Source organism: Mchenga conophoros, linkage group LG16, assembly GCF_057382185.1.
Source record: "Mchenga conophoros isolate Kocher_MC1m ecotype Shallow Benthic linkage group LG16, M_conophoros_male_GT1.1, whole genome shotgun sequence".
NCBI classification, from domain to species: Eukaryota; Metazoa; Chordata; class Actinopteri; order Cichliformes; family Cichlidae; genus Mchenga; species Mchenga conophoros.
Genome location: NC_140541.1, coordinates 7,181,890 through 7,247,449, shown reverse-complemented (window position 1 = coordinate 7,247,449; position 65,560 = coordinate 7,181,890). Strand labels below are relative to the sequence as shown.

General features: G+C 42.1%; 3 protein-coding genes across 4 annotated transcripts; 2 read left to right on the top strand and 1 right to left on the bottom strand.

The window, feature by feature from the left end:
- The first annotated feature begins 11,717 nt into the window (after nucleotides 1-11,717).
- On the top strand, nucleotides 11,718-35,699 carry arhgef49 (Rho guanine nucleotide exchange factor 49). Its single transcript, XM_085249338.1, has 7 exons — nucleotides 11,718-11,852; nucleotides 15,946-17,588; nucleotides 25,159-25,354; nucleotides 26,722-26,932; nucleotides 28,899-29,488; nucleotides 32,197-32,342; nucleotides 32,666-35,699. The coding sequence occupies exons 2-7, from the start codon at nucleotides 16,006-16,008 to the stop codon at nucleotides 33,492-33,494; spliced, it is 3,555 nt and encodes a 1,184-aa protein (XP_085105464.1). The 5' UTR covers nucleotides 11,718-11,852; nucleotides 15,946-16,005; the 3' UTR covers nucleotides 33,495-35,699.
- A 106-nt stretch (nucleotides 35,700-35,805) lies between these two features.
- tsn (translin) lies at nucleotides 35,806-39,474 on the bottom strand. The gene is made up of 6 exons (XM_085250245.1): nucleotides 39,010-39,474; nucleotides 38,153-38,246; nucleotides 37,971-38,067; nucleotides 37,586-37,701; nucleotides 37,420-37,499; nucleotides 35,806-37,113 (listed from the first exon to the last, which is right to left on the bottom strand). Exons 1-6 carry the CDS (start codon nucleotides 39,196-39,198, stop codon nucleotides 36,883-36,885), a joined length of 807 nt encoding a protein of 268 aa, XP_085106371.1. The 5' UTR covers nucleotides 39,199-39,474; the 3' UTR covers nucleotides 35,806-36,882.
- Nucleotides 39,475-41,049: 1,575 nt separating this feature from the next.
- fam124a (family with sequence similarity 124 member A) lies at nucleotides 41,050-65,167 on the top strand. Of its 2 annotated transcripts, XM_085249087.1 has the most exons (5): nucleotides 41,050-41,328; nucleotides 41,710-41,744; nucleotides 45,839-45,870; nucleotides 57,287-58,053; nucleotides 64,061-65,167. In XM_085249087.1, the coding sequence occupies exons 4-5, from the start codon at nucleotides 57,298-57,300 to the stop codon at nucleotides 64,865-64,867; spliced, it is 1,563 nt and encodes a 520-aa protein (XP_085105213.1). In that variant the 5' UTR covers nucleotides 41,050-41,328; nucleotides 41,710-41,744; nucleotides 45,839-45,870; nucleotides 57,287-57,297; the 3' UTR covers nucleotides 64,868-65,167. The 2 variants fall into 2 exon arrangements, with proteins under 2 accessions (XP_085105213.1, XP_085105212.1); XM_085249086.1 differs by lacking the exon at nucleotides 41,710-41,744.
- Nucleotides 65,168-65,560: the final 393 nt, after the last annotated feature.

Below are 65,560 nucleotides of genomic sequence, written 5' to 3'. Positions count from 1 at the left end.
TCTGAGAGTACTGTGTACTCCTCACAGAAACAAAGAACGCAAAGTTGTTTTGTTCTTTTGATTCCAAATGGTGCATCAGAGTTGCAGCCTTGGGCAAGCTGTCTCATGCGCAAACACTAACTCATTAATTCTCTGCATCACTTAAATGTCAGCATTTCCTCCCTGCTTTACACAAAGCTTACTTATGACATCATGTTCTGTCTCTGTTTCTTGGCTCTCATTTGTTCATTCATCATGTAACACAGATCAGCAGTGATGATGGGCGCGCTTCATTTCTCCTCCTCAGAGGGAAAGATCTCATGTTCATCCAAAATCCTCTTTGTAGATCAGAACTTTAAATTGCCACACGGGTTCATAATCACCGTAGTGCAGCTTCCCAGTTAAAAGGGATGTACTGGAGTTTGATCTCGTATCTGTAGGGTGTGTGTGTTTGTGTGTGTATGCTGAGCCTTCACATACCTGTGGCTCTAAAGGTTAGCTTTGTATACCCGTGGTTATGGATACCATCAATTTGAGAGATCTGTGACGCTCCGTGAGTCAATGGGAGAGGCTGGCTGTGGCATGATAGAAAGCCACTCTGCTGATTGGCTAACACACACAAACATATATATATGAAAATAGATCTTACCTTCTTTAAGCTTCACTCTTGAGTCTGCCTATTTTTTATCACAGCTTATTTTCCTCTGCAATCACCAGGTAATTACATGGCTTGTTGCTTCATCAATTAAACATGCGCGTCTGACACGCAGACTTACAGTGTAGCACAATATTGATCACACCCTTTTTTGATATGACAACACGAGTAAAGTGCTGACTATTTTCTAATTGAGATTGTTATTTTAGCTGTTAGTTATTGTCTTTTTATTGCGCCTTGATTCTCAGAGGCAGCAGGCTCTCTAGAAAAGAACACTGTTTAAATGAATAGTGTATAAAATGTAATTAATCAGCCCTTCGATTTGATTTAACGCAGAGCCCTGGATATAACACAGAAACACACATATGCAGCAGATGAAACTACAAGGTAAAGACCAATCAACAGGCAAAAAAATCCAATAAAATAACACAGTAAAGCTGAACAGCGCCCCTTTAAAGATAACAGCCAGTGCTTTTTTCTCAGTGGAAACCCGTCTCGTATCACTTCAAAGCGCCAGTCTTTCCAGATCATTTTATCTTTATTACAAGCCCTCATATCACACGATAGCTGCGGTCATCATTTGCATTATTGCTCCTTTGAACTGTCTCTCTTCAGCGGAAAAGACTTCCTCTTTTGTCCTCTTTGAATACGTGCACATCTGCTGTGCGGCTCATGGAAAACCTCATGCAAAAGAAGCAAAGTGTTTGCTCTCAGGTCATCTGCCGCCTGTATTATTCATCTGCAACATTTCCACCTCCCAACACATGAAATATGAATGAGACCGAGATGACCTGGAACCACTGAAGACGCAGTGCCCAGCAGGGCAGTTTGACTTGGAGGGGCGCTTTAATGCCACTCTGCAACTTATATTTGATGTTTAGTAATGTTCTAAACTCATTCAAATGGATAAAGATTTTTTTTGGACAAAACCGCCAAGCCAGTCAATTTGGTGGTCAAACAGTGTGTCTGCAACAAACAGGGTGATAGGAGATATGTGCTATGTAAGAAGAAGCTTAATGGAGAATTTCGCCAACTAAAACTAACTAGTAAAAAACTGGGGGATAATCTCTTTGCAACAGTCCTATCAATTATAACAAGACATGCAAATCGAGGCTCAAATTGCATCTACACCCTGCACATAGTTGGAGAGGAGCAGGAAGATACGAGTATCTGTGCTCAAGGACTTATTTTTTGCAATATTTTCACTCTAGCATTTTTATCACACGTTCAACTTTGACAGCCAGCATCCTTCCTGTGCCCATTGTGCTGCCATCATAATCAAATGCATTTTTTTTCACTTGCTGTTAAAACGTTTTAAAACCATTTCCCGCTGATGCTCGGCGCCCAGCCGGCCTGCTATAAAAACAAAGTGCACTTCTTATTTTTACATATGTAGCCCAAAATAACCGTTTTCAGATTCCTGCGGAGACGAGCACTCAGCAGCTGTAGTAAAACTTCTCTACTGTACAGCTCTTCATATCTCCACAGAGACCTGTAGTCCACACACATACCACAGTCATTCTGCCTAATTAGGGGTACTCTTCCACACTTCCACCTTTTGATGTTGCCTGTGCTCGGAGCCTCGCGGGCTCCCCCGCCCACTCCCTGGCCTCCCCTCCCTCTGATGAGACTAGTAGTATAGGTGTTGCTGACAGTGCCCCCGGGTGGTGCCTCATTAACCCACATTTCAGTGGCTGATGGTAAACAGAGAGCCGGGGGGGGGGGGGTTTAGTCTGTTTGTGGGAATGCGTCTGAGATGTAAAATGGAAATGCTGAACGATGCTTTTGAAGATACTCTTCAGCTTGTGCATACCAGGATGTTTTTTTTTTCTTTGAAAAACCATTTATATTTATTTTACATCACCCAGTTGCCCATGTTATTGTCAAACTAGTCTATTGTAATGATGTATTCATTTACGGCTGGAAGCTGGAGCTTAAAGATTGGAAAGGCATGATTTCTGCTTATTCATTCTAAATCCCTAAGTGGAAAAAGCCCACAGGATGCTGCTTGGCTACTATTAAGCCCCAAAACATTTAGTTAAATAAACAAATCCACCGTTTGAAAGTCTTTGAAGAGGTTAAATGTTGTATCGTGTTGCAATCTGTATCTGCAAGCCTACAGGTGCCATTTTCCCATTCGTCACAGGTCATCATTTCTCTTTGCTGATGAGATGGAAGCAAACGTAGAGTCTTTTTGCAGCTTAACTACCAACAGTGTAGTCTGAGGTGTGGGTGGGTCATGCTAGTATCAGCTGGCACAGCTTTAAGCTTCTAGCTTCAAGCAGGGTAAGGATCAGTTTACAGAAGCTTGGCTACCTCCTCCTCACATTTCTAGATGCTTTTTTCCTCTTAATCATGTAGTTGTCACCCCCAGTGGGAGCTGACTCAATTGCACATCTTACCTGGAGCCTCAAAAGAGATATTTTATTTTCAAAGAATTATGACACATCCAGTCGTATTTGATGTGGAAAACTGGTTGAGATTCCCTTGAAAGAATACGTTGAAGCTGGAAGAAGAAACTGGAAAACACTCCACTGAAAACCTCTGTGGATTAGAGCTGATGTTTTTCTTGTTGTGTGTTGTGAGTGAAACGATTTGAAAGGACCGAGGTGATGAAGCTGATTCCCCAGGACATCACTGCTGAAAAGCAGACTCCTTTTCTAAGTAGTGTTTGTTTACTGTTGTTTTACCTCAAACCTCATGATATAGCGCAAGAAAATTTTAAGTAATGATATTTCTGATAATACAGAAAAAAGTCAACATTTTCTTGCTGCAGCATTTAAAAGTAAGTGAAGGTTATTTAATTATAACACGGCAATAAATCTTGGGGCAGAGACAGCACAGTAGGTAGAGCACTCACCCCATGATTGGAAGCTCAGGGGTTCAAATCCACCAAACAGCTACCCTGAGGTACCCCTGAGCAAGATACCGTCTCTACGCACTGCTCCCCGGGCGCTGTATTGGTGGCTCCCCACTGCTTCACAGGGTGAATGGGTTAAATGCATCCATCCATCCATTTGCTTCCACTTATCCTTTTCAGGGTCGCGGGGGGCGCTGGAGCCTGTCATAGGGCAAGAGGCGGGGTACACCCTGGTCACCAGTCTGTCGCAGGGCCAACACACAGGGACAGACAACCATTCGCACTCACATTCACACCTAGTGGCAATTTGGATTATCCAATTAACCTATCCCCACAAGCTGCATGTCTTTGGACGGTGGGAGGAATCCGGAGTACCCGGAGGGAACCCACGCAAACACGGGGAGAACATGCAAACATGTGCGGCAACAGTGCTAACCACCGTGCTGCGTTGGGTTAAATGCAGAGGACAAATTCCCTGGGGGATTAATGAAGTGTACAAAAAAGCCACTTTTTACTACAAGCCTCATCCAAGCACTTTTGTCGCTTTGTGTAACATTAACACACACTTACACTCAGATTCATGCATCAAGGGCCATTTGGGATTCAGTATTTTGCTCTAAGAATACTTTAACCTCCTAGGTTGTGGACATCACATTTTGGGTTATTTAGGGCCTGATATCCACTTACGAGGACATTATACTGCTACTATTCTAGAAACATTTTAAACGACTATCGTCATATGTGGCTCTCATTTTTCTTAGAAGCAAAAATTTGGTAAAAAATAAAAATCTGGTAATTCTTTGTTTTTACATTCATCGGGTCCCAATCAGCCCAAATATCAAAGAGAAAATCAAAATGCATGCCATGGAAGAGTTCGGGTCTTAGGAGGTTAATATGCAAACAGGAGTAGTTTGGGAATCAGACTGCAGATCTTCCAATTTTTAGGTGACCCGCTCTACCGCCTGACTCACAGCCGCACCAGTGATACAGCACAAGCTAAGTATAAGCACACAAGTAGCCTGGGTAGTGTTTTATCTTGAAATTTAAAGTAAAAGTACAAAGTTTACATTTTTTACACTTTAATTTAACAACAACTAAAGTTACTTAACCTTAAGCCTGCATTATAATGCAGCTAGCCAGAGCAGCTAGCCAGAGCAGCTAGCAATGCTTGTCGTTTGTTTACTTTTGGGTTGTACATCATCAGCTGCTAGCATCTCCTCCTTTGTAGCCTGGTTGTACATATGTTTCTGCATCAAGTGGTGAAACAGGTTTGTTGTTTCCACCTTCAGCAGCTTTTCAACCATTTTCTTGCCTATTTTTTAAAGCACTGTGCTTTGTTGAAGGTTGTAGAGGCTCCCTTTATAGGTATTGAATCCTCACCTGAGGCTCTTGCTTTCAGACATGATATGACATTATGACACTTTGTGATTACATGAAAATTTATACTATTATTATTGCGATTGCTATGATATGGCACAGCAGTATCAAACATATTAGCAACATACTTATTGTGCTGTTTCTTTACAATTTCAAATTTTTCCCCTAAAATGGGATTAAGAGGTATAGTTTCTTGAGAGGATTTCAAGTCAACAAATTACATTAAAATGTGCTTGATTAATATTTTGTCCTTAAAAAGTTGATCCAAATTTTCTGTAACGGTTCAAAGTCCACTGCACATGTTCTCAGACAGGAAAAGACTACGTTTTCCACGAGGCTGCTCACACTCAGTTCCATCCAGACCCTTATCTTCTTTCTGTGATTAGAATTTCTTCAGCCTCCCTCTTCATTGCTTTAATTTGCATCTAAAACCATTTAGTAAACTAATCCTTCTAATAGAAGTAAATGTATAGACTCTGATCCCTCAGTGCTCTTCCCTCTTCTCTGTGCATCCTCCCCCTGACAGGAGAATGAGAGGCACTTCACTTCATTAGGTTACTAGTTTCTTATTACCTGCTGAGCCCCGCGCAGCCCTCGTCTTGCAATGTGTGTGTGTGCCCTGTCTGTCTGTCAAAGCAATGAACTCTAATAGTCTCAAATGTAAGGTGACTCATCTGGAATGAGCCATTGTTCTTGATTACAAATAAGACTGGGACCTCCATTATTTATTTCTACTGTTTTTATATATGAGAAACACAGTATATTTGATTTTCCATCATATCAGATGAAAAAAGTTTTAATTGATTCATTTTATATTCATTTTACCACACAGATTGCACTGAAACTCCTTTGTGTTCATGCCTCGAAATGCTTGCCTGCAAGTCAGAGTCTAAAATGAAACATTTCGATCATGTTGTTAGAATTGAGTTCTTTTTCCCAGATGAATTTCCTCTCTGGCTCAATCTTGCTTGTGTGCATTAATCTAAAATTGAAATGGCGGTCAGATGTTTCTTACGTAAGACACTGCAGATAAGCATCTCGATCAATGGACTTTAACGCAGAGGCCAGATTGCTCTGGAGGATTGAAGCTTGCTGTGAATCGACAGTTACAGGGATAGAGACGTAAACTGGTGGATCAGTGCATGGCTTACAAAGACAGAGGGCAGGCGAGCAGGAAAAGCATCACATCCAGGTCGCTTATGCAAAACTAGAGGCACATATGATGAATATTTCAAAAAGCAATGAGGTGTGTTTTGTTTTAACTCAGGCTGATTCATCACTGCCTCACAGTTGAGCTGCAGTTTGTTTAAAACGATTGCTGATTTGCCTAAATGTGTAAGGAAACTGTTATCGTGCCATAGCTTTCTTTATTTAGACAGACAACTTTTACCCAACCACCTCACCCACTTAAAAGAGGACAGAGGCAGTGATATTGTACACTTAGCATTTGGTGGTGATTTATTACTTATGAGCTTTCTCAGACTGCCTCACATTTACAAAGTCTGCTCCCTTGGTCACCGTGGAAGTCATTGTTGTTGCAGGCAGCTGTTATTGCGGCTTCAGAGGTCTCTAAAACGGAAACCAGTCGGTCGTATTTCAGTGCCGCTTGTGAGTGCTGCCTTTGGGCTCGTGTAAAGTGAAATATCACAGCAGCCGCCTGTGTTGGAGCTGTATTGGAGTCTAGGCTGCGTGCTGGCACACAGTGTGTGGACAGCAGTCTGCCATTTTCTGCCACACGCTGAGTTGCAAGCGCAGTGTGTCTGTACATTCAAGTGCATGTGCACTCCCACGCATTTGAAGTACTCTAAGGCGCTGCGCTGGCTTGGCTTAGAAGACATGAAGATATATTTGAATCTGGCTTTGTCTGTTTTTTTTTTAATCGTTTTGTGCACGACGTTTTTTTTACTTTGTCAAAACAATCTTCGTGCAGTGTCTTGACTCAGCGCCACAGCTGATGTGAAGCGCAGCGTAAAGGACAACAAACACAAACAGATCTAATTGACTGTGAAAGTTGTCTTCAGAAGTTTACTGCCACAGCGCATCCAGCAATGACTGAGCTGATTTAAGTCGCTGTTTTTCAAAAGCATCTTCCAGATTTTCACATTCTGCTCCTTAGGTGACTGTCAAAAAGCCTAATTTTGAAGTTTTGAAACCAGTTTGGCCAGTGCGCACAGAGGTAATCGGAAAAAGTTGAATTTATCAGTCTCCATTTGTCTCACCGTGTGCCCTTGCTTGGCCTCGCTGTGCGCTCTGGCAAGTCTGTCACTCTCCTGCGGTGCCTTCCTGCAGCGCTTTCCAGCTGTGCTAACGCTGGCTTGCCTTCATTTCACACAGCACAGACCTTCTGATTCAGACACCTGCTGAGACGCAGCACACTTTGGCAGCAGGTAAACCTTTTCATGCCGTGTCAGGTTTAAGGGTGTTTAAATATTGTTTTCCCAGTCAGCCCGACCACCTCACAGAACGCTTGAGGGAATCTTTTCATAGTTTTTTTAGACACCATCAGGACGTGAGGACCTTGATGTAACTTCCGTTTCTGAATGACAAATTTACGTAAATTTTCTTAATGCCTTAAGTTTCAAAGTTAGGTAATTAAATCCACGACAGCAGCAGCACCATTACCCTAAATGATTTTAGCATGCTTGGAATGTGTAGATTTTGTTGATATCATTAGAAACTCCTGATTTCTAAAGGCTGGGCATTGGTATTATATTGGACTACAATATATATTATAGCTTTTATGACGCTTTTCTGACCCACTACTTTGCTTATAAACCTAGAATAACAGTATATATTAATTCTACACCAAGTCAGCCACAATATTAAAACCACTGACATGTAAAACTCTGATCATCTCGTTACAACACAATATTGTTTTAGGAAACCTTAACTGCTGGCATTCATGTGGAAGCTACTTTGAAAATCTAAGCACAATCTGCCTAAAGACTGTTGGAGATGAAGCATTTGCCCTTATTTGATGAGGCTCTCCCCAACGTCAGTGGACCTCCTCAGCCCAGCAGGACAGTGCACTGGACATTTCCCAGGAACAGCTCGACAAAAGATCTAACGCACTGACCTGGCTTCCAGACTTCCCCAATTACAATCCAATCGAGCATTTGTAGGATCTACTGGAAAAAGCACAATCTAAGGAAGGCTCCATCCGGCAAACCACGGGACCCAAAGGATCTGGTGCCAACGTCCCGGTGCCAGATACAGACCGCGCCCTAGTGAATGCCCCGATGGGTCAGTGCTGTTTTAGTGGCACATGAGGGACCTACAGTGCTCTAGTGTTTTTGCCTATTGGTGTGGAACATAGCAAAGGCACAAAGAGTAAAAAAGGGAGCTGCCAGACTCCCCAAAATGTCAAATCTGTAGCTGCCTGATTTTTGATGGCAGAATTTCTTGCATCTTGTGGATAAGGTTTGCAAGAATGAAAAGCTAATTATGCTGGAGTCTGAGCTATCGCCCTACTAGCAGTACAGGTCTGTAAGCAAAGAGTTTTTAGGACGCCTGCTGCAGTGTATTATATTTAAACCCTGAAAAATCTAGTCACAGATTCAGTGCTAACTGCTTATTATTCTAATTCAGTCAAAATGAGGCCTTAATTACTGACAGGAAGTGTTTTGTTGTGTTATGATGCATTAGAGGCACATGTGACAAAATCATTGTAGATTTTAAACCAGTTTTGTTAGCTACATTTAGCTACATCTTTAATGTTTTTTAAAAACCATTGGCAAATTACTGGAATACACCGGGCAGGGTTGTGTTTAGTTCGGGCTTCAATGTGGTCACTGGAGACCAATCACATCTGCTTAGGACAATGCTTGGAATCCCACCAAATGTGGCACCCTGCTCTGGGTGGTATAAATTATATGACTAACAATGTAACTCAAATTTTTGGCAGAAGTTGCATTAGATTGTACAGAGCAGATGAGGAGGGCACGGAATAAGATAAGAAACTGCACAGTGAATACAGCCAGTTTTCAAAATAAAAGACTCAGGTGCAGACTGTGTGCTTTGCCTCTGCAATGCTCCTGTGGTGCTTTAAGCTAATATTTGTGTTGTCTTGTGCTGGATAAACTTTTATTGTTGTGTTTTTTAAAATAGATCACTCTTGTCAGCAGCAGGGATCCTGTTTTCCCTTTTTTTGAATCAAGATGGTTCTGATTCCTGAAAACATGACAGCAACCAGAATATGTTTACATCCTTTAATGTATCTGTTTTGTGATGAACTCATGGCATTTTCAGGAAATGTGAGCACTGAGGTGTGTGAATTAGTGTCAAGCTGAGAGGTTGCCAGACAGGCACACACATATATAAATAAACACACAAAGATGGACACACACACATAAATACACACCTGCACACAGATCTGGATGAGATAGACAGGCACAGTCTGCATGTTTGTAGGGAACACTAGGAGGTGTCAAAAACCACGAGCACATTATTATCACCTCTTCTACTACCGCACAGGATCTGAAAGACATCCAGCCTTCATCATTCAGACACATACGCACACACACACAAAGAAAGAGAGATGAGTAATAAGACAGCCTACTCTGTCTGCTCAGAAACACTTCTGCATAGTTTAGGAGGTTCAGAAGCACCCATGAGGAGAGGATGAATGAAACGGGCTGGAACAGCAGGGAATTGGCTCAGTGATTTAAATGCTCGCTGGATAAAGACAGAAAAAAGAAATAAATAAATGGGTCACTTCAGTCAGTGGCGATAACCAATTTCTCATTCCCTTTCTGTAAAGCCTATCGGTTTCAGTGGGATTGTCAGAGCAGGGTTATTCCATGAGCAAAAAGGCAACGAGAGAGGGAGTATGTGTCACCCACTGTTTCGCAGTACTGAGCTTAATTCTAAGCATTCAAATCTGTTTGAAATCGCCACATCTGGGGACAAACAAAATGTGAATGAAAAAGCTGCATCATATTTGCCGGGAGGACCAGGAGCCTGTGTAGAGGGGGAGTGGGAGAAAAAAGGAAAAAAGGGCGGATCTACCCAAGTCCCTGCCAATCATCCAGCACTCCTGGGATGGAGGAGGGGAAGTGTGGGGTGGGGTTCATTTCTAAATGACAGCCACTTGTCACAGCTTTGGAGCCAAAGCACTCTTCACTTCCCCGCATCCTGCAAGGGGCAAGGGGGGGAAAGGAGACTGGGTGGGTGCTAACGTCAGAAATCATGTGACCTGAGCTTTGCATGAGTCTCTGGTAGATTTTCTCATCATGTGGTTGAAGATGGTGGAGGTGGATGGAGGTTTAAACAGAAGAGCTGGGGTTTAACACAAGGTGGGCCGAGGCTTTTTTCTGTTTTATTAGACTTTGTTCTGCATCAGGCCTGCAGATTCATTCATCCCAGTCTTAGATGTGTGTTATCAGGTCAGTCTCTGTTGTTTTTGGCCTGTTGTCCTAGATTACGTTCATGTCTGCTGGGTAGTAGTAATGTATGGAATTTACGTCATTTGCTTCACTGCTTTTATTGTTAGCTTTACTGCTCAAAAAATACCCATTACTTGAAAAGCAACTGGAGGCTGGTGTAGTTGCAAAGTGTTGTACGGTGGTTCCACACTGGATGCTGAAGGTTAACTAAACTTTGAGGTGCTTTGTTTGGTATGTTGTTGTGTGCAGATTCAAATATATTTACATGATACTGTTGAGACTGTTTCTTAATATATATTGTTATGTCATTATAATAGTGTTTCTTGATAAGGGCCCACAATATTTCAGGATCATTTTAAATAATCTTATTTAATTTGATTAATCGTTTGTGTTTGCTAAATGGATATTTAAACTTCAAAGTTTAATTTTACACTGAGGCTTCAAAGTAGGTCCAACCAGTATGGGTTTCCTCTCTTACTACACTGTAACTAATTGCTATAACAATGCACAAAACTGCATGTCCGTCTTTGTGAATACGCTTGACTTTTTTGAATTTTGACCCATTTGAGAAAAAAATATAGACAGAAAGCTATTTCACAATAACACGGTACATTACCTTATTTTCCTTGAGTACACCTGTAATTTATCTGAGCAAAGTTATGCTGCTTCAGTTCCTCAGTTAGTTTGTTAAATGCTTAATTGAAGTCATTAATTTAGTGTTATGAGGGTTATTTCACAGTACTTTGAATCATTTTATAATAATACATTGTTTATTGAGATTACAGGAGCATTAAAATACCATTCTCATAATAAGCAAAGAGCTGACAGTATTAAACTGCTAAGCTTATATGTCACCCATCACAGTGATGTAATATTTTTTTATTGGAAGAACCTGTTTTTGCAGATTACAGTAGTTTAAGTGTAAAATAACAGTATGTTGCTGGCAAATCCAGCTGTCTGGACCTAACATTGTAAATTAACAGAAAAATGTTTTAAATTGTGATTTCTAATGAAAAATAATTACTGTATAAATTGTCCTTTTGTAAATATATATTTATATATTATATATATATTCTCCTCAGAGTGTTTTTGAGGAAGTCCATGAACGACCCCTAACTGATTAAACACACACATGTTCTTGTGATGTGCGTAATTCAGGGTGCTCTCTCCTGTCAGACGAACACTAATTATGTAATTGACTCAACATCTAATTCACTCTAAAAAGGAGGACTCGGTTTGTTTTACAGTATCAGGATACATCTGCTATTCAAGCCTGAAGTCTCTGATGCCCATTGTGTTTCTCTCCTTTACTAGCAGACCTTACATATAGCTGCACCTGGCAGAGCAATCGTGTTTTTTTACTCCAAGAGTTTATTATTATATTTAGAAATGGCAGCTTATTGATTGATGTCCTGTTTTTCTTGCTTTTCTCTCTCTGTTAACTTGTAGCTCAGGGCCACGTCTGTCTGGCTCATTGGACGCTCCAGACGGATAGCTGTGCTGAGGGGAGTCTGAGAAGAGGAAGCTGGGCACTGTGGGATCTGAGCCAATGACCTGTAGGAGGAGGGAAGCAGCATAGAGAGTTGATTAAAATGGGGTAAGTTTAGAAGATCAGACAGCATGCTGCCAGCAGGAACTGTTGGCTGAAACAAGAGGATTTCGCTCCAGAACTGATCCTTGCAACATGATGCTCACTGTTAGGTAAACTCTGCCCGATCAGAGTGAAAAGCAGATGTGCTGACAGCAGAATAAAGACACGCTTATAACACACTGATGATGTGTTTGCACATAGGCACAAATAGAGTTGTGGTCTTTTCACAGCAGCGACTTACTGCCATACACTTTATGTTTAATTGGAAAATCTTGCAACTCACAGAGTGAAGGTTTTATGCTAGATTTTCTTCAATCGTGCCAACAGAATGGGGTGCTGCTTAACTGAGCAAAAGAGCCAGAGAAGGAGGAACCTAAAGACCTTCAGTGTCACCAGTGGTTTAGACGCACAGTTTTGTGTTATATTAAGTAAAAGAGGATACAGGGATAAACTGTGTAAGCGACTGAAATAAGATAAAGTGACTCATTTTGTGTCAAATAGTGATATAATTGCTCTGTGTTTCAATAGGACAAAACTACTGACTGAAAACTACCGACCTTTGTCTGAATAATAACCAGATGGACATGGATTTATTTAGATACCTGAACAAAATATGTGGACCCCCAGTCTTAAAGTAGCCTCTTCTTTTCAGGTTTGAAGCACTGAAACTTGAATTTAAAGATTTACTCCAATTCACAAGAGGATTATCACCTAACACCGATGATGGCTGGTGAAGCCTTTCTTGCAGTTGAATTTCTTTCTGGTCCAGTCAGGGTGTGCACTGACTAGAGAAGCAACATCATTTTGACACAGGAAAGGGAGTTCCCAAATGGTGAATGTTTTTATAGGGAAGTTTTGATATTACAGTGTGACGGTATGAAGCATTTAAGTGGGTTAGGATGTTAAAGTTCGTGAGATTACAATTAGAAAAAGACTGTTCAAGTATGGCTTGTTTGGAAGGGTTTCCAGGAGAAAACCTCTTCTCTCTAAAAAGAACATGGCAAAGCTACAACTGAACAAACCACAAGACGTCTGGAACAACGTCCTTTAGGCACACAAGACCAAAGTGGAGATGCTTTAAGAGGCACAGTCTGGAGAAACTCAAGCACAGGATGTCAGCACAAATGCCTCTCACACACTGTTAAGCATGGTGACGGAGGGGTGATGATTTGGGCTTGTTTTGCAACCTTGCATTGTTTGAGTTAACCATGAACAAATGTGAGGCCGTCTGTCTGACAGCTAAAGCTTGGCCCAAGTTGGTTGCAGCAGGACGATGCAGAAGTGCTGTGGTGAGACTGTAAGAAAACAAATACATGGAAAACTCAGTGAACTGAAAAGAAGAGAGGGCCAAAGTTCCTCCACAGCAATGTGAGATGCACACACACCTACAGACAATGTGAGGTATTCATACAGAAACTTATCAGGTTATCGCTGCTAAACGTGGTTCCACAAGCTATTGAATCATGGGGTGAACTTACAGGACTGCATGTATATGCCATTAATATTTGATTTGACTAGAAGTGACTGGCCTACTTCCAACTGGGAAATGCAAAACTAAATCAAATGTTCCTGAAATAGACACAGACCTTTTTGGCCATATAATTTTAAATTGAAGGACTCAGTAATACACAAACTGATTCATTAAATTGGAGATTTTTTTGTCAGCGTTCTCAGCAATGCAGTAACTCTGACACTGAATCCAATCATTTGATTGATTTATTTCCTCATTTTGAAGCTGTCCTCTCCGTGCGCTCTGCCATCATATCTCGAGAAATCAGCCCCTGTGCATGCTGGACATGGTGACTGATTTACTTCCCTGATGGTGGGGATGAATTATTCCTCAGTTAGCTTGGTGACAGAGGGAGCAGAGAGCGCGAGACCTCCAGAGAGCATTTACTCTGGCAGTAATTCAACCAGAGAAAGGCACAGAGAGAGGGAGAGGCACAGGCATGTCGAGCAGGATGCTCCCTGCTATTCAGACACTCACACGCAAGCTAATTTAAAGCCAAATTTCAGATTTCAGCATTTTTTTTCCCTCACAGCTGAACTGCGCACATGCATATTGTATGTGTCTTCTAAGCAGAATAACAGAGAAGTCACTCTAAGGCATCACTTAGTTTTGCAAGTAGTGATTTAAAACTGATTATAGAAATAAATCTGTTCATTTTGCAAAAAGAAAAAACAATACTGGATTTCTTTTACTTTGGGATGCAAGTAGGTAGTGAATGCACATACTTAATAACGATCAGATCATTAATGAAAAGAGGGCGTGGTGCACAAGAACCTGTCAGCCAAACATCAAGGATATACAAAAAACTATCAAAATGATTCACAGGCATTAAGATACTGATCGGTGTAAAGCAACAGAACATGCAAAACCTACAAAAATGGACTTGAAATAATGTAATTTCCCCAGATCACGAAGAATGACTCAGCCACATGAAGTAATATAACAAACAGAAAAAGCTGCTCTTATTCTACAACAAAGTGTTAGTCAATTCGTCCTTCTTTGTTGCATGTTTGCATTATTAAAACGCACAAATCTACTTTCATTTCCTTTAAAAAGAAAGCGTTGCCTAAACCAGCAGGACACAGGTTTACATGCTCGAGTGTGATTCAACCAGGAGTATTTTCTTACATTGCACTACATTTTCCTACATTTTTGTCATTGTCAGAGTAATCTACGTATGGGGATCCAAAGTGCATTTGAGATTAAATAAAAATGTAGTGTTACTTGTGCATGCGTGGTAGAGAAGCAGCATGCGACCTTGTGCAATGCATAACAAAAAATAGACAAAAGGAGAAGTCAGATATATCCGGCTTTAGATAATCACAGTACTTGTTAGTGCATTCACTCCACTCTTGTTTTCTTAATATGAAATATATAAAAATATCACCAGTCTCCTCCTTGTTCAAGATAAAGATAAAAGGATTATGTTTTTGTGAATGTGTGTCTTTCAGACTCTGCTGCTACAAGGATTCGTTTTATAAAAACAGATTCGTGCTTTTTTTCTGTTTTTTTGAGCATGTTCATCTAATTAGCAGCCAACAAATAAAATCCGAGGGAAACCGCCCACTGATTAACTCGGATCGCAGGGCTGCTTACCTCTAACCATGTAAGGAATGGCAATTTACTTATTACCGCGAAGCCTCGGAGAAGCGTGGCGGCCTGTTCGTGCTTTAGCATTTGAGAGCATCTGAGTCTGGAGATGATTTGGATTTTATTATTCACATAATGCATCAGGGATGAGCCCTCTGAGTCCTTGTTTCATAACCATAGTCATAATCACAGCCATGACCCTGCGCTACTCACTGTGATGTAGACCCGATGTGAGATATGGAGAATGAGAATTTGTATTGGGCGGTGAACTTGCTATTTGTACTCATTAAAGAGAGCGACAGAGCCACAGTACACCCGGTGCCATCTTGCCAACTGTCTTGGCTGCTAATCTGCAGCTATACTGTCTGGTTAGTCTGAAGGAAAAAAGCAGAACCATCCGCCAGTGGACTGCCAGGCAGTTATCTTCATTACTGTCCCCTCAGCTTACTGCTTTCTCTTAACATCACACTCATTTCCTCTTCATCTGTCTCATCTTTGTCTCATCTACTAGGGTTCTCTCATTTTTTTTTCACTATCCTCCACTATCTGTCTCTCAATCTCATGTTTTAATAGCCGAAAAGCCAGGCAATAATCCCTCTATTATTATTCTTGCCGCAGAGAAAGGAAAAAAAAGAAATATCCCAAGGGGGCAGATAGAACGCCATTTGTATGATATAAATGTGATTACTCTGGTGAACGAACCAGGCTTCAGAGACACTGTCTCTGTGTCCAGAGTTGTGGTCATCCAGTACATGCGGTCTGTGTAGTCGCCAATGTGGCTGAAGAAGACTGATCTGTACTAAAAGGTCATTTTACAATCTACACTGAAGAGTAATGTTTCAATTTTGAGCTGTGTTATGATAGAGGAAACATCTAAAGTAATGAAATTCACGTTTGAGGCTGTGAGCTAATGTTCCAAGATGTGAAGTCATTTTGTCAATTTCTTGCTTGGGTCCATGAATAAAGACATTCTGTCCTTTCTCGTCTTCATTGCTGCAGGCTGTGGATCTCTGTACCAGCTCACTGCACGTCTGAGGGCCGCTCGCTCTGCCCCGAGCCATGCCAGACGTGAAGCCTCCCCCGCCATGTGACTACCCCTCTACCTCCTCCGTCGCGGCCTCTGCCGGCTCCCCTGCTGGCTGCACCTCTCCGCTCGACCTCGTCATGGACGTGGAGCCCTGCATCGCCAACCTCCCCTTGTCTCCTGACCCACTGTCCTCCTTCCCCCGGCACAGAACCAGCGTCCCTCACTATCCAGGGTTTCATGGTCCACCTTTTCCCCTCATGGCCCGGTGTAACAGCAGCACCTTGCTTACAAACTTGGGGCTCAGGTACTGTTCCGGCCAACAGGGCGGTCTGGGGATGGAGCCAGGTCAGGGAGCAGCCTGCATTCATACTGGAAGCAATGGCAGCAGGCCTTACAGGAGTATGGAGAACTTAAACTGGAACACTCTGGCAGATTCTGGTCTGTGCTCGCTCAGCAGTGCTCCCTACAGGAGTGTGGACAGTGAGTTTATCTTACGCTACACCTCCACTAGCCACTGGTATGATGGGTCTCCAGACAGCTCCCATGGGCTGGCACCCAACCCAGAAAGCCTGGCGTTTTACCCTCGACCCGGACTGCCCAGGAAGGACCTGCCACTCTTCCCTCAGTTGCTGTTTCCAAGTGGTGTGGATGAATGGGATGCGAGGAAGGGCCTAAGAGAGAAACTCCGCCTTCAGAGTGCAAGGTCAGCTGTTGAGCCTCTGAAGCCCCTCCCACTGCGTCCTACGGTGTCCCCGTGCGCTGTACCCATGGAACGAGACAGTGGGCATCACGGGAAGTCAACAGGTCCTGTTTCCAGGCCACCCACTACAATGCGCATCACCAGCCCAGAGGAGATAAAACAGGAGGTCTTGAGGCGTTTACAGCTCCGTCGGCAGAATAGTAGCCCCAACCTGGCTCTCCACAGCGCCCCATCCACCCAGCAGGCAGTTAAGACATCCTACACAACAGACAGTATTTCAGGTAACAGAAGCAGATCAGACTCTACATTAGAGCCTCGAAGACCTCCTTTGGGACGCTTGCATATACCTACTTTTGAGGAGTTTAAGAGGATGCGGCAGATGGAGAGGAAGCAGAACCTTGAGTCCACAGTGGATGCTACACGATCTGAAAAACCTGTAGCTGACCTCCAGCAAGACCTAGGAGCATCAGATGGTGCGATAATCCTTTCAGACCCTCATTTCGAAAAGCAGAGAGAAAATCCCGAGGCCATCACGTCCTCAGAGAAACGTACATTCAACACTGTGAACGCTAACGGCACTGCAGCTCCCGCTCCCTCCTCCATCTCTGACACCAGCACGTACTCTCCCATCCGCACGGGGCCCTCTCCACGTTCACCCCTGCCGCCCCAGGGTGGCTCGGCCCAGGAAAAGGCCAGCAACGTAGGAGGGGATGATGGGAGTGCCAAGCGTAGGAGGAGCAGTCTGGAACCTGCTGGGTCAGTTCCCTTTCCGCCCAGCAGGGAGAAGTGGGAACGACCCTCCAGCTGCTGCCCTGCTCTTCTGCTGGACGGGACCGAACTGTCTAGCTATGGAGCCAAGATCTATAAGATGAAGGATGGTCTCATTGGCTCTGCACTGGACCTGATCAAGAAGAGGTTAGTGGAAGAGGCGTGGCAGGAGAGAGAGGAGTGCTGTGTATGTGTTAGTTGTTGTAAAGTTAAACTTAACATGTTGTCTATAGGTTAAAATACATAATATTGCATAATAGTGGTGGGAACAACCATGACTATGGAGTTGTTCCCTATTTGTCTGGCATGCACCTGCACACATATTGGCTCCATCACAACCAAAGATACATAATGTATCTAGAATATATCCTTATTTATTAGAGATCAAATGGTAAATGGTAAATGGCCTGTATTTATATACCACTTTACTAGTCCCTAAGGACCCCAAAGCACTTTACATATCCAGTCATCCACCCATTCACACACACATTCACACACAAGACCTTTGGGCTCAAGGAACAGGTTTATGATTAACTCTTAACTTGCAGTACTAGTACAGCAAAGTGTATTTTGTACATACAGTGGTGCTTACAAATAAGCACATTCTTTTAAAATCCAGTTAAATCTTTCTAATGGAGAAATTAAATCTCACAATATACATTATCCGATCCTTGTAGGGGCTTACAACCGCTGAAGTGTTTATCTGTAAAGTATATGCAGGTACACTTCCAGCGTTGTATCAGTGTATGCCCGTCCATCTGTTTAAGCCCGCACGTGCTGTTGTGTTATTGATTTATCTCAGTTATTGTGATAACAGCTGTCGGAGCTAACAGGGTTGGCTCTGCAGACGAGACTGTGGGCGGGAGCCTGGCATGAGGAGGCAGTGACAGACTGGAGGACGCAGACTTGTTGTTTCCCTGGTTCTCCTCTCTCAGTGTCATCTGTTGGCTAAATAAATGCAGGCTTCACTCCACTGTGGTTCATTCTGATCAAGGACAAACAAGGGTAGGGTGTGTTTTACAGCACTGGGCACCCATTTAGGTCTTCTTGCAGTGTAAATATTAGACCCCGAACAAAGAGCTGCTTGATAAGGTCAGTTGAGAAATATAAACTCCCCCCCACCCCCCAACTGCCTGGTTTTGCTAAATGAGAGATAGACGGTATCTTTCCCTGCCAGTCTGGACTCTCCGCTCACTGTCGCTCCTTTGTCTGCACTGCTAGAAAGAATGATGGATGACTGCATGAAGGCAGCAGAAAAATATCTGCTGCGTGTGTGCGATTGTATAGATACAGAATATGTTCAGTATGTAAGAGAGCAGAGCTATAGTCTAAGGCTGCAACTAACAGTTATTTTACTTTATTTTTACGATCAGGCTTTATAGACTATAAAAGCGTGAAAGATGCTCCAAGTGATGCCTTCAGCAGGCTTGTTTCTTTTCCTTTAATCTTTATAACAAGACCAGTATTAGCTAGCAGCTCAGTGGACCTGCATTTGGTCGCACTGGTTGTGAGCATTACAGCTATTATAGTTATTCTTTGTTAGTTTGAGTCTTTTGAATTATGATTGTATTTATGACCAATGCGAGAGACAAGTTTTAAGTTAAATTAGTATAAATATTATAATATAAGCAGAACTTTTTGAAAGCAGTTGACTCACAGTCTTGCAGACATCCAGAGTCTCAATAAACTCGTCGATCAGAGCCTCATCGGGGAGGTTGTGATAACAAATTTCGCCAAACTAACAAATACCAAAAATTAAGGATATTTCCTCTTTAATTGAAATGTATTTTAGTTATGTATGCATTGTTTTTCACATCCATTTTTGGTTTTAGTTGAATATTTGCTTAATACTGCTAAACACAAAGAACAGCTGAATCTGAGAATCTGAGACTCTTTAAACAAACTTTTAGAGAGACGTTGACCTGACCATGGGGCTATACGAAGCATGAAGAGATGAGGCAAGTGAGAGACGTTGGTTTTTGCAACAAAATTTTGTGGCATTCTTTCCTAAAAAATTCTGAACGCTTTGAATAAAACCCAAAAATCACAGTGACAGTAAAGGAAACAGTTTGAATGTCCCTGCAAAATTTCCCGACAGTCAGTCCAGCAGTTGCAGAGCTATTTCACTGTCTCCCGGTCCACTAATCAATTACTCAGCTGATGCTGTCAGCAGTATTACAGTGCTCGTAAAGCCCGTTCACATCTCCAGCATCCGGAGCGGATTCTTCTTTTATGTACAAAAAAAGCACCCATAATGCAACACACCCCGCACTCTCCTGAGATTTAAATACAGCCCAAGGCTCTGTGAATGTTTTAATACTTGGACATTTATTAGTTAATTAAACATGACAGTATGCTGTGTGATTGCTGCACCCCGAGGTATCTGACGTCCGTCGCGAGTCTCTTTGTTTAGGTGTGCAGGGCGTTGTGTTTTAGCTGCGCTATTACAGTAATATTCATATTATTACACCTGGGAGCGTTTTTTCATAGGCTGAAGCATAAAGCTGCACCACTGAGTTAATTGCACTCTGCAGTAATAGTGTTATATAGAGACGTCAAGAAGAAGGCGTGTATGAGATTTTATTTTTATTTATATCTATTTTCTGTGTATTCGTCTCAATTGATCGCACTCGCCCAATCAGATTCAAAATGAATTAATTTGAGAGATAGATGGATCAGTGAAGGTGACAGCCAGGCTAATTTTGGTGTCACGCCGTGCAGTGTTGAGTGCTGATCTATCACATGCAGCGGTTTCCTGATAAATTAAACTACAGGTTATTGGATCCCATGCATCATCCAGAGTGTGACAGCTAATACTGTGATAGAAATGCATTTTAATGACAGTTTGTTCAACGGGAAAGCGATCGGATGCTTCAGAGCCGGGGGATTAATTGTATTGGGCTTTTTGCCACGCTTTGATTTGGACATCTTCATCTGCTGTGCTGGTGTTTCTTGAGAAACAACGTGCAGGTTGCCAGAGTTTCATGCAATTTAATCTGCAAAGAAGAAAGTAGTTGAGCTGAAGCGCACGTAGCTGCCACGCAGCATATGAAGGACGTTGAAAACATTTTTTTTTACGACATGTCCAGAAAGGGCTCAGCAGTTTAACTGCTTTGGGAGGGACAGAACTCAGAAAGACACTGTTATGTAAGAACCATTAGAGTAATAAGACCTCGTGTTAAGTCAGCACACACACGCTGAAGAGAAGCCAAAGGAAATTTAATAGCAGAGCTGGTGCTGAAACAATGAATCGACTGGTTCTGGGCCCCGAGAACACCAATGAATTTCTTATTTTTCTATTGGTTATTTGCCGTATTAATATCTTTGAGTTATTTTTTCTACCATTTTCCATCAATGTATGGATTAAACAAACAAGTAATGAAGCATTCACAAGCTGAATGAATACATACTATGACCAGGGCTGGACTGGGACAAAAAATCGGCCCGGGCATTTTGACTAGAGACCGGCCCACCAGGATAAAGATTGAAAATGTGACGTCATTCAGGGGTAAAACCGCAAAGGATTCTGGGAACTTGTGGCAAGAGGTACTAGCGCACGCAGGCGTTCAATTGAACTCAGTTACACAGCGATAAAAAGAAACCCAAAAAATGCCAAGAAGCTGTTGTATTATTAACTGCAATAGCTGGTCGCATGACAGCCACGGGAAGCCGACGGGTAAAGAGATCGTTTTTTTTAATCGGATTACGTCGTTGAAGAGAAATTTTTAAGCCATGTTTCCGAAGTAAGAGCCGACGGATGGTCTGGAGTTTTGTAGTATTAATACGTCATTTTTCTTAACATAATTGGTGATATAGGTTACAAGCAAGTCTGGCGCTGAACAGAAATTGTCGCGCTATGTTCCTTTATTTATTGTGCATAAATAGTGAATTGTCCTGACACAATATTGTGTTTCGCTTCTGTTATTACCATGGTACATTGACAAAAACATATACTTTTATTCACAGGGTAAAACAGTTGTTTTGTATCACTAATTGTCCAGTGCGATTACAGCATACAATATTGTAACAACCGTGGGTTAGTGGAGCTGAACTGGCTAAACTGCTCACTAGCCAAAACGGCTAGCGGGGCGCTAGCAGCTATCGCTAAACTTCGCAACAAATGGAGAGCACTCGTCGTCATACACCGCACAACCCCGAGCGTCTCAGCAGCAGACTGATAATCCCCAAATGATCCAGCAGGAGGCTGTAGTGGTTCACACCAGTCGTTTATTTACCATCTTTTTCTACAACAACGTAACGCTGCTGACACCGAACCCCTATCACGCTCCCACCACATAGAGTCGCGGTGTCAGCCAACCATGCCAATTCAACCCACTCCACAGAACACACATCAACTTCACTGTGGCGTACATTAACATAACACTAACACAACATGCGAATCAAACACATAGGAACTAGCAGAACGATAGAAAACACAGACAACACAATACCCAGAATGCACCTGGCTAACAACCCCAGCCAGGTCATTACAATATTATTGTCACTGCTACATTTGTGTAATGCTACCAGAAATTATTTCCACTACTAATTAATTACCGTTGAGCTCAAAGGTTATATATTAATAAACGGTTAACGAATGTGTATTTATGACGACGATTTGTGAGACTGGTAAACTTACCTTTGTTCGTACGATGGTCTTTCGTTCTACACGGTGCATTTCAAGGTCCTGCACCCATCCGTCGGTAAACTGTACCTGGGCTTGTTGCAGTGACCTGAAGTTACTAAACTTCACGAGTGTATGCACTCACTCCAAGAACCGTATGATTATAAATCTGAGCGTGGTGAAAGTTGGGCAGCACGCTAACATCTTTTGTCCCTCTGTGCGCTCATAAGGGTCTGACCCTTTCACTCCTTTGATTTTTTCCTCGTATCTTTTCTTTGTCTTTTCGTCGAGTCTGTCTTTGTACGGACCGGCATTGTTCTCCTTTTGTTTTGTACATTCCTTTTTTGTGCGGCAAAGAAAAATGCAAGAAAGAAAAAAGAAAAAACAAGAAGGTATTGGAAACGGAGAATGAACGTTTTGCGGTGCTGCAAATGTTTGCATTTGATGCGGTACTTGGATTGTTTTGCCACGAGTTCCCGGCATGCAATGCGCGAAAATCACGTGATTGCTAAACAAGGGGGCGGGTGCATCTAGCCTCCTCGGCTGTAATTGGTCCAGCCCAGAGTCGATCATGACCAATTGGCCAATCCAACACCTTTCATTATATATACCCTTACTAAAAAAAAAAAAAAAAATCCATCGGCCCATAAAAACAAAAAATCGCCAGCGGCCCACCGGGCAAATGCCCGGTATGCCCGATGGCCAGTCCAGCTATGACTATGACTACTCTATTTATGTAAGTTTAGTAGTGGCTATCACTGATATACCTACTGTGTGGGTCTCACTTGTGACCAGTTGGTTTTCAGACACTGTTGGGCTGTTTGTGGTGTCGAAGGACCTTGGCAGGGATTTTTTGGTCGATGTGGGTTGCAGGGTGTAGAACAAGCCTGTGCTTCCCAGACCTAAAACTCAAAGAGGTTTAAGTCTGGGAAGATTAAAAGACGGGTCAGTGTAGAGCTTTCTCAGAGATTCCCAAAGGAAAACTGCCGTATAACGACATAATCAATCTTATTTATTCTACCAGTTAATGTTTTAATGTTGTGGCTGATTGATGCTTTGTTGTTGTTACTAAAACACAATGGAGAAGACATTTCACTCAACATTACAGTAAAGCTCGAGCCAGTTTTACTAAACTCTTGGGTCAAATTCTTGAGACTAACCATCCTCTGTTCTTGTCAAATACACGCCTTTGTGAAGAAAGTCAGTATATCAGGAATTTACAGCCTGTCTTTCCCTGTGAGAGCCCAGACATCATCGAGACTCCATTATGGGTTGTGATCCCTCGGGCAATTAAGCTCGCGTAGCTAATAAAAAAAAATCACAAACACCTTTATTTTGAGTAAAATATATATAAAAATATGTCAAACTGATGTCACAACATTTTTTTTTACAATGATTGCAGTAATATGGTAGTATCCACACGTGGCTACTGGACCGTGAAGTTTAACAGTGCTGAAAAAACAAAATCAATATACAGCATAGCAGTTGGTTCTTTCTCCTGAAGTTAATGGCATAAACAAAATGTAAAACACCACAAATCAACATTTCCTGTATTATTAACACTTCATTTAAATGACTTCACGAAATCACAAAGGACTTAGAGAGAGGGACGGAATAAACAGGGTAGGCCAGGAATGAACATAGACTGTATATAAAAGAGGAAAGTACCTGTTGGTTTGTGAAGTTCTGTTTCCAAGCCTCACTGTGATGGTTTTGTTGAGCCAGAAATGACCATATTTGGAGAAAGTGCTAGTCAGCTAACTAGCTTGCTAGCTAGGTTAGCAAGTAGCATGCAAAGACAGTATCGGACAGACACAGATACTTGCTAATCAGTGCTAGCACATTCAAATATTACTAAAATTTAATCTTGAACAAACTGTTAGAAAAATTAACCACACAGGAAACAAAGTTATTTGTCAGATAATAATATTAAAAATGTTTCACAAGGAACCGAAACTACAAGTGGGTCCAGTTATGAAGCTTGCAGATAGCTACCAGCTACCAGTCCGAATGTTAAGCCTTTATAAAGGTTAAAAGGTTGACCACATAAACGTGCAGACTTCTTGTGCTGGCGTAAAGTTGTGCAGTTCAGCATTAGATTTTATAGCGACTTTTGGAGGGCACTTTTGTGCCGCCTGTGTATAATTAGCTTTTAAGTTGTTTTAGTCCATTCTCCGAGTAGGGCACATTTACTGCATGGCTCGGCCGTAGAGTAAATGTCCCCTAATAAACTCAGTGTAAACGAGCTCTAATAAACTCATTGTACTCATTCACTGATGCGTTAAGTGAATCACAACAACGATCCCTGGCCACTTTTAAGGTGCACATCTTGTGGTGGATTTGTATTTGCTTTGGTCTGTTTGTTTTCTGCTATTACAAATGCTCGTATAAGTCCCCACAGGCATGTATTTGTGGTTTGTGTGTTCAAGGATATGCAATTTCCAGTGTAGTGAAATTCCTGTGCAGCAGTTTGTCACTGTGTGCTTTTTTGGGATGTCACAGATCTCATGCTGTCTGTGTGCAGCAAGAACGAATCCCCAGTTGTCAGACAAAGGAATGAAAGAAAACTATAATGCCTCCACGTGTTTGTGCGTGGCCGCGAAAAGGCATTGTCCCCGTGGTCCGTGGGGTTCAGGTGTTAATGTCTGCTGGTGGGCCTAATTACTGTGCTCCTGAGGAGGAGCTTAGGGTTGGCGGGTGGGCTTTGGTGGCCACAAAAAGAGGAGAGGGATTGATTTGGAAGTCTGGGTGGGTAAAGGAGGAGGTGGTGGTTGGGTGGGTGGTGGAGAAGACATAGCAGGAAGAAGAAAGGCATGTGAGCTGGAGAAGGAAGACTGAGGAGTAATGAATGACAGAGATGCTGTAAGCAGAAGAGGGCTCTGCCAGAATTATAATTTCCCCCTCTTCCTTCATTCAATACCTTTCCCACACGTCTTGTTCCCTCCTCTTTTTCTTCTATCCCCCTTATCCTTTTGCTTTCTATTCCTTCCCTTTCACCCCCCCCTCCCCACCCTCCCAATCTCCCACCCTTCTCTTCACCCATCTCTCTCCCTCCCCTCCTCTCTACGTCCATCTCCCTCCTCTCTTCACCAGCTGCAGTGCAGAGATCTCCGCCGAGACCCCCGTCAGGCTGTCAGGTGACCGGGACGGAGGCTGTGACATCACCGCCCCCTCGGCCGACTGTCAGCCCTCCGCCGTTGCCATGGCAACGTCGGCAACGGCCTGCGGAGCCAAGGCTGGCGAAGAAGCACCTGCAGGAGAAGGAGGAAGAGAGGAAGCAGGAGAATGCGTAAGGATTCTTTCTCTCTCTCTTTTTTTGTTTTTCATGTCTTAACAGCGTTCCCCGTGCGCTCCTTAGGTTGCTTCTGCTTTCTGCCGTTGCCTCGCAGTGTGCAGAAACGCGCTGATCTATTGGTATTCATCGGTGACTGGGACAAGCAAGGGGACTGCGACACGCACACATGCACATCCCTCACATATACTGATGCAGAGGTATTTGCTGAGAACAAGCATGCAGCGGTCTGTCTTCCTGCTACAGCTCAACGACTGAGGATGCAGTAAAAGAAAAAAAAAAGGAGGATTAAGCACCCCTCCAGCAGTGAGCTGCTGCTGGTAACTGAGCGCTCCATTCCTGCTCTCTGCGTGCCTCCTCTCTCTCTCTGCTGGCTGGCTGGCTGCAGCTTGACACCAGGCTCAGCTGCAGCTAGCATCATGCTCCTCTCTGCATCTGCAGACCAGAACAGAAGAGCCGGACTGACATGGAGTCATACCTCGCTTGCATGTTGCAGCAGCTGTTAGGTAGCTTAGACAACAGATGTCGAGGTGCGTTTGCTTCTTTCTTGCCTTCTTTTATTTTAAATTAACAGCCTCTGCATTTACCAGACAAACGGGTGTTATTAGATAATTTAGTAGAATATGAATTATTCTCCTTCATTTTATCCAATAGCTGCGAGCTGTGTGAAGCGATGGAAGTCTTGCACCTTTCAGTCATATTTAGTTGCTCTATTCGTGTCTACGGTTAGGAAGATAATGGGCAATTTAAAGCCATTATATGGATGTTATAGGGGATGCTGACGATGCCTTTGGGGTGATGAGGAAGATGCTATAGGTATGACCTTTGAACTTTATATCTCAGGTTGATTCTCAGGGGCTTGAGAGACCCTAAAAGAATTTCAGAGATCACTCGAGGAGTGTTTGTCCATGCTGAATGCTGCAGTGTTTGGGGAATTCCTTGCTTTAACCTCTAAAGAATTTGTCATCTGGAGGATATCTCCCATCTTCAAGGCTGGGTGGTTTGAAGTTGCGATAAGAGCAGAATTTTCAAAGCGTGGCCTCGCTGAATTTACAGCCTTTTTACGAGACTTGGAAGACGATTAGTGCTGCGACTGACTGTGAAATTTGGATTCTTGTCAGTGCTACAAGCCGGGATCAGAGCGATAACCAAAATTTGTTATGTAATGATGTCATGCCAGTGAAGATGGTGACACTGTGCATGGTAACTGCTCTCACAGGCACACACACGCAGAAACACGCAAGCTGGAATTTCAGTCTTGTTGTCATTGCCTCCTTTAGTACCTCAGAGAGCTTTGCCCTCTTTCACCTGTTGCTATAGCAACACGACCATTTGATTGACACACGTGTCTTTCCAACTGGCAGCACGCTAGTCTGGGCTGCAGGCGCTCCAGCTCGGACGCAGCCTATGAGCTGGCTGAGACGGTGAGAGCGCAGCGTGAGTGCCGCCTGCGACCCCACTACAGTGACCCCATGCCGGCCGACGCCTCCAAGCGCAAGCAGCTGGAGATGAAGATTGCCGCCGCCGCTCGACTCCACGGCCACCGTCGAGATCGCGATAGAGACAGAGACAGTGGTAAGTGCATAACAGGTGTGCCACATCGTGTTCCTTCTTCTTCCTCTTTAAGTGTGTAATCCGCTGAGGTTTTAGTTAAATTAAATGGAGCTACTTTGGATAAAGAAAATCCCACAAATAAGGACGACTTCAACAAAAAATTCAGTGTCACTGCAGCTGAAACGACACAGACTGGTGAACTTCCATCAAAGGATGTCCATGCGTCAAATCTGGTTGGAAGTGTTTGGGTTGTAACAAAAATGCAACTATTAAGAATATGTGTGTGTTGCTCAAATATCTACCTCAGCAAACAGGAGCCACACACTAATCAACGTGATGCTTCCTTCATCCTTGAATCCAACTTTCCAGCCAACATCACTAAGGTCATTTTTAATGAATGTCACCAAAATAGAGATTCTTCACAACTGGTAAAACACTTACATTTATTGCCTCTACTTTGCTTCCACACAAATATTTCCAAGCTCGAGTCGAATGACCCTAATGAATAAAATAAAACATAACTCAGGGGGCAGGTAGCTATTTAACATGTAGGCTGCTGGAAGCCTACATGTCAGTAAAGCTTTCTGGATTCTGTATCACTTTGACTTTTAAGAGATATAATACCTTTGACATTAAAATCTTGTCCATGTTCTGTGTTTTTGAAATGATTTTTAGAAATCATGTACATCTCAACTGCTGTGGGTTGTTGAGTGTAACTGCACAATGGCAGGTAACATTATCTTATGATTAGTTAGAAAACTGGCAACAGCACTTTAAATTTGGGGAAAAGGGCCTCTCAACTTTTTTTTAAAGCTATGTAGGTAACCTTACAGTGTGAATGAACTTCAGTATATTGTAGCCACTTTTCTCAGCTTTGATTTTGTACCAAAAGTTATAAAGAATACTGCTGATTGGTGTATTTTGGGGTTATTAGAGACGTACCTGCAATCAGAGCCTGTGATGTCCACTACAGCTGTCTCTGTCAGGGTACCTGGATCCTTGACCCAGTGTTGTCAATTTGGACCTTTTGCTATTGTTTCGTTTCCCTGTGCCTGTTTCCTGTTTTATTCTTTTAGTCTTTTGTCCTGTGCGTTGTGTTTAGTTCTACTTCCTCTGTGTCATTAGTTAGATTTATTCCAGATGTTTTCTCACCTGTTTCAACTCTTCCTTATTATCCAGTCTATTTAAGCCCTCAGTTTCTCTCAGTTATTTGCCATCTCATTGACGACTCCTCATGTGTAAACTCAGTTGATTTCAGTGACAGTCGCCTACAAAGCTGGATGGTTTGTATTTAGGCCTATTTCCTGTCTGCTAGCATGGAGCAGGTGGGGTTCATCCATCTACAAAGAGGTGATTGAGATGTTTTGGCTTTGTTTTTGGGGGACTTTCAGGTCATCTATCTTTGTATACAGTCTCAACATATAAACATTGCACATATTCCTATGGTGTATGGCACTGACCCCATCACTGTGTGATGGGATTTGACTTGATGCTTCCTTCCTGTGAACAAATGCCAGCACCTTTACAGAACTCTTTGTCCTCATTACACCTCTGACCTCACCATGAGGTGAATCCAAATAAATTGTGAATGAGCCTCCAGCTGAGCCTGGCATTTGACATCCCATCCCATTTTTCTTTTTTTAAAAAAGAAAAAAAGGCTTTTAAGAAATACATTTGTTCTGTTTTTACATCCCTTATGCAACTTGGAGTCTTGCTTGTCACTGAACATTATGGCCGTTGGACCCTGTCCTCAAGTCCTCCCACCAAACACACACACACAAACTACCCGCTTATGTTCCCTGTCAGTTGAAGACCCATTACACTAGTGCTGGGCAAAGGAAGTCCATCAATACGACATATGTTAATGATGACCTTGCTGGCCTTTTCCCAGAAACCTGCGTTTATTTGATTGACAAAAACTGGAGGGTAAATCCATAAACATTCTGATTGCTAATGAATCTGATCATTCTCACATCCCTCTCCCCAGCACCCGCAGCAATTCGTGGTCGCTCAGAGCCTCCCGGTGAGGAGCGCCAGGCAGTCTTGGGCGTGACTCGAACCGGACAACACCGCTGGAGCACCATCAGCAGCCTGAGTGCAGACAGCGGAGTGGTGGGCCTCAGCGATGAGCGCGACGAAGAGGACAACGAGCCTCGCCGTTACCGCAGAAGCCGGGGAGCCGACGTGGAACGAGTGGACAGCGGCATCGGGCCGGGTCTGTCCCGCACCTGGAAGAGACCGTCGGCCTCTCTGAGAGCCTGGGAGGCCCAGAGACCGTGTCCGGACTGTGGACTGAGGGACGGGGCCTCGAAAGAACGGGGAGAGCGCATGTGCGAACGTTGCTCCAAGCTGCGCATTGAACGCAAGGAAGCCATCCTGGAGTTTCTGAACACGGAGTCGAGCTACGGCGAGGACCTGCGCATCATCAAAGAGGAGTTTTACTGCCCCATGCAGAGTGCCGGGCTGCTGACCGCTGAGCAGCTCGCCGTGGTGTTCAGCAACGTTCAGGAGTTGATAGATGTCAATGAACGCTTCACCGAACACCTGCAGGACAGCATCGATCAGGCCTTTGACCAGGTGACCCACACTCTCTGTCTCTCAACACACATAAATACCAGCTGTGCATGAGCAAAGTTGGCATCTTCTGGCTCACAAACGGATTTCAACATCTCCTGTTGTTGCATAATTCACCTTAAGGGTCACACTTATAATGTCATTAAATGCCATTGTTTCTTTTTTTAACTGTTACTGAGTCCAAATTCAGATATATGTAGAAGTACACTTTAGAGATTCAGTACAAACATCAGAACCACAAGTTTAAGCACACGCATTTACATGTATACACTCAAAGCAATTGCAGGTAAAAATGTTTGTTTCTCTCACAGCGACGACGAAAACAAGGTCACTTATTGTCAAGTAGAGGAGAGGAACCATTAATCATGCTCTCAAGAATATGCTTACATTAACAATGAGTGACTGTATACTGTTTGTGTAGTGATGATAGTGCCTGCAGTAAAGTATCACCAATTCTGGACATCGTCTCAGCTATACAGAGCACTTTAGTCTTCTTTTTACTTATTTTGGCTTAACACATAACAAATCAGTGGTTAGCATTAAAGCTAAGGAGCGTTAGTGCTACTGATAACTGTAAACATTTGCCTCTTCAACAGCTTATCCCAGTTGACATTGGGCGAGAGGTTGGGTACACCATGGGCACTCTAACAAAGAGTGAAAAATAATCGTTCAGACTCGCATCTAAACCCTGCTGCTGATTTAGAATCACCGGTTAACCTGGCACACGTGTCTCTGCACTGTTTACCCTTTGGCTGGTCCAATCTTCCTGTGAGCCAAATATAACTACACTAACAAGTCAGTAACATTAGTTAGCTGACAGCCCAGCTCACTGGCTGCAGCAGCAAGAGGGAGAAAAGATGAAGGGAATTACAATTTACTTGCAAAAATATAATGAAACTAAAAAGTGTGTGTGTTTATCAGAAAGTCAGCAGTGTGGAGCATGCATGGGTGGCTGGAGAGCAAATAATAAAATAAACCTGAAGCACACACTGTGGCTGTGCTGGTCCGAGCCTGGGAGTCACATGGTCACTGCAGGAGGGAGGGAGCTTTTACAGCCCAGCTCACTGGGCCCAGGTGTTGCTCTTGGAGCTTATTACCCTCCTATTAGTGTCTGCATAACACAGTACAACAAAACAGAGACACCTAGTGCCTCATCAACAAGTTTGACAGCAATGATGTCACCAACGTCTGTTTTATAAATCAGAGTTAGTTGAAGTTAATTCAGTTAACTTATCATCCCTCTGCATTCTGTCCTTATATAGTACAACGCAAGGTAGATGGACTGATATTTATACAGCACTGTTGTGCTTCTACTGAGATCTCAAAGCACTACACTCGCACATACAATTTAATTATACACACACACACACACACAAATACTCCAGTCGATGCATCAGGGGAAATTTGAAGTTCATTGTCTTGCCAGGTAAGCTTTAAGTATAGAAGTCAGGGATCAAACTGCTAACCTTCTGAGCAGGTCAGAAAGATCCTGAGCCAGCTTTAGCCAGTGGTGAGAGTTAAACAGTGAAGAGTGCAGGAGTCCATCCAGGAGATGTGTCTGAAACAAAAGTACAAGCTTTGTTGCTACAGCCCTGTTTACAAATTGTTTAGAAAAAAAGTAATTCCAGACTCATAAAGCACTTTGTAACACAGGGTTTTGAAAAATGCTCCATAAATAAAGTTCTTATTACTAAAATAAGTTTCTTTAAGGTCAAGCATTAAGATCATTCTACTTATCTTTAAAGAAAGAAATTTTCTTAAAAGAAATTTAAAGAAGGAGAGCCAACAGCCTTCTTAAAAAATGTCGGCCACCTTGAATTTCAAATGACTAAAGGTCTAAAGCAGGGGTGTCAAACTCAAATACACAGTGGGCCAAAATTCAAAACTGGAACATTAATATTTATTGGAAAAAAAAATCTTCCTCCAGATTTAAGAATGAATCTTTTCTTATGGACTCAAACACGTTTTGCTGAAAAACTGAATATGGAACAAGCAAAGCTTAATACTAAACAATATATATATTAGCTGTATAATACCAGTAGGCCAGCTCTAATAATAATTTGGTATGGCTTCGCGAGCCAAATGTAATTAGGCTGCGGGCCAAATTTGGCCAAATTTGGCCCGCGGGCCAGAGTTTGACACCTATGGTCTAAAGAGTCATCAGAAAACGGTATATGTGCCACTTTTGGTACTTTTATTACTTATTTATTTTGTTTGTGCGTATTCTGAAATATCAGCTGATCATTTCTTTCTTTCAGACACATAAGACATGAACAAAATCCCTGACATTTGTTATGTGTAGGTAGTCATTTACATATTTATGCTGTTCAAGCACATGCGCCACAAACAGGGAAGTTGCAAAGCGTCTTCTGTTGGAAGAACTCTAAATATCAACGCTCATATCACAGTTGAAGGGTGTCTCTCCTAGCTCTGTTTCATTTCTGCTTCTCTCAGTGAGACGCATGAGTCTTAAAATGCTCTCTGTATGATACTGTACTTAGTTACCATTTGTTTCAAGTTTACCTTAAAACAGCTGGTATATCTGGGACTAATAATTTTTGGGAGTATTACTGTCACTCCCTGATAACTGCTATGCTCACTAATTAGTACCCTTGTGTGAAGTGATGAGGCGAGAGCCAAGCATAAAGTCTGCACGTACCACTTTGGACAATGACTTTTAAGGCCGTTGCTTTCCTGTGGTTTGATTTCAGGGAGATGAAGATCTGCTGACAGTGTACATAGGAGAGATCTTTCTGGAGTTTGTCAACATGCTGCCCGCCTTTCAGACCTACTGTCTGCAGCAGTCCACCTCAGTCAACATGCTGAATACACTGGAGAAAGAAAAAGAGCTGCTAAGGTACACACAAAGTACAAGGACTGGTCTTCCTGTGGCTCTGTGTGATGGCAAAATTGCTGTGGGAGCTTTCTCTTGTTCCTGCCACGGCTGTGCTGTGTAATTCTTAATGGAAAGGACAGCGAGTTATCACTTATTCAGAAGATGTTCTATTTCAAGAGCAGAGCTGCAATGATTCATATTTTTAGACAGAACTGCAGCTCACCCATGACTCAGGCTGTCTTATGATTCCATTAATCAAGTTTTTAAGAGTTTCCCCAAAGACATACACAGACTGTAAGAATGTCTCCGTTCTCATCGTCCTCTTGTCTCACTTCTCTCTTTAGAATCTTCCTGGATGTTTCTCAGAATGACAACACAGCCCTGCGTCGTATGAACCTGCGCTCCTTCCTTATGGCGCCCCTCCAGCGCGTGACCAAGTACCCGCTTTTGTTGAGCCGCATCATTAAGGTCACTCCCGAGTGCCACCCCGACTACGCGCGTCTCCGTGAGGCCAAGAGTCGGGTCGAGTCCCACCTGGAGCACATCAACATGAAGACCAAGCAGGAGGGCAACGGGGTCACCTGGTCCCTGCGCTCGTTCCGCCGCGACAGCCGCAAGAACCGGGAGGTCATCAACATCGAGATGCGAGAGGTGTCGATGAAGACGGTGGGGTGGGCGAGGGAAAACACGCGATTTGTCATGGAGGGGCCGCTCCAGCTGTCCCAGCCGGCGGACGGTCAGTGGGTGAAGAAGGGCAGCAAGGCTCTCAAGTTCCAGAACGTCCAGAGCCTGCTGATGGTGAGGACGCAGCGGACGGTTGAGGGACTGTGCGCCGACCTGGTGGCTCGGGGGGATCAGATGGAAAGCGGCGGAGAGAGCATTCGGGACGGAGTGCTGGTTCTGATCAAGGACAAGAGCAGCGGGAAGTTCACAGTGCTGAGAGAGCCCATCCGACTGGGGAACTGCGTGGTGTCGACAGATCCGGACTGCGAGGACACATTCGAGGTGCTTGACATCCGGCGGGAGTCTTTCGTTTTCCGCGCCTCTGACAAATCTCGCACCCAGCAGTGGTTCCACCAGATTAAGAGGTACGCTCGGGACTTGGGCACCTGGAGGAAAAGACGTAACGCTTTGCCCAACATCATGATCAACACGAACCAAACGCGGTCCTGAGACTAACCACCACTCACCTTTGTTACACTGTAAATAACCTCCTACTGCAAAAATCAGCCGACAACAGGAAGCATTTCCGAGTGACTCCGCTGTCATAACTCATTAGAATTCAATAACAATAAATAAAAAGGGAAGAGAGAAAAAATCTCAGACTCTCATGAGGGCAAGAAAACGACGAAGCACTTTGTTTTTGTTACGAAGCTGTAAGTGCGCCATACTGTCATAAAATATTATGTATGTAGATTTAATTTGAAACTGTTACATTACAAGAGCAAAGTCAGATTGTTGGACGACCAAATGAATAACAAAGAAAAAAACTTGGGTCGATCTCGTCGGCCTTGATTGTAAAGACTGTTTGCTCTCGGAGAAGCAGAGCTGTGTTTTTCAGTAAGTAACGTGTGTCTGTTGAACAGCATGACTGAACATGACCGACTGCAACGGGAAAAATTGTAACATCGTTGTTTTTTTAGTTTCTTTTCTGTTTTTTAATACAACACAGTGTGACGTAAGAACATTTCTCAAGGCAGAAATGTCGTCCACATCTTTTTGTTCGGTGGTTTTCGTTTGTCGTCACCGCCCTATTGTGTCCGTGTGCCGCCCTCTACTGTACATTGGCGGTAGGGCAATCTTTCACTGCCAGATAAGCAGTGGAGTAGAGCCTCTCAAAACGGGCTGTACAGACCTGTACGCGTCACCGTCTTTCAGTGAGAACTCACGTAACAGCAATAATCTCTGCCAGTTTCAAAGTAAGTAGCTACTGTATATGCATTTCGTTTTCCTGAGGTTTTCCTTTTGGCGTTCAGGTGTTAATCCTGCTTTACTGTGTCGTTGGGTTTTATGTGGCACATTTAACTGGAGTCTGATTGGTCGGTGGGCACGACTAAAGCTTTCCCTAATGCTAAGGACGCCTCTGTTACGGTCATTATATTTAAGTGCCATGAAAGCAGTTTGTGAAGAGTCTCGTCAGTCCTCTTTCTTGGAACATCCTGTCAAACCGGGTGACGTCAAACACTACCTGTGTGTTAAGTGCAGAGTTTTTCCAACCTCAGCTTCAGGACCTCATGTGGAGACCACCACTGGCCTCTGCACAGTTGTAATAATGTAATAACAGAGAATCAACAACCAGTTTTTTGTATTATTGAATGATTTGCTGGTTGTTTCTTCAACCAATCATTTGGTCTGGCATCAGTAACTCCTAAGAGTCTTCTTAGGAGACTCACTATATTCAGATTTTAAGAATATCACTTTTCAGTAAACAAACCACTTAGAATCACTGACTTTCTGTTAATAGACTATCTATTATGACTTTAATACTTTAACTGATTCAGTTATGCCACCATTTCTTGTCCATCCCACCCTCTGTGTAGCTGTGAGACACCAAAAAAAAGGTTCTGTTGTGAAACTCTGGCGTTAAGGTTGAAAAAGCCTGCTACCTTGACGACAAACGCCTCAAAGAAAAAGCATCCAAACCATCTCGTCGTGACGCAGTTTCAGCTGTGTTATGTGACTTAGCGATGAGCTGTTGTGCCTTGGTACTTGATCACTGTTAAATGAAAACTGACTGAAGTATTTGCAATCCGTCATAGTAGCATTAACCTCTGAAATAGACTCGTCTGCTCTCCGTCACTTGACCGAGATTCATTTACAGGCAATATAATTATTCCTTCGACAGTCCCTGACTGATGTGATCGACTGATCCTCTGTGTCTTCTTCTAATTTGTGTTTTTACTACTCATGGTGTGTTTTGTTTTTTTATTATTTAAGAGAGCTTTATTTTGTTTGATGCACTTTATTATTATGATTCAGTAATAGTATATTCTCCAGTGTAACCGCTGGTAAAAACTCTATTACACAGTCATTACTGTTGACCATACTTGATGTAAAAGAGGGACTCTGGTCGACCGAAGCAGATTCCAGCACTTTGAAACTATAAAGTCGACCCAGTCATCGAAACCAAAACCACCAGATAAGACCAATGCTGTTATGTTATGAAGTAGCACGATCACTGTGTTTTGGAGGGCAGGGCTGCTCAGCTCCACACCGATACGCCTGTACTGTTGGAGGACGCAGTTTCAGATTTAAAAAGAAAAAACTAAACCTGCAGTTTCATTAAAGTTTCTTTTCCTCATTTGTGTATGAAAGACCTGACGTTTTATTTCCTCAGTGTAATATATTGTGCATTATATTAAAAGATTTTAAACACAACCTTTATTGTTGTTGTTTTTTCCTGTATAAAGTCTTTTATAACGTAGATGTGTGTACTCAGAATCATTCGCATCATCTTTAGGATTTCAAAGACAACAACACACACTGAACAATTGAGATCAATTTATTTGAAACAAAATCACAATATAGAAGGAAAACAGTGATTTTTTTTTTCCATATAAAAACACCATTCAGCAACATTAAAGTATCGAAGCAAACTGAAGCATGGACGCCCACAACAGAAACAAACCTTCAAGATGTTTCTCTCCATGAAAAACAAATGGACACACTGTACTACACACAGAGACGTTGGCACTGCGCTGCAAGGGTTTCTTACTGTATGAAAACAAAGAACATACCTGACTCATCACAGTAGCTTTATGTCATATGAAGTGCATCTTTGTCTTTTCTTTGGCTCGTCCTCTCCCAGAGCCTCGTTTATAAATGCTACTGATGGAAATCCAAAACCTTCTGAGTTCAAACACTTTAAAAATGTATGAATCGGTTGTTACTCTCTTTATGGATTTTAGATTTAATATCTCAAGTTTGAGTGGACCATCTTCTTTATAAATGAGGCTCCTAGATATTTTTTGTTTGTTTTTTTAAACAATAAAGTCAGAGTCCTAAGAAACACCGGGCATCAAATGCTGGTAAACAACACAAATACTTGTTTCTTTTTTCTTTGTAAACACATTAAAAACAATGACAGAATAAATGAGCCTGGCTGGAGCGCTTCACTCTGAGCCATCTTAAACAATTAAGCATCAATACACTGTAAAGAAATAATAAAAATTTGACTGTTGCGAAAGAGAGTGAACAGCTGCAAAACCAGCTCAGTTTAACAGGGATCAGAAGACTGAGAACGTGTTTCCAAAACCAGCAACAAATCAAACCGTTGATAGTAAATCATCTGATGGGGGGCGTCGCCGCCTCTGCCATCCTTTCCGACAGACTGCCATCCACCTGACGCACGTCTCACACATGCATTCGCACAGATATACGCCGATAAGCACGCACACACACAGTCTGTCTTCGGTTGCTGGGGCCTCAGGCAGATCCCTGGCTCTCATGTTCCAGGTGGTGTAAAGTCTCCAATCTGCAGCAGCCATGGAGAGTTCCCAGCTTGGGGGCGGGGCAGCCACCACGCCCTCCTTCTCCCACTGCCAATCGCACCCTCGCCGCTCTACTTCTCACCAGCGGCCTCGGGCTCCTTGGCCAGACCGCGGATTGACAAGTCATAAACTACCTCTTCGATTTTCTTCACGTCGTACTTGAGGCCGTCGTAGCGCTTCCTCAGAGGGTCGTTCTTCAGGTTGAGCAGGCGGAAGCCCGAGTCCAGCTCGTTGATGAAGTTGGAGATGCGCAGGGGCCGGTTGTAGTCTCCTGCTGTGACGCTGTTTACCGCCAAGCGTGACTGGATCGACAAACAGCATGGTGAGTTAAGGTCAACTTATACACAACAAATCATTGTTTACAACATTTTGGAAATAATCTTACCACCAGATTTAAGGACAGAAATTACTGCAATAATATCTTTCTTCCCCAAAACACACACCTGAATGCTCCAGACCTGCAAACTGGCAAAACTTCTGCTTTTATAGAGGAGCTCAAACTTGCTGATGATCAATCAATCAAGTGCTTGTCCTCATGATTCCTAGAATGTATTTAATATATAGAACATGACTGCATGTAGCAACATAACAATTAACAGTAAACTCACCAGTTCACTTGCCATGATCAGGACGCCTGCCAGGTAGTCCTCTACATCGAGGTGGAAGCCTTTCTCTCGCACCACTTCGACTACAAGGTGGAGAGAGAGGAGGAAGCAAAGATTAGCCGACTTTCTCCAGTGAGACTTCGACTTTATGACATTAAGTGGTACCTACTCCCGAGTATCTGTGCCACTTCTTCCCGCTTTACAAGAGTTTCGCTCTCCAGGTAGACAACAAACGCTGCTAAGAAAGCCAGACGCTGCAGGACAAAACGCCAGTGTTCATGGAACCTAAAGAGAGAAGAAGAAAGCCGAGAAACAAAGATAAAAACACTTGATTTCTTAAGGATATCCTGCTCACAGTGAGTCCTGTTTCTTTAGGGAGCCAGAGGCACATAAATTAAAAATACTTAATAATAAAACAAGACAGTTAAAAACACATTATCAGCAAAATTTTGCGAGTTTTGGTTTCATGAACGAAATAACAAACATTCAAAAACTCATTAGCGTTGCATAATCATGGCGATAACTGTAATTGTTGAGAAGAAAGTCATTCCTACCTATAATACTGCTCCATAGGAAATTTTGTTTTGAGTTCAGCAATTTGTGTCCTGACTGTGCAGAACAGCTCCCGCGCCTTCGCACATTTGCTGGGAACTAAAAGGGAGAAAAGAGAAGATTATCATACCAGAGGTTCAAAAATCATTTTATCCAAGTATCTACAGCTCCACGGGTCACTCACTTTCTTTGAATCCACTTGGTTGGTGGACACTCTGTAGTACTGTTAGTATTTCCCTGGCGGTCTGTTCCAAGGTTTGAACCACCTTACGAATATCCTGTGAAAAGAGGGAATGAAGAACAACAAAGCGTTTAAAGCTTCTACTAAAGTCCGAATAAAATCAATATACCTTTGCCACTTTGAATACCTAAGATGCTTACAACCTGTGCATCACCCTTGCAAACAAAAAGGAGCTCAGACCAGATCCCTATTATAATCTCAGCCCCACCTTGAACTCATCTGTCACTCCTACCGGACACCTCGCCTGTGTCTGGCTGTCTTCATACATGTCCTACACCACCCTCATATACTTCTCTGCCATTCCTGACGGTGCCACAGTTCCTCTTTATCACATGCTTTCTCTGTATCCACAAAGACTTTCTCTGTACTTCACCAGTACATTCATATTTTCTACATTATTAATGGGCAATGTTATTTTTTGTCTATTTTACCCGGGTATATTTTTCAATGGTTTAAAATCTGTCTTAGGGCGATACAGCCACAACCAATCAGCAATATTCGGAATTAAAGCTATCCCGCATTAAATTCACTAATTTTTAAATTAACTTTGGTTGGGGGAAAACGCTTTACAAGCGTGGTAAAAACACTGGAGCTTGATGATATTTAGATTTCAGTAAAAGTGATATTTATTGCGAACTGTTATCGACCTGAATTAAATTTATTAGCTGATGCAGCTAAACCATAACGTCCCATTTACCAGGGTTAAATATTTTCATTAAACGTTTAACGACAAGTCTTCGGCTCTGGTTAGCTGCTAGCTAGCAGTCTCTGTGAGCTAACGCTGTGCTGTTCGTGCTTACCTCTCTGATGTCCTGGTCTGCGCTCAGGAAGCCCTGGATGTAACTGAACATCTCGGTGACAGACATTTCTCTTCTGAATCCAGCCGTAAGCTTGATACCGAAAATGAACCTTCCGCAGCTATTCAACACATCAACGTGCACGAGAACGGTCAATCTCCGCCTCCAGCTGGCGCCTGGTGATGATGTCATCAATACATAAATCAGAGCCTTCTTCTTCTTCTTCTGTATAGGGTTTACTGGCGGTTGGCAAACAGCAAAATGGTGCAGTACCGCCACCAACTGGTGTGGAGTGTGGACAGAAATGACAAAAATAATAAAAATAATAAAAAAAAATTCAAAGCCTCTCGAACAAATGGGTCTGCCTTAAAAACCAAAATACAGCCCGATAACTTTCACTTACAGAGGTCGTGCGAAACAAATCAATCAAGTCCAACTTCACGTCCATATCGTCCAGCTTTTTGAACTGTTGTCTCCTTTCAATATCATACCTCTGACAATTCAAGAAAACATGTTCTATTGTTTCCCGTTCCCTACTGCAGTCACTCCCCTGTACAGTGTTTACCTATTAAAAACAATGTGCTATTTAAACCTGTGTGTCCGAATCTCAGTCGAGATATAATCGTCTCCTCTCTCCTGTTTCCGCCTGTACTTCTCATTTCCCCCACCTTCCTTTGGATCTTATAAAACCATCGCCCTATCCTCTCTTCCTCCCATTGCTTCTGCCACCTTTCCTTCATTTTGTATCGTATTTTACTCTTGAGCTCTGTCCTACTCACACTAATAACCATATCTACCAAATCTGTGTGCCGGCGTCATCGTGCATTTTTCTGTTTTAAAAGTAGAAGACAGATGGTTTTTTTTAAATATATAGATTAATAATTGTTCATTGCTTATTTCATTACTTCAGTGTATGCTGTGGTTGCTTAAATTTAAACAGCTTGTTATTACAAAAAAACCAAAAAATGAAAGTGATATTTTTACCTAATAAATCCAGGTGTGCAATTACAGGCAACCCTTATTAAATGTAAGGGAAGCTAAAGGTAGTATGGGGATATATGGGGGAGCCTAAAAAATGTTTTGTCTACAGTTAGGAAATTTGACCCTTCTTTGACCTCCACCTGGAAGACAGACTCACTGCATTACCTTATCCTTCCTGTTGACGGCGCCAAACCAGCACTTTTGCTACTGTTGCCTTTGCGTGCTGCTCGTTAACGCAGCCTTACCAGCCCCAGGTGCATCGTTCATTACGTGCGAGAGTTTTTATTTTCATCACTAATAAATACATACACTGCTAAAAATATAGATATACCCACCCGTCTTAAAAACTATGAGTTAAAAACGTCTTTAGCTCAACGCTCTTAAAATGAAAAACAAAACAAAAATACTGGAGTAGTAGTTTAAATCACAATTACGTCAGAATATTTATCCCCATTTTTATGGTTATAATTTTGATTTCGTATTTTAAACTACAGTACACTGCAAAACTCTCGAGCCACCCGCAGTTTCTTTATATCTTACTTGCAAGGTGTCAGACTTTTTAAGTTGTCTTGAGGCATAGCTCTCCAGGCTTTCTTAGGGTGAGCTTGGTCCTTGCACCGGACCATTTTCTGAGGCTTGTTTGGTCTTTAAAAAAAAAATCATACTGACCTATGCATTATTCAAGGACTTAAAAAGTCACCTAACTCAAGGCACTTTGAATCTATGATAAACTGCACAAGTGGAATACAAAAGAAGAAGTGGAAGAAGTAGACAGACTTAAAAACTATCTACAGCAGATGAACAGTATCTGAAAGTCATGTCTTTAGGAAATAGGGGAGGAAAATTCAGCACAGCTCTGAAACTGGAGCTGAGAGATGCATCTGACCCTTCAACTGATCCACTAGTCTAGAAGACACTATGAATTAGGGCTGGGCCATATCATACCGTTCACGGTAATACCGGTATAATGTTGGCAGCAGGAAACTGAAACATGTGAGAACAAAATCCAAACTCCAATCCAAACGTTTGCCTCGTTCGCTTGTAGTCGTCAGATTTCCCACAGCAACTGAAGGCATCCCGTCAGCCCGCCGCTGACGCAGAAAAGTCAGCTTGTTGATCCAACAAGTTTAAACCCCTCTGCTCGTGTGCGGACCCAGGCACCGGCGGGGATTTAGAGCGTTTTCTGTTCGTCTGATTCAGTGTGGTCTCTCCAGGCGTTTGAACGCTCAGTTTGTGGCTTTCACTGAAATAATGCAGCTAAATGCTACGCGTCCGAGCCTCTGAGATGGAGAAAGTCCTAACAGAAGATGACTGCGTGGATTCAGGAGCCGAGACTGGAGGGTGAGTGAAGGAGAAACAACAGATGCAGAATATCTCACTAAATGTTTGGGATTTTGGAATTAGGAAATATTCTAAATTAACCACAGCCAACGTGCATTCTCATTTTCATTTAAGAAGAAGCGAGAAAGCACACAACATTTTTATTTTATTTTATTTTAAATGAGATTTGGCTTATTGGTCTCGACGATCCTCAGTTAAATTCACATGCTTATTTATTTTATTTTTTAAATGTTATATATTACACTTGCTACTGAGGCAGACTAAGCTCGGGACAAGCTGTTTTGGGATGCTAATATTTTTAGCGGAATATTAAAAAAAGATCTAACTCAAAGTTGTTTGGCAGGAAAGCGTGTTAAGTTAACGCTGTTTACTCCTTTGCAGCCATTAAACAAAGATGTGCCTCGTTGTCTCCTGCGGTATGTCACTGATTTGATGTTGTGTTGTTGTGAAGGATTTACTAGTTGTTTTCCGTGCGTGTTTGTGTCTCTGTATGTCTCGCAAAATTAAAAGACAGGTTCACTTTCATTTTTTTGAAGCTTTAACACGATAAACGTGATGATCGTATATGTCTTTAATGTGTTTGGGATATTAGTTTGTTTTTTGTTGTTGTTGTTGTTTTAAGTAAAGAGTAGAATTGGTAGTGAGTTTGTGTGAGAAGTTTGCCTTCAGGGTTTTTCAGAAAGGCTTTCTGATAGAAGATGAAGTGAGATTTTTATTTTATTTTATGATAAGTCTACAGAGGCAGCAGGATAAAGGCTGGTTAAATGGACCAAACACAGGACTTTCACCATGGAGACTGAGGTTAGAGTCCAGCTGTGGCTTGTTTTGTAGATGAAGTTAAAGTGTCGTCAACTTTTCTTTCTTTATTTTCACATTTCAAAGCAGCTTGGTTAAGTCTAGGTAAATATAACTCGTTGTGTTTGAATAAACCGTGTCCCATATGTCAGAAAACTGTTGTGTCTGAAAACCCTGAAGTCAAACTGACCATGTGCGGGACAAACCAGAAGAACGATTGAGGCATTCATGTACACATGACCATGTCACATGATGTCCTATGCTAAAGGGCTTGTGGTGTCCTTACAGATTAGTCACAGGCAAACTGCACATCTCTGAACTCCCAGATTACACATCAAGGTTTCTTTATGCCTTTACATTGTATTAACCTTGCCTATATAGATCCTTGTGATCCCTCACGGAGATGTATGGTGGAAGAAAGATTAAAAGCCCGGTATGCAATTAGGTTAATTGTTATTTACTCTATATATTCTTATTACAGGATTTCATTTCAGTCACGGCTTACATAAAATAGTTTATCTAGTAGTGCAAGCACGGTTTTACATTTGATTGTGTAATTGCACACGGTTAAGAAAATACGAGGCCACCATATCAAGCAGTCCAACCTAATTGTTGCCACCACTCGCAGCCTTGTAGCGTCTCAGAATTTAGCCTATAATCAATGTTTGTGTTGTTAATGGTTAAAAACAAAATACAGACAAATATCAGTTACATTAAAAGTACTTGTATGTGAAAAGTATCCTTGTTAAATGACAAACTCCAGGCCCGTCCACCTCCACCTGCTCACATCCCCCACCTCTTCTTCTTCAATCCACTAAATTTAGAACGCTTTCACTCCACCAGTGCATTTGAATAAATGAATAAAATAAACAATATTTTGTTGGTCATAAAGTCCATCTTAACCCCCTATTAGTGAGTTATGAATAGATGAGTCGGTCCTGTGTATGACTTTGTCTCTGCCGTGTTCTTATATAACTGCTGTTCTGTCAAACGAGAAAAACAGAATACTTATAATTTTTATTCCTGAACACCAACAAACCTACATGAATATATGCGTCACGGTTGTGTAAATAGACCCCTGCTCTGGGGGAAGTAGGATGATAATGTTATGTTGTTATTGAATACAGACTTTCCATCTACCATCAGTCATGTCTGGTTTCTTTTAAGCCGTGATAAAGATCCTTCCTGAATATAACCAGAGCCTGACTTTAGAGGTGATAGGCCGTAAAATGCTCACATGAGTCACCGCTTGGAACAGTCGAACGTTTTCGGTTAGCTTATGCCTTCATCTTCATCCCTTTCTTGCCATCCTAAGTCCCTCTTCATCGCTCTGCATCTGAATCTGTTTTAGCTTTCCATGGGTCAAAGAAGTTTTTTTTTGTTTTGTTTTTTTAAATATACGTATATATACTCAGTTTCAAGCCCACTGGGTCACCCTGCGCTCATACTTTATGCGTATGACTGGGTTGCTGCCTGTCTGCGCTTCACTTTGTGTTTATTGTCTTTGGGTGGAGATGAAGCGAGGCAGTGCGGCCAGACTGGGAACCACAGGCGGGATGCTAGCCGGCACTGCAGGGGTAGCCCTGCCAAATGCTCACACCCAAAGGAGCCATCAAAATAAACAGACTAGTGTGCAACTGCGCACACTACTACCTCCAACTCTATTTCAAAGAGTCATAAACCTACTTTTTTTCCCACTCCTTGTCATTTTTCTTTGTGCACTCAGAGATGAGAGTATGACTTTCACTTTGTCCCCTTTTGCTGCAATTTTCTGCTTATTTCTGTTCTTCCCAATATTTATATTGCCTCTGCAAGCCCATCATCTTTTCTTACCTTTGTGTCCTCACACCTGCTGCTTCCCTCACTCTTACCCATTCCTTTCTCTACACCGCTAATGCCCATTAGTTAGATTGATAACCTCCTGCTGCAGGAAATAGACTTGCTCTTCTGCTTCCTGCAGTTCCAGAGACTTTTATTAGTTTAGAGATGGACTCACAGAGTGTGCGGAGGAACAGTGTTCTCTGGCTGTCAGAGGACTCCTGTGGGACTAATATCGTCAAGTTGCAATGCATATATGTGAACCTGGAGTTATGCAACCTTTTCACCAAATTATTAATTGCAGGATTTGAGTTAGCTCCTCAGTCAGCCTTGTTGTATGTGGGCAAACACGTCTTGGATGTAATTTCATAAAATGTCATAATTTTACTCTGTCTGGAGATCAGATTAGCTGAAATGTAATTCTCTATCTTTTCTTTGAAGCTTAAGAGCAGATAAATCTTCAAAAAGTGAAGACCCTTTACTTCATCAATTACATTTTCCCAACCATAAATATACCCCCCCCCCCCCCCCCCCCCTTTCTTGTAATGAACTCTACATAAAGACTGGTGCAACCAAAAACACTGGAGCCTGGGCATGGCTAGCCTCACATAGCACAGAAATCAGAAGGACTGGAAATGTTTTGGCCTCTCTCCAGGGAGACTGGTTGTCATTTGAACCAATATACAAAGAATCCAGCATTATAAGAAAGCCAAAGTACAGCCATAAAAATGTAACTGTTATACTCATGTGTACATATTAAACAAGATACAGGAGTGAAATAATGAGCTTTGAGGGGTGGGTAGTTTTCCCTTGAATTTAGCCAGGAGAATTTAGCCTCTTTCAAGTCTTTGTGCTAAGTTAGGCTAATCACTTCCTGGCTCTAGCTAGGTATTTCTAGTGCACACGCTGTCAGCAGATTGAAGGGGAAAAACCAAATTATCTCAACTTGGCCATATTTACACATTATTTCCACCAGCTTTGGAGCCACATACTTTATATGCCAGTTCTTGTAGTTATTCATACTTGGTTTGGCTAGGAAACCAAACCAGTATGTTTTTTAAGTTAGTTAAATCAACTGTGTGATTAACATTATTTTTATCTACGTGCTAATACCAGTGATGGCTTCACACTTTCAGTAGTTTCTATGTTTTAAATGTCATAAATTCCCAATATGTCTGATTCAGTGAGCATATTTTCCGCTTGTACAGTCATTAGTTTGAGTTGTATGACTTGTAACTTTAATGGTAGAATGTGTTACCAATCTTTTTATCCAATTTTTGGAAGGAACAACGAAGTTGTTGCTGAACTGATTCTATAATTAAGAGAAACAATATGGTTGTAGTAATTCATGACACATTAAAATCCGGCACACACACGTCCTTTTATTTCCAGCATCATGTCAATCATGTGGATAAGAATAGTTATTATTATTATTATTATTATTGTTGTTAATGTGTGAGTGTGTAAGGAGCATTTTTGATGTTTTTACTGGTTGAGTGGGATTGTTAGCTCCTAAAAAACAGGAAGTTTTATTTAATGTGTTAATTAACTAGGAAAATGCAGTAGTTAGAACTCAAGTAAAATACAAGAGGCTAGGAGCTGTACTGTATCTCAGTAGTGGAAGTAGTACTTGAGCAAATGCCTGCGTTTTTATCCCTTCCGTTAGAAACCACTCTGAAATCTCTGTGTGCATTTTTGCTGACCTTCCAGCTGGACCTCTCCTACTGTTTAGCCAGATGTCAGCACTTCATCTGAAATAGGAGTGTGTCATCCTGTAAATCATGTAGATTGCAATTCATATTGTAATATAAACTTCTGTCTCCTCTCTCTGTCTTGTCCTCTCTGTCGACATTTCCTCTGCCTTTTAAAAAAATCTGTTTTCTTTTGTCCTCTGCAGGTCTGATTACAGTCCCTTGTCCTCAACAAGCAGTAAGTAAAATTAACAGTGACATGAAGTATTGCTAACACACACACACACAGCTCAGGCTCAGGTCTTTATCTCCCTAATACACACTGACTAAATAAATCCACTCACAGGCCAGGATTGTGTTTGTGTCTTTGTGTTTAGTGGCCTGTAAGATCCACAGCAGATTTTAGGGAAGAGTATTTGTATAGCAACAACAACATTGTTTATTACATTTTTCTTTCCTCTGTCCACCTCGGTTTGTATGCTACACATTACATTTTACACGTTAGTAATGGTTAGCAGTCGCAGGGATAAATGAAACATTTGTATTGGTGAGGTAAAGAAGCCAAAGTGGAGGGAAAACATAAAAAGCTTACTTTTAATGTCCTCCTAAAAAGGGAGGTAAGTAAACAGATGCATCATCATTATAATCTACACAGCAACAGTCCCATGAGATAAACTATGCAACAATTTTCGATTAAGATACACAGCAACTGTTCACCCATGACAAGAAGCATTTCTAACCAAACCTTTCAGTCAGCTAATAAATTTATTCAAGTGTAGAAATGTGTTATACGTGTATTTTTTACATCAATATTTGGATCTTGTTTTGGTAGGTTTGGCCATATTTTTTATTAATTATGACATCGGCTTATGTTATAAGGCTTAGAAATCCAGTCACAAGTTTCATTCATCCATTCGCTTCCACTTATCCTTTTTAGGGTCGCGGGGGGCGCTGGAGCCTATCCCAGCTGTCTTAGGGCGAGAGGCGGGGTACACGCTGGACAGGTCGCCCGTCTGTCGCAGGGCTAACACACAGACAAAGACAACCATTCGCTGCCCCAGTCACAAGTTTAAGCATACATTTATTTGCCTGTACTTGCATAGTTGGTTGTGTGAACACGCTTTTGCCTGTGTAGTAAACTAAAGGCACATGAATCACATGGTCACTAACCATGTGACAGTCAATTTTCCACAATTTTGGATGTGTAACAATAGTGTTGACTAAGGAAAAATGTGTATTCCCTGAGCAGCTGGCAAAAACTTCAGTGTAATTACTTTTAATGCTAGCAGATTGTCTCAGTTGCAGTTTCTTAATATTCACTACAGTTTGACTAGCAGCTGGCAAGTGTTGTTGTACACTATCGGCAACCACAGCAATCCAATAGTGACCAAAGCAACATTAAAGAGGTTTCTGGTACAGCACCTTCTTTTTGATTGATTTCACTAAGCATTGGTCAGTAACCTGTAGGAATCACTTGTCAACCAATAGGAGGACTATGCATTTTTCATTAGCAGCCGGTGGTTGTATCATATCCAGTATGGTAGACAAATCTGAAGCAACGTGCACATGACATGAGAGAAACATCAGCAAGTAATCTGGATAATAACTTACACATTGTGGGTTAACAATGTTACTGCTTTCCCAAGTCTCACAAATAACAATAAATGGGGAAAAAAAAAAAGTAATCTGGATAATAAATAATCAAAATTTGGACAGAATTGTCTCGCATCATTAGGCCATTTTCCTGTCTTGGGCATTTTTTACACACTGTGGGTGTGTCCATAGTTTTCTTTGAAAGTGTACGTGATTGTGAAGGTCTGTGTTTGCAGAGGCCGTGGCCTGCTCTCAGTCTGGTTGCCAGGTCTCCAGGCTTTTTTACAATGGGAGGATTATATCCAATATTAGCCCATTAATCTGGTCTGCAGGAAGCTGCGTTATCCCACTTGAACCGCACCCGTAAGCCAGGAAGCAGTGAAACACACACAGTGATCCAGGAGAGAGTCTGGTTTGGTTTTCCCCTGTTGTTTCCTGTGTCATCGCTGTGTCAGATGAGCCTCTGCCCACCATTGTCATCACTGGAGGTCAGAGCTGGAACAAAATGTGCACTGGGACACTGTCCGAAAACACAAGAACTTTAAATACATACTGCAGGACAGAGTGTGACCACATTCACAAGTCCACTGCTGGACAGGAACTACTACTGAGCGCAAACACCAAGCATACATTTACACACTGAAATCCATCCAGAGGACCTTTTTTTAAAGTAAAACAATTTGCACCATTTGTCTAAGAAGATATAGTTTCTGATTGGCTGAAAACTGTTCTTTTACTTTGTATAATAAGACATCGTATAAGTTCTAAAAACGACCTGTTTTGCATCTGTCCAGATTCATCTTTAGCATGGCTCTTAAAATTTTGCATACAGCATCCCTGTAACACTGTAAGAAGTGAGGAAACTGCAATAAAAGCTGATAAGTTGCTTTATATATATCGATATCCATGAAGCCAGATGACACCAATCAATTAATTAAACTGAAGGAATGCCTTAAAAACATAAAGACCTCTAATTTCCTGCTTGTAAACTCAGATAAAACTGAGCTTATTGTACTAAAAATCTTAGAAACATGGTGTCTAACCAGATACTTGCTCTGGATGGCATTACCCGGGCCTCCAGTAAGTCTTTTCTGATCAATGTGCAAATTAAACAAATGTGTAGAACTGTTTTCTTACATTTGCACAATTTCTAAAATCAGGAACATCCTGTCTCAGAGTGTCTACTGATGTATTCGTTTCACAGAGGTGCATGCTGGTTTAGTCTCCTCTTGTCTTTTGCCTCCACAGAAGTGCATTTACTTTCTCCTAAGGTGGTCCTAACCCCTAACCTTTGACCTCAGCTCACACTAGTCATAAAGTCCATGGTGATTAAGTCCTTGATGTCACGCTAAACCTCCAACATCAATACCTCGACAGCAAGAGCCGCGAGCTGCCATCAGCTTTCGACTTTGTCGAATTCACTCGCTCGCTCTTTGTCAACTGATCCTTTCCCCTCCAGTATTTTTTATTTTTATTTTTTTCACAGTAAGATTTCACGTAGCAGCAACTTACAACTTCACCTGGCATGGCCTCGAAATGAAAGCTTTTAAAAATATTTAAATTTGAATAAATAAGTTACCAGTTGTGAATGAGAATGAGTCTGTTGGTTGAAGCAAAAGAAATGTGCGTTACATAAAAATAATCTGGTGCAGATTTTAGAAACGGTGATACATTCAGAGCTAAAAGGAAAAGGCCAGCTGAGGCAACTCTTCAAAGAATTTGGAGAAAAGAAGTAACGGCAGAAGCACCACTGCTGCCACAAGCAGCTGCTTCTTAAAATGTGGTTTTGGTTTTCATCACTGTAGTGTAACGTTTCTTCATTCTTCATTTGTCTGGATCCCTGAGATCCCTGGCAAGAGATTAAAATTTTAGCTTTAAAAACTTTTATCTTTAGTTAAAAGTAATCCAAGAATTGATTATTTTATAAAGTAAAGCCGTATGAAGCCTGTAAGTCTGTTTATATTCTCTTCAGCCTAGTTAGAATTTAAAAAATTAAGTTTACCATTTAATATCATCTCAGACAGTCTGGAACCTTTCCACTTCTCCCACCCAGCCACGACCATGCCAATAATCATGCTTAACTGTAAGCCTTCATAAAATGAAAGGGAGACCTTAACGGTTGTATGCATCAGGCTGCAAACATGGGGACTGACTCACTTCTGGAGTGTGTTCATTTAAGGAACTGCAGTTTTTGGCACTTGCATGCTGGTCTTGTTTCGCTCAACTATAATTACTGAAGTATGTGATTTTATATGGGTTTCTTTTCTTTTTTTTTTTAACTCAAATTTTACAAATTCATGTTACAAATTCATGTGTAACAGAGTGTGGTGTCTATTGCTTCTTTGCCTTTTATCTGCGCCGTCTTGTGTTCACGCTCAAACACACTGCTCTTTCAAAGGGACAGCGGCGAGTATCCATTTTAACGGCAAACCACTCGTGGTGATGTCAGCCAAAACACTTTCAACACAGTCAGTTTGAATAGTACCTGATGGCCCAAGGACCACCCGTAACAGACCAGCTTGTAACGCACACACACAAGGTTGGGGTGCCTTCTCTCCAGCTGAATGTATGAAATCCATGCCCTGTTTTGAGGCAGCTTGGATTAAGTGTTACCAAATGTGCATCCTCCAGAATGAGAGTTGAACCACGAGGCCAGAACAGCGCTAAATGTGCTGCAGTCGGCTTTTTTGTTAATGGCTTAATTGAAGCAGTTCAGTCTGTCGGCCTTGTTGTGGGCCCTTGTGATAATGAATGGGTGAGTATGTACGTGCTGACTGAGTGCACAGTGAAGTAGGACAGTTATTACTGGGTACTAGCCGTCTGTTAAGTCAATGTGAGAGCAAATACCAGTGTATTCATAGTTAGCTTCATTATGTTGCCTCTGATCTAAGATCAAATTACGTTTAAAAAAAAAAAAAAAAAATTGTCATCTTGCTATAATTTGGGGCTAGTGAAACCAGGAAAAAGCAGTTTCTCATCTTTTGAACTTATTCCCAGATCCTGGAAGAACTGGGAGATTTGAGATGTTTTTCAATGGATCCATGTTGAACTCGGTCCAGAAATTCAAACCTGTGAGGAATTAAAATTGCACTGACTATATTGAGCTTTTAACATGCTGCTCGATCTACATAACTAAGATTTAGAAATGCATGTTCACCAGCACCGAAGAGTGTTTTTCAGTGTTTTTATTAGAATCTTGTTGTGTATAAATGGTTAATGGACCGGCTCTTATGTAGTGTTTTTCTGTTGTACTTGAGGATTTGAAGTGCTTTATATAACGCGCTTCATTTGCCCATTCGTTCATATAAATTCACACTTGGATGAACGAATCAGGAACAACTCAGGGTTCAGTATTTTGCCCAAGGATACTTTGGCATGCAGACTGGAGCAGTCAGGGATCAAACCACCGACCTTCAGATTAGTATATGGCTTGCTCTAGAGCAAACAAAAGTTACTGAAAAGTTGCTCGCAACTTATATACTTTCTAAAATATTAAGCTCTTTAACATTTCAACTCATCATATCTCCTAAACCATAGGTGTCAAACTCTGGCCCGCGGGCCAAATTTGGCCCGCAGCCTAATTACATTTGGGCCGCGAAGCCACACCTAATTACTATTAGAGCTGGGCTACTGGTATTATACAGCTAATATATATATATTGTTTAGTATTAAGCTTAGCTTGTTCCATATTAAGTTTTTCAGCAAAACGTGTTTGAGTCCATAAGAAAAGATTCATTCTTTTATCTGGAGGAATAAATATATTTCAATAAATATTAACGTTAGCCCGCAACTTTGTTCCAGTTTTGAATTTTGGCCCACTGTGTATTTGAGTTTGACACCCCTGTCCTAAACTGTGGACTCCAAAGACATGAGCCTTGTGGCAATATATCTTCAAACACTCCTGACGCTCACGGTGAAAGAATTTTTTTGATACCATTTACTGTTTTCCCATGAATTACGTTTGTTTCAGAATAGGAAATCTGTCCTCCTCTAAGATTTCAAACTCTGGAACTGACGCCGTTTTTTTCTCTCGTCACATCTATCCCTGGGATGAGTGTTGCTTTGGCTCACTGAGATGAGCAGGGGCCCTGAGAGCGGTGGCGCAGGTTTGAATCCTCCTGGCTCGTTCTCCCTCTGCTTTCTTGACACTCTTCAGTGTACTCTTTCAAAAAAAATCCATCTTCAGCAGACAGTTCAGCTCCGTCACCTCTTTCTCAGCAGACAGTTCAGCTCCTTCACCTCTTTCTCAGCAGACAGTTCAGCTCCGTCACCTCTTTCTCAGCAGAGAGTTCAGCTCCTTCACCTCTTTCTCAGCAGACAGTTCAGCTCCTTCACCTCTTTCTCAGCAGACAGTTCAGCTCCGTCACCTCTTTCTCAGCAGACAGTTCAGCTCCGTCACCTCTTTCTCAGCAGACAGTTCAGCTCCGTCACCTCTTTCTCAGCAGACAGTTCTGTTTCTTCAACTGTTTTCAGCACATGATTTCTGCTATACAGCATTCACCCGGTATTTGTGCAGGAAATGCAACTTTTTCAAGTTGCCGTTTGTCCCTTGCCTCAGCCGTTCTGCCTCGTTCCACGTGTGTTCAGACAATGAAGGTCACATGACGTCCATGATCCTGGCTGTGTAGTCTTCACTATCTAATCAATCTATCTTTCTTCTTAAGTTTGAATCTAACAGCACTTTAAAGCCAGGAATAGTATCTCTACATTTTGGTCTGACTGCTTTTATCTTCTGTGAAACTTGAGGGCTGGCGGCGTTCACATACTGAGCCCTTTGTATATTCCGCTCTGGGAAAGGAAGTCAGCAATTCCCTTTTTTTTTTTTTTTTTTTTTTTTTTTTTTAAGGCTCTTTGTTTATGTTGCTCTATAGCAGGTCCTTTTGTATCTTCTAGACAACAAAGTAAACAAGCTTGTTTTCTTTCTCACTGCGTCAACTCATGCAGCTTTAATTTATTTAATTACATGAAGAAATGCAGACTTGGCGTTTTTCTTTTTCTCCCATGTATGTCGCTCACAGTGTGAGATGCAGCTGACAAGCAGGGATCCAAACAGAAGCCTGAGCTCTTATCTCAGAAGACAGCAATATATCACTTTACCTTAGTCTTTGTATGAGAACTGCTTAGGTAATTTAAGGGTGGGGGTATTTATTTTTTGTTTTGTTTTTTGTCAGAGTCATATGAAACAACTGTTAAAGTTTAAGTTAAAGGGGTTCACATTTATGTTCAGCTTGGTTCAGACATGATCAGATAAACCTCGACTCAGCAAACTGCAGACAGAATGAGATGGAAAGGCAGCTGAGTGGAGTGGGCAAGGCCGAAAAAAGTAAATTACTACTTGTTAAATAAAAAAATAAAATACAGTTATTAATAATAATTATTAGGTTTCAAGTAGGTTTAACAACTTCCTGAGTTAGTACCTGGCTTATTGATGTTTTACTATAATTAAAAATGTCCAAATTGTTGTTGGGAAGTGACAGGTAATGATTGATGATGTGAAAATGCAGTACTGAGTAATGAGCACAAAATTGCTTTATTATATCCAGTCAAGTAATTGACTGTTTTGTTTTGCTTTTCTTAGCTCCTTCCTTTAAGTGAACTTTCTTCTGATTGGCTACTCGATATTCACCCTCTTTGACGTCACACAGATGGAGAGCTGAAAAATTGTTGCAAAGAGAGCTTTTTGATTCTGTTTACAAACACAGACCTCCTCGTTTAAAATCAGCATCCCCCACTGTGACTGTATGTGTACTCTATAGTTATCAGAAAATGGAAAACGGCACACATTTGAGACTTGAGAGAAAGGATATTTGAATCTAAATGAGAGAACAGCTTCTGTGTGCGAGCAACACCTTGAGTGACTGGTGCCAAAACATAATAAATGTAGTCTTCGCACTAATATAAATCTTTGACTTATTTTTTTCTGTCATTTCAAAGTGATGTATGAGATTTGGAACTCCCCCCCCCCCCCCCCCCCCTTCTTTTTTTCTTTCTCAGCAGACGACAAAAGGGGCCCACATCTTGAATTTCCAAGTTCAGTTGTTTTGTTTTTACACTGAAGGCCTGGCTAGCTAAAGCTGCGACTGGAGTTCTTCTGCGCACATACACACATACACACATCGAGGAGAGGTTGAGTTTTCACTGCTAATCACTCTCATATGTGGAGGGGGCTCGCTGGAAGGCGTGTTGTTTTATCTCACGTCATCATCTGCGGGTACGGCAGCGAGCATGTGTTCCTGGTTAACACGTATCCACAGAGACAAGGTTAAAGTCTCTGAGAACTGGACAAGACCGTCCCTTTTTATAAATGGGCACTTTTACAGTGGAGTACAAAAGTGTCTGCCCCCTTCCTGATTTCCATTTTTTTTTTATGTGTCACACTTAAATGTTTCAGATCATCAAACAAATTTAAATATTAGACAAATATAACACAAGTAAACAAAAAAAAAATGCATTTTCTAAGTGAATTTGTTTGATATTAATTGGGGGAAAAATCCAAACCTACCCTGTGTGAAAAAGTGATTTCTCCCTAAACCTAATAACTGGTTAGAGTCGCCCTAAGCAGTTTTACAGCGCCACAGAGGAATTTTGGCCCTCTCATCTTTGCAGAATTGTTGTAATTCAGCCACATTGGAGGGCTTTTGAACCACCTTTTTAAGGTCATGCCACAGCATCTCAATCTGATTCAGGTCAGGGCTTTGACTAGGCCACTCAAAAGTCTTCTATTTGTTTTTCTTGGTGGACCTGCTGATGTGTTTTGGATCATTGTCCTGCTGCAGAACCCAAGTGCGCTTCACACGAATAAGAACAGATGGCCGGATATTCTCCTTTTGGATGTTTTGGTAGAAAGCAGAACTCATGGTTCCATTTACCACAGCAAGTCTTCCAGGTCCCAAGGCACAAAACAGCCCCTGACCATCACACTACCACCTCCATACTTTACCGTTGGTATGATGTTCCTTTTGTGAAATGCTGTGTTACTTTTATACCAGATGTAATGGGACACAGACCTTCCAAAAAGTTAAACTTGTCACTCCACAGAATATTTTCCCAAAAGTCTTGGGGATCATCAAGATGTTTTTTGGAAAAACTGATAATGAGTATTCAAGGGGAAACCACTGGTCAACAGCAGTTTTCTCCTTGAACTCTCCCATGGATCATGCCATGATGTGTTCCTTTTTTTTAATTTTTTTAACATCTTTTAGCCTTTCTGTACTTTGTCAAACAAGTTCTGTTTAATGATTTCTTGATTCAACACCTCTGCCAATAAATAGGCCTAAGTGTGTTTAATGAAAGTGAACTCTGCTTAAAAAAAAAAAAAAGGTTAAGCACAGTTAATTCACGATTTAACAAGAGGGGCAATTACTTTTTCACACAGGACCCACTAGGTTTGGGAAACGTTTCTCTCTTGATCAATGAAACCATCATTTAAAAACTGCATTTTGCATTTAATTGCGTTATCTTTGTCTAACATAAAAAACAGTTTGATAATCTAAAACATGTAAGTCTGACAAATATGCACAACACATGGAAATCAAGAAGGGAGGAAAACACGTTTTCACACCACTTTATCCTGTGTGTGTGCTGAGGATGGATATGCACATGCATGAGTTGTATGTAGTCAATCGAGTCAGTTAGCCTGAAGACTCAAGTGGATTAAGAGCTTAGAGACACACTTCTCCAGAGCTTTACTCACAAACGCCTTACGTTCCCTTCACAGGATTGGGGAGACTTAATCTCTGATTTATTCTCTTGTTTTCCAGCTCCACATTAACCCTTATTGCCAAGAAAAGTATCACTTTGTACAAGGTATTGGAATTGTATATTTTAGAAAGATGGGCCAAAACACTGCAGCTCATACAGCTCGTCTATGAGCTTGCCAGATTATCTTTCCGCTGCTTTTAACGCAGGGACATCTGTGAATCTAACACATTTTGATTTTTGAACTTAAACAGTGGACTAAAAACCCATAAACGGCTTCTTATTCAGTAATTTTCTAATTGATCTAATCTGTCTCCCTTGAACAAGTCAGTATGTAGACATCTTGACCTTTCAGTGGATTTTTGCAAGCATGTAGCTAGTAGCTTTATGCACTGGTGCAAGGAACACAACACAGAGAGAGACTAATATTCCATTCTCTGCTTGGATGTCGGTGTACGTTGCCTCCTGCATGCTCCGTCCAGCTTCCTTACCTAAACCACATGCAGTATTTCCATTAGTGAGCACACGGCCGGGGCGTGCTGCTTCCTGCTGCGTGCTACAAAAGAAAGGGAAACTGTGGAAAATATCCCAACTTGATTCCCCCAAAAGTTGTCATGTGTAAAAATGGCAGAAGAAAGAGTGTGGGGGTGGGGAATGGAGGAAAAAAAAAGACAAATGTAAAAGCAAGAAACTGAGATTTTTATTTATTTTATTTTTTTAAATAAGAAAGGAATGGTTATGATGATGATTTTTTTTTTTTAGGTTCTTTTGCTGTTTTTGTTTGTTTTCTAATGAGGCAGAAATAAGATGGTTGGGGCAAAGGTCTCTGACTCATGAAAACTGATCCCAGGAGAGCTGTGTGCAGCAGGAGTGTGAAGACGTCGAGCTGTCTGTGTGTCGGCACAATGTGCTGTGCAGTAAATACCCTTAAAGAGCCCTATCATCCACTTGTTTGGCGTTTTAATGCCAGCTACATGTTAACAGTGATTGTAAGGGATCAGGGTGACGTTAATGACAGCAGTTCCGTCTCTCTTTGTGTAGGCGCGTAGATGTGTGTTACAGGATGTCAGTGCGCCGACATCCCGCTTAAACCTGCTGTGGAACATTCTTGATCCGGATGTCATTACCGCTGTAGACAAACTGCCATTTAGGGCTGCTCTGTGTCACAGTTGAGGCTTCATTGCATTTTATTAAAACTAAATTTGCCTTCACATCTGCTTATAGATCCTCGGTGTTTACATGCCACAAAACTAATCACAGCCTGGACCAACATTAGTTTTGTGGTGGAACATCACCGACACGAGCCTCGGGTCGTTATAAAATAAATTAACTGTACCAAAATGTATACTTCCCACCACATCTTGCTTTTACTGAACCTTTTAATATTTAACAGCTACATTCATAGCACCTCTACACCTATTATTTAGGTCTGTTCCATTGGAACCACAGAGTGACATTTTGAAAATGTCACTTCTTTGGTCAAGTTGAACTGTCCTTTTACAAAGGCCGGTGGGACTCGAGAGACAAAACCCATCCCTGTTTGGCCTCTCGGTTTCACGGAGGGATTTTGGCAATGGTGAAACAGTATGTTGTGCCAGGGAAAGTAGCCTGTGTGTCCTTTCCCAAAGCACAAACAAAATGGGACAAGTCCCATGAGAACTCGGATTAAAGACTGTAGCAAAACAAAGAGTGAGTGTACATGGAGATAACAGGCAGCCGTGTGAGTTTCTACATGTAACACACAAGAAAGAAAAGACTGATTGACGTAAATGTGTCGGCAGCATAGGAAAAGTGGATTTGCAGCACCTGCATCACGGTGCCGAGCTTTTCCATGTCGGGGGTTCAGGGAGAGGCTACACCTGAATGCATCGCTCCCGCTGCGGTCTGGGACATTCCTCTGGGCTTCAGTAATGACTCCTAATGGCACTAATGAGCCTCCACAGAGAAGCCCTGCTCCACATGAGTCTGGTAGAAAGGAGGGAGGGAGAGAGGGGAGAAAAGGTAAACCTCAGAATTGTAAGAAAGATGGAGTTGGATGTGGACGAGTGAAATGGAGAGCTGAGATCTAGAGATCTGTGGGAATGGGGAAGGCGAGTGAGAAAATATGGGAAAACTTGAACAAAGAAGTAAACAAAGAAAAGAGTGAATGTGTCAGGAAAAAATATTCCCAGTGTCCAAGGAATAGCTTAGCAGAAGGATGGATAGATCTCGACAGTTTGGAGCAACAGATTCATTTTATTTAAGAATTCATATTTTTTTTAACCTTCTTATTTCTATATAAAGTTCAAAAATACCCATTTTATCTAATTTTCTTCCTGTCCTCCTTGTTTCTTCTACTTTGTCTTCCATGTGTGCTGTTGGAGGTGACTTATCCATGGGTGAGCTCCAGGATCCCTTCCTTGTCAGCATCCACCTCATTGCTGACCCCGGCGAGGGCAAGTTCCTGCAGCATGCTGCCGACGCCGTGCTGGCGTGGGTTCACCCTGAACTGCAGCTCTTCAGGGTCTCAGAGCGAGCCTCCGTCTCTCAGCGACCTCGGGCAAAGCGGCATCAAAATGGAAGCCCAGCTTCAGCCTGCCAGCCAGCCCTGGCGGTCATCCTGTTCCTCCAGGAGGCCTACGGCGGTGATGAGCACATACTGATGCTGCATCGCGCTCTGCAGCGGCCGCCCTGGCACTACCACCATACTGAAAAAGTCAGCAATGGCCGGCGGATGCTACCGTTGACCCCATGCAGTCAGGACTTTTTCACTCTGTCTCCTGGCACGCCGCTCTGGGCCGTGCGGCAGGTCCATTATGGGAAGGAAATCGTGCGTTTCACAGTCTATTGCCGCCATGAAAACTATGTTGATATGGTGCGGCTGTACAAGCTGCTGCTTCAGCGGAGGGTTGCACAAAAGAAGGATGACTTTTGCTTCTTTGTGGTGTACTCCAACCCTGATATGGAGATCCAGCTGTCCTTTAAGAGACTCCCACGAGGCCACAGTCCCCTGGTGTTGGACTCGGCAGTAATGGAGGTGAGGGTCCGGGACGTCGGAGTGCTGGTGCCCCTGCTGCCACACCCTTGCAGCCCAATCAGTGAGGTGCGCTGGCAAACGGAGGACTACGATGGAAATAAGATCCTACTGCAGGTAAGCGTTTTTCATTCTGTTTTTTTTTTTGTTTTTTTAAATGTATATGTGCCTTAAAATTTCCTGCCCACATCAGCTTAAATACGCATTTGGCTGTCTCATTAAGGACCACTTTATTTACATAGTCACAGTTGCTGCACATCTGCAAACCACTTTGCTACCCGCCTTCACTTTTTGTGCTGTATGGGTATTAATAAATGTTACATCGATCTCTTAATGATGCCTGCTGTGGTCTTTGCTGGGGGTCTTGCAGCTGCTGAGTCAGTCTCCACTAAATATGCATCTGGGACGGTGGGGAGGTGTCACAATGGAGGCATGGTGAAATCCTGCAAATGGGAACTTCTTACTCTTCTTTTGAATATAGTGGCCCTCACTGAACTGTAACTTTAACATAGGAAAAGTACAACTCAACACAATTGCATGGTGTGATTTATTTTGAAAGAGTGTGTTATGTTTTTATACCTGCAGATACACCAAAACCTACACGAGTAATTTCAGTTTAATCTGATGAAATGAGGCAAGTTTATAATTAGTTGTTGGAACCAGCTGGTCTCATGTAAAAGGATTTGTTGTTGCTCAACTCCTGAAACATGATGCTAAGGAGCGATTCACAAGTCTTTCCTTTGTGTACGACTGTATGCTATTAAAAGAGTAAAAAAATAAAAGAAAGATGAAAAACACACTGAAAATGGGCTTGGGTGTGCAGCAGTGTTTGGAATCTGTGTTTAATTGTGTAAAAGAGAAGCAGACAAAAGTGGCAGTTTTATAGGTGGAAGAAAAAGAAGAGCAGTTCAGACTGATTCTCAATCCAGAAATAACAAGATCATACAGCAGACAAGAAGGATTCAGTTATTTTATTGTAGGTCCTTAATTTAATTCCTCCATCTTTCCATATTGAAAGGTGCTGGAAAAGCCTGTGTGGGTTTGAATATAAACACCCACATAAAGACTGACATGAATCAAGCGGCCCTTGTTGGAAAGGTATCACCTATCGGGGGATATGTGCCCAGGCGGTCGGAGATAAGTAGTGTTGAAAGTTCAAGCCAATTAAGCTTCAGTCCATTACTGGGATTGGAACGGCACAGAGAGAAACAATAAGCTAATAAATCATGACAATGGGCCATATGCATGATGCTTAGCTGCCACCTGGAATCAAGTCACATGGACCTCCACATTGCAGCGACTACAATACATTAAATATATTAAATGTAGGCAAGTGAAACAGAGGCACAGTGATATGAAAGGAATAAATTATCTCCCAAAACATCAACTACATTCTGTAAAAACACTCTTTGTACAGATAAGCAGAGAGGGAGTGTTTTTATTCACAGAAAGTTGTGCACAGTGTATGTATATTTTGTCAGGCTGGGATAATGGCAACACCCAGCTCCCAACAAGAAAACACAAGCCTCCTGGGAACCTGGAGCTACAGATGCAGCTGTAACGTTTCAGTATATAATAAATACTCTGACGTGTTAGAGTAATAGTGAAAATCTGTCAAACTTATTTCTGTCTATTTTTGTTTTCTTTCATTGGCTCGCTAATAAAAATCACCACATGCATCTAGTGCTGTGTAAAAGTCTCAAGCCACCCCTCAGTTCTTTATACTTTGCTGGGAAAATTGGAAATATGTGCAACAATTTACTGAAATGTGTAAACAAATATGGAAATGCAGTATATAAGGCAACAGCAGTTTGTACATGTACGCGAATATTACTCCGGGCTTCTTGAAGGACATTCAAAGCTCTTGTTTGGAATTTGGCTGCTTTTTGTTCCGTCCTCTGTCAAGATGATCCCGCACTGCTTCAGAAATGTTGAAGTCTGAACTCTATGGAGGTCAGTCCATGACCGAGAGTATTCCATTCAGTGTTTTTCTAACCAGGTTTGCATTTGCTGCATTGGCAGTGTGTTTGGGATCACTGCCATGGTGAAAAATGAAGCCACGGATGGCTGTAGATACTCACCTCTCTTCTGACCTCCACCATACATACTGATGACAGGATGAACCAAAGTTTAAAAATTAAGATTCCTCACTCCATCAGACCAGTTACCACAGATTTTTTTCCCAGTCCAGTTCTCAGCTTTTACTCCCCATTTCCCTTCCTTAACTTCTTGACAGCCAAACCTCCACTGAGACCATTTCTGATGAGGCTTCAGTGATGAGATTTCTTTCCTGTTTTCCTGTTAAGCTCAGGACTTTCAGAGACTGTTTATCTGCTGTAGATAATGTTTTGGCCTCCCGATTCTGCAAAACAAAATGTTTTTGAAAGTATACTCAAAATCACTTGTTTCAAATTTTTTTTAATTTTTTGTGTTTTTTATCTTTGGTGTTTTTCATAGGTTGAAATACAGAAATGGGAACAAATTATGTTTTTGTGACGGGCTGCTTGGTAACAAAGGGCCGAAAGATACTATTTAAAACTGCTTCTTTGTTAAGGTGTCTGTTATGCATGGATACAACACTGGTACATCACTTGAGTTAAGTGCCTTTTTTATACTTAGATGATTCATAGGTCAGTGTTGAGTGGGTTATCAACCAAAAAAACTTCCTCTGAAAATGGTCAGGTACAAGGCTACAATGGCTCCTCAGAAGCAAAATATAAAGAAATGAGGGCTGGTTTCAGACTTTGCACAGCACTGTATTAATTTCTCTCTTTATTTTTATCCATATGATGCAACATATGTTTGTTGCTTTCATTGAGAGACAGTAGCATAGCATAGCAAATAGAATTTTCGGCATCAATTTGTTACTAAATTACAAATTCTTATAATATTTAATGCATTAACAAAACCTGCTTTGGATGACTATTGACTGGACACTTCAAAGCACTAAGTGCTCCATAGGAGATGCTTTTCCATATTCATATGAAATTAATATGAATTTTTATTAAAGGAACAAATTCTCCAGCTCATTAAATGTTTCTGTTGATCAACTGGAGTTTTTATAACCATGCCAGCTTCAAAAATGCTCCAGCTTTCTAGTAAATTTAGCCTCCAGAATGCTGCAAGTCTGGAAAAGAAATCGTCCTTTCTTATAATCGGATTCTGTTTTCTTCATGGTCTGAGGAACAGGAACATAAAATGGTTCCCTATTTGATCATCTAGAGCGTCGCCTCAGTAACGCAGTTTTGAAAACCACAGTCACACTGCCACACATAAGCAAAAGCTCATCATGTGAAGAGTTTTGTTTATAAACATAAATACAGTCCAAATGTGTTGCTTTCCACAGCATTGTTGAGGATTAGTGTCCCGTTGTCGTGGTGTTGCCTTCCTGAGGTCATATATCCGGCTGACCTGGCTTATCCCAGATAACTAAAGCTTACAAGAGTTAGGGTCTGATAATCACCATGTCAACAGCCTCATTACCCAGCGTCCTGCTGTGGCTCCTCACTGGCATTTTGTCCTCACAGAAAGCTGAACTCGTGCTGTCATGTATTAATAGTAGACAGAGGATTGAAACTTTCACCCACGCATGGACAGAAAATAGTTTTAGTAAATAACGAGTGTGTGCAGCTGATCTGCACACTGAGACTCGTTTGGCATCAGCCACAAACAAAGAATGAACAACTGCTGAGAGATCTACTTAAAAAAAATATATATATATATATACTTCTTAGAGCCTCACATCTATCTGTCAAATGTCTAAGCAATGAGAGAATCACAACAAATGACTAAAGGCCAAACAATGAAGCTAATGTTACATTTTTATCCAATGTCCGGATGGAAAAAGGAAATTGTGGAAGCTTTGGGATTAATATGAACCTAGTGAACACAAAATGAGTGCAGGTTATTGTGTTTCTATGTCACTATTTGTGCTACAGTGCAGTCTAAACTCTTTTACTGTCAGCATTCACTGATGGTACCTAGTAAAGCTCGATAGATTACGCTGACAGAGAATGTAGCTGGTCCTCCACCTTTGTCTCAGTCGGTGCTTTAGTGAACGAATAAATGGGCATCATGCAAGGAAAAGGTGACGCCACTGCTTGAGAGCAGAAGCAGACCAAGAAAAACAAAGAGAAGAAGAGTAAGGAAAAGATAAACAGGATGAAGTGGACTGAGAGCAGAGAGCAGGATGGAGACAAAGGAGAGAGATGGTTTATAAAAGAGTCAACTTTGAGACACTGAGCAGGGAGAGAAGAAAACACAGGGCGCTTTGTTACACTTTTTATACACACACACATACGCACCTTTAGTCTTGTGAGGACCCTCTTTGCCATAAACCAATCTCAAAACCCTGGATTACAGCTTTGTCTCATAAAGACTTTCAAAATAAAACCCTTCCTCAGTTCAAAGAGTAATTTTACTAAACTGAGTTGCATCAGTAAAACTCCAGAATGTTACAGCTAATAAAATATGTAGTTTTTAGTCTTGGATAACATTTACAGTTCTCTCCAGTTTACAGGAACCAGCCCTGCAAGCAGCACGTCACTGTTGTGAAGTATGTGTGTTACTTCCAAACATTACAGTTTCAGAGATGCAAATACAGATGCTCGTGTTATGTAACTGTAATTTTTGTTTTATTATCTCAAGAAAAGCTGCCTGCATGCTTTGAACTGAGCAGAATTTTTGCATTATAATTATGCTGCAGTAACATATTGTCTGAAACTACCATCTAAATGACATCAAGGCTCATTTTTCTATCTTCTGTTGTCCAGTATGTTGAGTCTTTCTGAACTATAGCCTCAGTTTCCTGTTGTTTGCTGACAGGAGTGTCATGCAGTCGGTTCCTCTGCTCATCAGCAGCTTCGAGGTTTGATGTAATGTGCATTCAGAGATGCTTATCAGCACGAAGCAGTCTTGTCATTCTCCTCTGACCTCTTGCATCAACGAGACGTGATCCATATCACTGGATATTTTCCTTTTTTCTGACCATCTGTTTAAACCCTAGATGTGTTTGTGGGGGAAATCTCAAATCACCAGTTTTCAAAATAGTTGGACTTGCCTGTTCAATCACTCAAATCACCAAATCATCCACATTCTGATGGCCTATTAAAACTTCAGCAGGTTGCCTTAATAGTGTCTACATGCCTGAATGCGTTGAGTTGCTGCCATGTACCCAATAATAAAGTGACTGAGTGAATATTTGCTGTACTGGATTCAACCTATCATTATCAGACAGAGTATTTATAGAGGTTAGAAATAGAGACTTAGTGATTTCTTGAACAGACTGTAGATTGTTGTGAGGAAGCTGTAAATCACTTTGAACTTCTTTTTATATATTTATTGTTCAACATATGGAAATGTGCAGATTCCCCTCAGTCCCTGTGCTGCTTCAGAAGATTGTCTGGGGGCTGCTGTGTGGGAAGTTATTGCTTCTGTCTGTATTGTCTTGTTGGAAAGTCGGATGACGGAGCTGACAAGAGAACAGAAACATGGAGAAACTATCAGCAGAGCGCTGTGGATTTCAATATATACAGAGGAGGAAATCATAGACGAGAACCTGCTGCTGCAGCTGCCTTACATGTTTAAAGCAACAGCAGTCACTGTATGTCAGAACAGGGGAGTGTTGCTTCATGTGTTTCCTGCTTCTCATAATTTCCTTTTTGGATTTGTAATATTTCATCGATTTGTCTGAACAGCGCACTCTGATTTTAAGATCCTGAATGGATATATGTACAGTACACAGGGGGTTCTTCTGTGACTCACATCAACAGCTGGAGAAGTCATCAGCATTCAGAGGCCAGGGTGAGAGCAGGGGGTGTGGGGTGTGTTTGGAGACCCCGGGGTTCCCTTGTACTTCTTCCTCCTTCACTTTGCTGCCTGTATGTTGTGTGAGGAGTGTCCTGTTGCATGGAAGCCCTGTACAGAGGGAGGTTAATGGTCTTGAACCCACAGATCCCATGTGAACAAATAGAGCATACAGACAGTCTACTATCAGAATAGGCAGGTTAAAGGAAGCAGTTTATAAGCTACAATTGTTTTTGCCCTACCACCTATCCCACGTGGTGATATGACCCTTGACCCCAAATCGCTATATTTTCACTGCTTTTCTTTCCCTCCTATTCAGGTCCAGGGTGCATACTGCAAACGCAGACATGATCCCTGCTACAGATCATGCACCGTCACTGAATCTGCCTCTGCTCCGTCCACCTTCACCCGCAGCGCCACCTCTCACAGGAACCGCCGTTACCATCAACGGATGCCACCTCGTTCCAAAGTCCACCCGACCTCCCACTACTCCATGCCTCTGGCATGTGAGGAGCCAGATGAGCAGGAGCAGTGGCCAGACCAACAACATCCTGACAGCTGGAGGTCCCATTGGACGGGCAATCGGTCCGGATCCCTCTTCTCTCTACCCAACATGGGCTCAGCCAGCTCCCGCTCTGCCTGTTCCTCTCCGGGTCCTTGTCCCAGCCCCAATTACAGGAGCCACTCCCTTCACCGGAGTTCTTCGCTCATCCCGCCCTTCCGCCTCAATGTGGACGCTCTGATCGGGGCAGAGGAGACGGATGTAGACACGGGAAACAAGGTAAATCCAGGTAGCAGTGTGGACCTCACAGTTGTGTCTGCGTACGTCAAATCGAGCCTCCCACAGACTCCTCGGCCATTATCGGCCCCACCAGAAGACATCGGACCCCACCTCTCTCCCATCACCCAAGAGGGCACCTACAAATCGGCCACTCTGGGCCGGACTCCAAACAGCTTCTCCATCAAAAGCTCTCGGTCTGCCTTGCAGTTGTCATGTTCCCAAAGCACCAGTGCAAACACACTGTCCTCAGCTTCAGTGAACGAGTCAGACAGCTGCAGCATAATTAGTGTGCCAGTTGAAGAGAAAGACACGACAGAAGAGGAAGAACAAGAATTCTACATCTGATCTTTTGCTAAAGGCTCATAGGACTTAACTCTGGTCAGTAATATCAAACCTTAGTGCTGAGACAATCATGTAAGCTCTACTCTGCCCCCTGGTGTTTGATAGTAAAACAACAACAGCAAACTGAAGCAAAGCACAAAGTTTGTTCTGAAATATTTGTGAATGCTGCATTTTTTTTTGCATGTGTATATATAAACTCTGTAAATGCTACTTCATATCTACTTTCACGCATTTAATGGAGAAGTTGCATATCTGTGTACAGAAACATTTAATAAAATTGCAAATTGTTTGTCCCCTTTCAAATGTGTTGCTTAACACTCCATTAAACGTAGGGTAGGTGTCACGTTTTCTACATCACTGATCATAACCAATTAGATTTGTTGTGTAGGCCTAACCAAATGGCAACATTAAAAACTGACATGATATAAGTGAAAAGAAGATTTCTGCCACTAATGCTTTCACCAGACATTTAGCATTTCAGTCCTGTGTGAAGTCCTTTTGGCCTGGATGCCTCATCTGATGGGTTTAAAATTGGAAGACTGTGCATCTTCAAATATTAAGCTGCCAAATGCATAGAAAAAGCTCTTTAAGCTAAACATAAACTGCCGTGCAGGTAGTAGGTTGGTCACCAGTGCTCTTCTATAAAAATAAAAAGTTTTCTTAAATCAAGGGCCTGCCACTGTCCAAAATAAGACT

Bases quoted from the DNA above. Each gene is read 5' to 3' on its own strand.
- arhgef49 (XM_085249338.1), top strand. From the start codon at position 16,006: ATGCCAGACGTGAAGCCTCCCCCGCCATGTGACTACCCCTCTACCTCC. The intron at 17,589-25,158 runs GTTAGTGGAAGA...TCTCTTCACCAG, and splicing joins CTGGACCTGATCAAGAAGAG to CTGCAGTGCAGAGATCTCCG. The intron at 32,343-32,665 runs GTACACACAAAG...TTCTCTCTTTAG, and splicing joins AAAGAAAAAGAGCTGCTAAG to AATCTTCCTGGATGTTTCTC.
- tsn (XM_085250245.1), bottom strand. From the start codon at position 39,198: ATGACATCATCACCAGGCGCCAGCTGGAGGCGGAGATTGACCGTTCTC. The intron at 37,500-37,585 runs GTAGGTACCACT...TCCACCTTGTAG, and splicing joins AGTGGCACAGATACTCGGGA to TCGAAGTGGTGCGAGAGAAA. The intron at 37,114-37,419 runs GTGAGTTTACTG...TTGTCGATCCAG, and splicing joins TGATCATGGCAAGTGAACTG to TCACGCTTGGCGGTAAACAG.
- fam124a (XM_085249086.1), top strand. From the start codon at position 41,249: ATGCTACGCGTCCGAGCCTCTGAGATGGAGAAAGTCCTAACAGAAGAT. The intron at 41,329-45,838 runs GTGAGTGAAGGA...TGTCCTCTGCAG, and splicing joins TCAGGAGCCGAGACTGGAGG to GTCTGATTACAGTCCCTTGT. The intron at 45,871-57,286 runs GTAAGTAAAATT...GTGCTGTTGGAG, and splicing joins TCCCTTGTCCTCAACAAGCA to GTGACTTATCCATGGGTGAG.